The sequence below is a fragment of the Conger conger genome, chromosome 5 (assembly GCF_963514075.1).
Source record: "Conger conger chromosome 5, fConCon1.1, whole genome shotgun sequence".
Taxonomy (NCBI): Eukaryota; Metazoa; Chordata; class Actinopteri; order Anguilliformes; family Congridae; genus Conger; species Conger conger.
Window position 1 is genome coordinate 42,556,594 of NC_083764.1, and position 72,089 is coordinate 42,628,682.

At 41.6% G+C, this 72,089-nt stretch overlaps 3 protein-coding genes across 3 annotated transcripts in view; all 3 read left to right on the plus strand.

The window, feature by feature from the left end:
• Window positions 1–6,388: 6,388 nt before the first annotated feature.
• On the plus strand, window positions 6,389–36,582 carry LOC133128872 (unconventional myosin-VIIb-like). The gene is made up of 47 exons (XM_061242677.1): window positions 6,389–6,406; window positions 6,572–6,673; window positions 8,107–8,259; window positions 9,562–9,746; window positions 10,385–10,506; window positions 10,604–10,746; window positions 11,226–11,339; window positions 11,672–11,825; window positions 11,910–11,986; window positions 12,479–12,598; window positions 12,934–13,076; window positions 13,766–13,976; window positions 14,096–14,231; window positions 16,118–16,287; window positions 16,464–16,604; window positions 17,870–18,028; window positions 18,132–18,224; window positions 18,844–18,938; window positions 19,915–19,999; window positions 20,411–20,629; window positions 21,245–21,448; window positions 21,974–22,195; window positions 22,374–22,523; window positions 22,758–22,841; window positions 23,060–23,205; window positions 24,627–24,753; window positions 25,182–25,301; window positions 25,395–25,568; window positions 26,020–26,247; window positions 26,882–27,049; window positions 27,219–27,336; window positions 27,720–27,846; window positions 28,118–28,287; window positions 28,612–28,793; window positions 29,111–29,232; window positions 29,449–29,585; window positions 30,081–30,234; window positions 32,345–32,500; window positions 33,017–33,122; window positions 33,452–33,565; window positions 33,965–34,067; window positions 34,191–34,297; window positions 34,715–34,900; window positions 35,628–35,744; window positions 35,835–35,918; window positions 36,035–36,154; window positions 36,487–36,582. The coding sequence occupies exons 1-47, from the start codon at window positions 6,389–6,391 to the stop codon at window positions 36,580–36,582; spliced, it is 6,462 nt and encodes a 2,153-aa protein (XP_061098661.1).
• A 2,609-nt stretch (window positions 36,583–39,191) lies between these two features.
• LOC133127882 (uracil nucleotide/cysteinyl leukotriene receptor-like) lies at window positions 39,192–42,812 on the plus strand. The gene is made up of 2 exons (XM_061240984.1): window positions 39,192–39,244; window positions 41,787–42,812. Exon 2 carries the CDS (start codon window positions 41,796–41,798, stop codon window positions 42,810–42,812), a length of 1,017 nt encoding a protein of 338 aa, XP_061096968.1. The 5' UTR covers window positions 39,192–39,244; window positions 41,787–41,795.
• A 6,946-nt stretch (window positions 42,813–49,758) lies between these two features.
• LOC133128873 (F-BAR domain only protein 1-like) overlaps window positions 49,759–72,089 on the plus strand; it is a 53,981-nt gene continuing 31,650 nt past the window's right edge. Inside the window, exons 1-2 of the mRNA XM_061242678.1 lie at window positions 49,759–49,870; window positions 60,244–60,292. Coding sequence (XP_061098662.1) covers window positions 60,266–60,292 — 27 coding nt within the window. The 5' untranslated portion in view covers window positions 49,759–49,870; window positions 60,244–60,265. The remainder of the gene's footprint in view (window positions 49,871–60,243; window positions 60,293–72,089) is intronic.

Sequence of the window (72,089 nt, forward strand, 5' to 3'; positions counted from 1 at the left end):
CCTCGGTTTTACAATGTCTCAGCAGAAACGTTGCCTTTTCTGTAACACCGTAGTGACTCTTTTGGTTGCTAAGTTCTGTAAAAGCTCATAAATTCTTTTGTACTGTAAAGCTGTCATATTTCTTGACAGGAAAAATAATGTTCAGCTCCATGCTAAAGGTGGTCGCGAAAATGATTGGTTCTTTTCTGTTGGTTTATATGTTCTTGTGTATGTACGCTTTAAATAGGTAATTAGACTGTCACAAAAATCAATGCTTTACAAAACATCGATCTAAATTACAGAATGAATTGGTTGACTGATGAATGACTGAATGGGTTATAAGCCAAACTTGTAATTTTTATACCTGGTGCCTTGGAGGACCATTAAACCAAACTTGATTGGTGTGGTATTACACAGTATACTGTTACTGTGCATATGATACCAGTGTCCCATAACTGGAGGTCACTCTGGTGATAATCAGCTGTGTAAACAGAATAAGAACTGCATGCACTACCACTCCCTTTCTGAGAGATGGTTCACCTCCTGGGTCAGTTACATTACATCACCTCTCATCAATAGTTTTCATCCCGACACCCATATTCGAATTGGCTTCCAATATTCTCTTATGATTTCTGCCAAATTATGTGGCCAGTCGTCACTCACCGTACACCGTACAGGTTGAAGGTACGTGATCGTCCTTGGTCCTGCCTATTCTGTTCCTCTAACCAAGATTCCCAGAATCTGCCCTCTGTGCAGTAATGTGGAAAAGTGCACCTCATGATACATTAGCTTGTAGAACCCCCTTTAACAGCGTTTACTATAAATAATCATTTTCTGTATCAGTTCTCAGATCAAACTTTCAAATATGAATCAAGATTTAGCAACTGCATTGCTTTTTCTTGCCTCGAATGTTTTCAGAAATTTATTTTGGTGGACTGTTAAGAGGAATAAGAGAAAGTTTAGCAACAGTCTGCCATAATATGTTTTGCCAAAACCAATTAACAGCCCCATTGGATAATCCCACTGGCCAGCTATCCGATGGAACCCACCTACAGTACTGTATGTATTATAACGGATATCTTCATTTCAGACAGTTTTCTGAAGTCTGGCTCACTCGTGCAAGCCCTCCGTACAAAAAAAGTAAAAGAATACGAAAATATTCTTGAATAGGGCCCATTGTCCTGTTGTCCACTTTTGGCAAGGCTTTAGTTGTCACGCACGTGCTCTCAAATTCTTCTCTAGAATAGGATATCAAACTACAGTCCTGGATGGCCACAGTATCTGCAGGTATTTATGGTTTCCTTTCTGCAGCCAATGAATGCCTTGAGAACATGGTGTTTGACTCTTTAGCCAATAAATGACTTAATCACTGCTGTTGAAACATGATGCAGATGCTGCGGCCCTCCAGAACTGGAATATGCTGGTATAGAGAGGACTTGATTGTCAAAACAACCCCAAATTATCATCCCTCCGCCATCATCATTGCCAGTTGCAGTTCTTGTGGTGATATGTGTTGTTTTCACCAAACATGGCGTTGTGCTAAGCAACTTTTATCTTGTATGTCCAGAGGAGTGTTTTTTAGAAGTCAGAAGATTTTTTGCATTCATTCCTTTTTTCATGGTGCAATTTTCAATCAATATGGTCAGAGCATATACTGTTTAAAAATATAAAAAATCACGATTCTATCTGTATAGCTTTTTTACAATACCATTGCTTTAGAGACAACAGTTCCTTATTTTGTAATGTGAGGTAGAAAAACAAATGAGGGGGGCCTCACTTTCTCTGCATTTTGGGAATCCACAAGCTACTCAAATCAGGGTAATGTCGCTGTCATTTTCATGGTGAGGATTCAGTAAACCAAATCCATCATAGATTCTAATTTCAAAAATGTGCTAACTCGGAGTAACATTGATACAATGCCCAGTGTGAATTTCTCCGGAGGAATTATACTTTTTGTCCATTTCACCATTGCGTATGTATACAAAAGTACTTGTACATATGAATACTATTACCTACGTTTTGTATTGGCTCTCTGGATCATGATCAGTACAGCTACGAAGTTCTCTGACCAGTCCCAGTAATGCAGTGGCATAGAATATACATCACCCTTCTCCATGAGCAATCACCTACAGTAGACCTTCTGCTCATTGTACAGCGAGTTAGGAGTATGGTGTACGGTGAGTGACGACTGAGCAACATTTTAGCTAATGAAATTAAGTTTCATATTGAACTTGCATGAAATAACACAGATTCTTTCCTTTCATTTTTAGTATGCACACTAAGACACGCTGGAAAAAACAGCTCTTGAGACTTTGGGCCAGATTTACTAAGCCTTCTGCAATGATTTTGAGGCGCACATTAGTTGCATTCTGGCACACAGGGCTGGAACCGCAGTATGCGTGTAATCTAGGAAAGCCATCACAAGGTGCGCTTTTCTCCTTAAAGCATATGCATTTAAGGGTGGGTGGCGCAAATAAGGGGCTTAGATATTATGTGTGGCTGATTATATTTTCTGTTGAATTGGAAAAAGTTTGCACAATTATGGAGGGAATCAAATCAATTTTCAGTGAAATTTCTCTCCCTCTAAAGAGCAGGCGTAAAAGGTTTTCTATTGTAAAACATTCAATATTGGTGTTAAAATTCAATATTTCCCCAAAGATTCTGGACCAAAAAAAAAAATGTTTCACAACCTACGACACATACTGAAATGTATTGTTTAACAGAATAAACAGAGTAGCTTTTTCTTGGGATGTTAAATCATCTTGGGTTTTTACAGGCATTTTTTGCAGGCATACTTCGGGGTGCTTCACTCCCTGGACCACAGCACATGGCCCTCCCACTCCAGACTCCAGGTCTTATTGACGGTCTATGGGTGTGTGCAGTGATTGAACCTGAAAATGATAAGACTGTCATTTACCACTAAACCGAATTATCTTCCTGTCAACAAACATAACCACCTTTGATTAATCTTGCCCAACTTCCTCATTGTGCGTAAGCGAATATGTTTCTGTTTCAGGTGGCATTTTTAAGTGACTCACAGTAATGGTGGAAACTATTCATAATCACACGCATTTTACTGAAATACAACAACATTGTACAAGGAGTCAACTGTAATTGATATCAAATTGCAACATACAGTGAGCTCCACAATTTTTTGGACAAAGATGATCCGTTGGGCAGGTGTTTGGGTTATTATTTTTTTTCATTATGGTGAGAATTCATCTGTCATGAACTGTTGAGGTCTTCATTGGCCTGTCAGGCCCTTTGCAATCACTGAACACTTTCTTCATAATGATAATCGAAATTGTTGATCTTGGTAAGTCTAAGGCTTGATCTATGTCTCTGACTCTTTTTTCTTATTTCTCAGCCGCATAATGGCTTCCTTGATTTACATTATTACAACTCTGGTCCTCATGTTGAAGAAAAACCAATAACAGACTTGAAAGTCTAGAATCAAGACTAGATACTGAAAGCTCCATGAGGCCTTCTCTGTGGCATACTATGTATAGGCGGCACGGATGGTGCAGTGGGTCGCATTGCTGCCTCACAGCAAGGAGGTCCTGGGTTCGAATCCCCGTCGGACGGGGCCTCTCTGTGCGGAGTTTGCGTGGGTTTCCTCCGGGTACTCTGGTTTCCTCCCACAGTCCAAAGACATGCAGGTTAGGCTGATTGGAGAGTCTAAATTGCCCATAGCTATGAGTGTGTGAGTGAATGGTGTGTGTGCCCTGCAATGGACTGGCGACCTGTCCAGGGTGTATTCCTGCCTTTCGCCCAATGTATGCTGGGATAGGCTCCAGCCCCCCTGCGACCCTGTTCAGGATAAGCGGGTTAGGATAATGAATGAATTAATTAATTAATGAATGGGTGTGTCATTTCAACATGGTGAAGCCAAATTGTATTGAAATACACTTTAATAAATGTGGAGAATCTGAACTATAAGCATGCATGAATAAAATAGAAAAAAAATAAAAATAAAATGTTGGAGTACAGAGCCAAATCAACAAAATATGTCTCTGTCCCAAAGATTATGGAGCTCACAGTAGGCAGCGGAACCCCTTGCTTGCCTGAGTCTGGACCAGGCATGAGTAAAACACATTATATAATTCTATCGCCATCACCTGAATGTCCTGAACATCCTGAAATGGGTGTGAAAACATGGTCAGATTGGGAAACCATGAAATATTGGTGTCAATACTGGTAGACATTATGCACCTAAAATATTACTTTTTTTTGTGATATCTGGATTTCGTACTCTATGAAAAAGAACAAGGAAATTTAGATGTACAAAGTACTGCCTTCTTTTTTTTATTCCGCAGAGTAATGTTTGTTCAGAGGGATGTGTGATTCCCCTTGAGTGGAACCACTCCTTAACAGATATTAAACATGGCCTCTATTGCCGTCATTTACAGCCTAATTGCCTCTCTGTTTATTCAGAATGATTGTTCTCTGTATGCTCTGCGTGACACTGGGCTTAGGCTCCAAAGTTCAGGGGGGCATTGAACATTTCTGATTCCATAACCGGAAGACCGCAAACGAAATGTTTGTGGCCAGTTGTGACCACATCAAATGCAGTGGCTGTCATTTCTAAAAAGTGGTTGTGCGTGTTTACATATTTATTACCGGTATACAGATTTCACGGTAGGAATATCAAAGCTGAGCATTTGTGGTAAAGGAAAAAAAGCTTATAGAGTAAAGGTTAATGGGGATAGCAGTTTTGATCAAAGTTTAGATTGAGACGTCACGTTGGAGGTGGCGCCCAATTCCTGCTGCATGTGTCAGTAGGCTGAAGGCAGCGGCTTGGGCAAGTGGACTACCATTGAGGAGGCCAGAGAGGATTTTATAGGACAGGATTGGAGTGTTCTCCCTCAGGTAAGACTGGCTCAGGGTGCCAAGGCTAATTTTAAATGTTTAGTATTTTTCTGACATTGACCATCAACACAGGTCTAGTTTTAGAATACTATCCTTGCACTATGATTTGAATGGTATAGTCATGGGTACTGGGAAATCATAAGCCGAGGGTGAAACAGAGTTCACAGATTTATTTTAAGTAATATTTTGTAGCGAGGATTAATTATGTAATCCTCACAACATGTTGCTGTTGTATGCGCTGTGAAGCTTTTCTGATATTGTCTGTGGTCGTTTGGACATGTTCTTGAATTCTGGTATTCTTTAATTAAAATATTACACAACAAATAAACAAATGTAAACTTTATGTTTCTTGATTTTTCATACTTCTGTATTGCAAAACAGTGCTGTGCATATATGAGACAATCTTCACATTTCGAAAATCAAAATGTCAATTTTTCGTATTATTTCATATTATATTGAATGAACAATATCATATGTGCCTCCCTGGTGGTCAGGATATTGAGGAATATATACATTCATACAAATAGCTAAGTTTGTAACAAGTAATTTATTTAATAGATATATCATAAATAATAGATCATAGTTTACTGAGAAAGGATATTGCTTTGTATGTGGTTGATTTACATACCGAACATGCTCAGACAACTTGCTGATGGTAAGAATACCATTGTCCTCCCCAAAATTTGATGTGAACATATAACCCTCTGTGCATTGTTATGTAAGGGATAATGTACAGCGAGCTGGTCATTATTGTGAAATAAACCCCGACAGGTCCCTGACGCGACACGGCTACTTACTAAAGAAATCAATAATTTGACACAAAATATTGACTTAAAATGATTTTAGTGATTTAAAAATATTTTTATTGCTTCCACTAAAAAAAGTCTGATTCTGACGTAATTCAACGATCAGAATCGAGTATTCAAAAAAGCCATGTAATAAAGATTCTTAAAACAATTCCCAGTTTGTAAGTTCCCAAAACAGTATAGAATCTAATGAAATATAGACGAGATAGCAAAAGCATGAAATAAATAGCTAATCTCTGTGACATTAGATTGGCGAGACATCCATATTTATCCATCCTTATTCATCTTAAATCACACTTTAGTTAGACAGAATGTGGTAATGTTCTCATATAAAATAATGTCATGTGTATAGCTTGTCTGTTCATATTCATGTCAAAAGATACTTAGTCATTGTTTGACTGAAAAAAAAAGTTGACATGGTGGTGCTTCATATGTATTTATTTGCTTACATTTTTTAAAGTAAATTTTGAACATTTTAATTAATAAAAGACTAGGCTTGACATTTTTTCCAAGGTATCTTCAGCTTAATAATAGCACCTCATTGCCTCATGGAACAATAGCTCACATGGGGCAACCTTTAGTGCCAGCTGGCCTCCTACCTATATACTGCAGCAACATAAAAGGTGGGGAGTAACTCTGGTAGGGCAGCAGGTTTGTGACACTAGCAGATTCTCTTGTGATTTGCAGCGCTTTTTATTCTTTTGGTTTTCTTTCCAGGGAGGAGGGTATCAGACATGGTAGTGCTAAGAGAGGTAAGGCATCATATTTCATATATGGCATGCTGTGTGAAAATATCATGTATTCCTGAATAATTAATCCTTTAGTGAGATTTCTACCTTCTTTTTTGACAGCCATTTTGGTGAAAGCTGTAGACATCACATACTTAGTAATGTCTGACATTGGATGCTGGTTTTCAGGGGGATTACGTGTGGATCGATTCCAGTATTGGGGTGCCGATCGGCGCCAAGGTCAAAGTCACCAGTGCCGGACACCGGCTGCTCGTTGACGATGAAGGGAAGGTAAGGTGCAGGGCAGCCATCAGCATAGGTCTACAGAAGATGACTGTGGCCTGTATACTATCAGCATGTTTCCTTTATTAAATAAGCTTCAATATACACTCCCTGTATATTTCCAAGGTACACAGAAAAAGACAATACATGGGTAGCCTAATTGTGGACACCGCCTCGCCCATTAAATTGATTTAATGTACCTATAGTGATATACACTTACCACAGCTGTTATCGGTTTTACAGTGTCATTAATCCACCACTTGAACACTGCAATGAGACAAAATTGAAACTTTGGCCTAGCCTATACGTTCCATTTTAAGATGCGCAACCACTAAAATATTACCTTTGCATAGGAATACCAAGGGTGCCATCAGAAAGTTCTGAATAGGGTGGCCAAAGAGGGGTGAGGGATTTTTAGAGGGTAGCATGTAAGTTAGTATGTATACGTGCATCTAAAAATTAGGTTTCATTTCAAAATGCTAATGCAGCTTGCGTACAGATGGGCACGCCACTGCTCACTGAGCACTTTATTAGGTAGACCTGTACACCAACTTGTTAATGCCAATATTTAATCAGCCAATCATGTGGTATCAACTAAATGCATAAAATCAAGCAGACGTGGTCAAGAGGTTCAGCTGTTTTCCAGACCAAATATCAGAATTGGGACGAAATGCGATCTAAGTGACTTTGACCATGGAATGATTTTTGCTGCCAGACAGGGTAGTTTGAATATCTCAGAAACTGCTGATCTCCTGGGCTTTTCATGCATAACTGTCTCTAGAGCAGGGGTGTCCAATCTTATCCAGAAATGGCCTGTGTGTGTGCAGGTTGTTGTTTTAGCACAGGACTAAGACAGCTGATTCTACTCATCAAGATCTTGATTAAAGACCACGATTAGTTAATTAGTATAATCAGGTGTGTTACTGCTGGGTTAAAACAAAAACCTGCACCCACGCCGGCCCTTTCTAGATAAGATTGGACACCCCTGCTCTAGAGGTTGCAGAAGGTGCATCCAGTGAGCAACAGTTCTGCAGGCAAAAATGCCTTGTCAATGAGAGAGGTCAGTGGAGATGGGCCAGACTGGTCAAAGCTGACAGGAAGGTGACAGTAACACAAATAACCACACAGTGGTATACAGAAGAGCATCTCTGAATACTCAATTCATCAAACCTCTTAAGTGGATAGGCTACAGCAACTGAAGACCAATACGTATAAAAATAAGTAAAAAATACCTAATAAAGTGCTCACTGAGTGTATTTTTCTTCACAAGCCCAGCACATTAAGTATAGTAACTTCAGTGATCACCAAAGTTAACCTGTTAATGAAAGCAAATATGTAATACATCTATTTGTACGTTAAATGTAAGGACAAATGTTGATGAAATCCAGGTCCATGTCAGGTTCATTTCCATGACACGAGGCATCGTCTCTGTTATGTTCCAGGAGCACAAGATCACCAGGAGGAACGAGGCTTCGCTTCGGCCGATGAACCCCACGTCTGTCAGTGGGGTGGATGACATGATCAGACTGGGGGACCTCAACGAAGCAGGCCTTCTGCGCAACCTCATGATCCGGCACAGAGAAGGCCTCATATACGTGGGTTCCGGCAGACTGATCAAAGCTTTCTGTAGCAACAAATCTATGGATTAATTGATTGACTATTGAAAACATGAAATGACCTGAGAGTAGCATAATCTGCCATTTGTGACAAAAATCTAGTTATTGTGTTGTATAGACAATCCTCTTTTTTTGTATTTCAATTGTTGTTTTTGGAGACCAGTCAGAGTGCTGTCTTTTCATAGTTTATCTCGTCATGCAGACAGCAGGAATGCAGAATTGGTATCAGACAGAGAATGAATCACAGGTCAGAAAGAGCCATAGGCAGTGGATAAAACTTTCTACCCATAAAGGGAAATGAATGTATGGCTCAGAAGCTGGCTGAATTACATGGACTTGTATGGACCTGTATGGTTTTTATGAAAAGTTTGCAATTGTTTTTTCCTGGACATTAAATACAGGGGAAACATGACGCATGTCATATTTTAAAACTGATATGACAACTATGAGGAAATAACCAAGTTCTTATATAGGCTCTTAACTGGGCAATGGGCGGAGCTGCTATAACTGCCAATGAGCTGCAGCCTGAGGTGCCAGCCTGCCTGTGAATGGGGTTGAATCTGTCCATAGTCCTCCAGAGCTCAAAATGTGGAAAATTGCTCAAGAAAACCTTTCAGCGAGTAATAATTCTATTCAGGAAAAGTATAAGTGTCATAGCTATTTAGGTATCACACTACTGAGTGGGACTGACGACCTGTCCAGGGTGTATTCCTGCCTTTCGCTCAATGCTGGGATAGGCTCCAGCCCCCCTGTTCAGGATAAGCGGGTTAAGAAAATGGATGGATGGATGGATTACTGAGTGGTTGTCTATAGTGTTTTATAGTAAACGCATTCAATCTTTTACCTTTCCTCCCTTTAAAATTCCTCCACATCCTTCATGTGTCACTTATAGACAGCCCTCTTCGATTAAAACCATGTTTTTTTTTTGTGTTAAATTATGACCGTGTTGGAGCTTGAAAAACTGTGTTCAGTTAACTATTTCTTGGTAGAATTTGAAGTATGCTTGGGATCCCTGTGAAAATTATTTCTGTATTTCATGATTCATTTGATCTTTAAAACACATTTTGAGATGCAAAGCACCCTAGCACACGCTCTTGCTGACACATAAATACACCACTAGTTTGTGTGGTCAAAAAGCTACATTTTGGTGCTATCTGGACACCCGTTTTGAGTGCAACTTGCTCATCTTTATCAAGGGTGCCAAGTCATTGTGGAGGATACGGTATGTACTTACATACAGTTTGTGCAGTCATGTAACAGGCAATGCTCTTCCTCATTCAGACGTACACAGGCTCTATCCTGGTAGCAGTCAACCCCTACCAGCTACTGCCCATCTACACGGCCGAGCAGGTGCGCCTCTACCACAACCGGAGGCTGGGCGAACTGCCCCCTCACATCTTCGCCATCGCCGACAGCTGCTACTACAACATGCGCCGCAACCGGAAGGACCAGTGCTGCATCATCAGGTTAGCCCCACTCCCTCCCCGCGTAGCAGGGCCAACCCGATCCGTTTTCTCTCTTTCAGTCAGTCTGTCTGTGTCAGTGGGGTGCTCGTTTTATGTGGCTCTCTTCCAAAAGGTAGTGCGCGGTGATCAAAAATGGCTGATGGGGAAAATGCAAAGAGAACAAAAGTTTTTAAGTATTTGCCTATTATAATACACTTTAATCAATGTAATAGTTGTTCTTACCTTAAAAAAGAAATCACAGGTAACCAACAAATCAGCTAGCTGGCATTGTTAGATCTAAGTTGCATCCATTTGTATCCAAAAGCGTTGCTGCCGAACTAAATGGAATGTTCATTTAAAATCGTTCAACAGTAACTGTTAGCTGCAAACATAGTTTGTCGTGAACGTTCACTGTCTTGAACACACGTCAGGTATGTGGTCTGTAAGGTTCTGCTCGTTCAAAGTGAGCCTGTTCCCTGGTGAAGAATCCAGCTATGACCTGGTCAAACTATGTTGAGTATGGAGCTGGTCTAAATTGGTCAACCTGCAACCAGCCGTTTCAAAACTGGATTGAGGTGTTTTTTCTAGCAGGAGTTTATTAGGAGCAAGGTTTGCATGAGTGCCAGCTCAGTCTAAGTTTGCCTGTTTCTCTGTGCCAGCGGGGAGTCTGGTGCTGGCAAGACGGAGAACACCAAGCTGATGCTGCAGTTCCTGGCTGCCGTGAGCGGTCAGCACTCCTGGATCGAGCAGCAGATCCTGGAGGCCAATCCCATTCTTGAAGGTATGTTCTTTACATTGTTTTCTGGTCACGTTCTGCCTATGAACTCACTGCTCATTGAAATTGAGGCCAAACTCACCTGACCCTGCTGCTTCAACAGCCTTCGGCAATGCAAAGACAATCCGGAACGACAACTCCAGCCGCTTTGGGAAGTACACTGACATCTACTTTAACGAGAACTGGGTAATCGAGGGGGCGCGTGTGGAGCAGTACCTGCTGGAGAAGTCCCGCGTCTGTCGCCAGGTGCGCACACAATTTGTCCTTTTCCAGCTTCTGTGAGCGAGAGGTAGTTTAGATGCTACTCCCAACTGTGTGCTGTATATAAGTTATACGTTTCAAATTGTTTCACAAGCTTGCTGAAACCTGGCTATGTGTTTGAGTGTGGGTTAAGACATTGGACCCCTAAAACTTGATCACGCTTATGGGTGGCAGTGTGGTATAATAGTTAAGCAACTGGCATTATTACCAGAAACTAAGCTAATAACTATTTTGGGAAAGTCACACAAGGAAGTAATCTTGATTACTCCAATAAAGCCTACCCAGCTATAAAACGATGAAATGAATAATGCCAGATATTGTATTTAAGTTGTTCTCTGTAATCATATATCAAGTATGATGTCCTTTTTTGGTGAGAAAAACCCTTTCATCTACTTGTTGCCTAGTGCAATGAGAAAATGTTGGATGCTTTGTACAATACAGTGTTAGTCATTTATTCCTTGCAGACCGCGGAAGAACGAAACTACCACATCTTTTACTGCATGCTGTTGGGGCTGCCAGCTGAGAAGAAGAAGATGCTGTCTTTGGGAAACGCTGAAGAGTACACTTACTTGACTATGGTAATTGTTGACAAGGAATATTGTGTATTGCATTATATTGTACTTCTATTTCGACTCTTTTGGGAAATATCATGTTAAATATATTCATGAGCAATAGATTGGAACATTTATCTTTCAATATCTGAATAATTTGTATATTTGCTCATATTTATTTTCAATTTATGAAAGTATATTCTGGTGGTTTTCCTAGTCATATTGCATAGAAATGATAAAGATACATTTTTCACAATGATGCCCGAATGGCTTGAGGCCTTAATGCTTGTTTTGTGCGCTAGCTCTCATCAAATTACAGTGATTTGCCAAGAGACAGACAAAACACTCTGCCCCTACAGGGAAACTGTACTACCTGTGATGGAAGGGATGATGCCAAAGACTACGAGCGCATTCGCTCGGCCTTGAAGATCCTAACCTTCACAGAGAAAGAATCCTGGGAGATTATCAAGTTGCTGGCCGTGCTGCTCCACCTGGGCAATGTCAACTTTGAAGGTGAAGATGGTAGAGAAGAAATGGATTTTTAAAGATTTGTAGGCTAACGGAACTAGAATGAACATACTTTTTTATTTTTATCAGGCACTATCATGAACAACCTGGAGAGCTGTGACATCATGAACTCAGATCATTTCAAAATGGCCGCTAAGCTGCTGGAGGTATCTGTGGCTGATCGTCAGTGCTTTGTCATGTCATTGCTTTTTTAATAATTTGGTTGATGCTGGTTGAGTGACTTACAGAGCTGTTATGGAGTGTAGTACATAAATTGTGTATCGTAGGAGCTGCAAGAATGGACAAACTAAATTTATATGACATGAAGTAACACATTAAAAGGTAAAATATTGAGCTGTACTGTACTCAAGTACACACAGCCATAGTGTCACCTTGGGAGAGAAAACTTCATCCAGTAGGGTTTTGTCAGATTTATGTGTCACCAGGCATGAGGGGCTCCTCTGGTAGATTAGGCAACTACCATCTGCATTAGCTGCCAATGAACCCGGACTCTTAAGCTGTAGGAATGTTACTGATAGTCTGAGGTCCCCCTGGGCATGCTGTGATAGGAAGGGCCTAGGTGAGTAGGAAAGCAGTGAATAATAAGTCATTTGAGAAATCTATTTTATGTTTTGATGCAGTTATTCTCCCTTCCCCAGGTGGATACCAAGACATTGGAAACCAGTCTAACATACCGCTCCATCCTGACCAATAAGGAGACTGTGTCTAAGCCCCTCAGCTCTGAGCAGGCTATAGATGGCAGGGATGCCTTTGCCAAGGTATGAGAACTGCAAGACAGTTCATAGAGGAGCTGCTGATCGCCCTGCCCATTTTGAGCTTGGCTGTTTAAGGGAATACACCTTGGGAAATATACATTTTTTACTTAGAGGAGATTTTCGTTTTTGTGCATTCACTGGCTTGGTTTACACGTTAGCATAACATGTTAGCTTTGCATAAAGACTTGAAGCCTATAGGAGTCAGTTGCCTACCTCCTTCAAAGTGAAGAAATACACAAGATGTCATTGCTATTATCACTCGCCTCAGCTTTTTTGCTCACTGTGCTTATGCATGTGTGCATGCATGTGTGCGTGTGTGTGTGTGTGTCTTTCTTCAGGCCATTTATGGCAGGATTTTTGTATGGATAGTTGAGAAAATCAACACTGCCGTCAACAAATCTCCTGCTAATGGTCCTAAGTCTCTCCGTAAATCCATTGGGCTGCTGGACATCTTTGGCTTTGAGAACTTTAGCAAAAACAGGTGACTGCACAATTATGTTTTCTTTCTACATACAAACAAAACATGTTGCAATGCTTTGGAATCATGCAATATGAGTCTATGGTATATGCATGTATGATGGAGATTTGGTTTTGCAATTTTTTTATTAGAAGTGGTCTGAAAATGTGTCAAAATGGTTCTGTAAGGATGTTCATAATGATGAGCATATTCAGCAAAATAATTCCATAGTGTTTTATTTTATTATGCACACATGCTAGACAAGTACTTTTTGACCGTGGTGATAAAAGGACTGAGGCGGACATTTACAGTAGCTCATGTATCATATTGACGGTCCTGCTTTTTCAGCAGTCTGATTCTGTCATGTGCAATTCTGTTTGAATTCACCATGTATTGGTAGATTTATGACAAATTAATTGGCTATGATTAAACTGTGATTCACTAAATTGAGAGGCCAACAGGGCACACTGTAAAAGACAATTCTGTGGATAGCAACCTATCAGAGAACAAACTTGTATTCCAGGGCCCAGTTCTGCTCATTTCTTGTGAAAATGGAATATTAAAGATTTGACTTGAAATATGTTCTGCAATGATGGTCTTCCAGATACATTGATGAAGAGTCTGCCAGCACCCTGAACTACAAGATACAAAAAAATAGACTTTAGCAAATACATGGCCTTAGTTTGCTGTTGTCTTTTATTTATCCGCTGCAGCTTTGAACAGCTGTGCATCAACTTTGCGAATGAGCAGCTACAGCAGTTCTTCGTGCAGCACGTCTTCAAGCTGGAGCAGGATGAGTACAACCGCGAGGACATAGTCTGGAAGCACATTGTCTTTAATGACAACCAGCGCACCTTGGATTTGCTTGCAATCAAGCCCCTCAACATCCTGGCCCTCATCGACGAAGAGAGCACCTTTCCAAAGGTAACGCCCTTGCCCCCTTCTTTCTGAAGTGGCTTGGTACATCTCAAGGAGTTATAGTTCAGTGTTTCCTCTGAGTACATTCACAATCACTAACCGTAAAGAATCTGTAATACATTCAGGGTACGGACATTACCATGTTGAACAAGATTAACCAAATGCATGGGAAGAGCAAGACATACATTTCTCCAAAGAACAACCATGATGTCCAGTTTGGGATCCAGCACTTCGCTGGAGTGGTCTACTATGACTCTGAAGGTATCCAAGAGACTGCACATTGTCTGCCTTGAGCTGTCATACTAGTCCTTCTTTATAATGTGGCGATTCCTACAACCTAAGAGTTGATGCAGCTTTTATTGTCTTTAACCACTATGAGTGAATAATACAACATACAGTACTGTGCAAAAGTTTTGAAAAAATGAAAAAATGCTGTAAAATAAGAATGCTTTCAAAAATAGAAATGTTGATAGTTTATTTTTGTCAATTAACAAAATGCATCAACAGAAGAAGTGAATGAAAATCTAAAATCAATATTTGGTGTGACCACCCTTTGTCTTCAAAACAGCATCAATTCTTCTGGGTGTACTTGCCCACAGTTTAAGGAATTCGGCAGGTAGGTTATTCCAAACATCTTGGAGAACTAGCCACAGTTCTTCCGTGGATTTAGGCAGCCTCAAATGCTTCTGTCTCTTCATGTAATCCCAGACAGACTCGCTGATGTTGAGATCAGGACTCTGTGGGGGCCATACCATCACTTCCAGGACTCCTTGTTCTTCTTTACGCTGAAGATAGTTCTTAATGACATTGGCTGCATGGGCCGTTGTCCTGCTGCAGAATAAATTTGGGGCCAATCAGATGCCTCCCTGATGGTATTGCATGATGGATAATTATCTGCCTGTACTTCTCAGCATTGAGGAGACCATTAATTCTGACCAAATCCCCAACTCCATTTGCAGAAATGCAGCCCTAAACTTGCAAGGAACCTCCACCATCCTTCCCTGTTGCCTGCAGACACTCATTCTTGAACTGCTCTCCAGCCCTTCGGCGAACAAACTGCCTTCTGCTACAGCCAAATATTTACAATTTTGACTCATTAGTCCAGAGAACCTGCTGCCATTTTTCTGCACCCCAGTTCCTGTGTTTTCGTGCATAGTTGAGTCGCTTGGCCTTGTTTCCACGTCGGAGGTATGGCTTCATTTCCATCAAGACCACTTCTGACCAGACTTCTCCGCACAGTAGATGGGTGTACCTGGGTCCCACTGGTTTCTGCCAATTCTGAGCTGATGGCAATTCTTCTGATTGCAATGGGGAGTAAGCATGATGTGTCTTTCAGCTGCTGCAGTTTCCTTGGCTGGCCACTGCGTCTACAGTCCTCAACGTTGCCCATTTCTTTGTAGTTCTTCAACAGAGCTTGGACAGCACATCTGGAAACCCCTGTCTGCCTTGAAATTTCTGCCTGGGAGAGACCTTGCTGATGCAGTATAACTACCTTGTGTATTGTTGCTGTGCTCAGTCTTGCCATGGTGTATGACTTCTGACATTAAACTGTCTTCAGCAACCTCACCTTGGAAGCAGAGTTTGGCTGTTCCTCACCCAGTTTTAACCCTCCTACACAGCTGTTTTTGTTTCAGTTAATGATTGTGTTTCAACCTACATATTGAATTGATGATCATTAGCACCTGTTTGGTATAATTGGTTAATCACACACCTGACTATATGCCTACAAAATCCCTGACTTTGTGCAAGTGTACCTAGAAAAATTGATGCTGGTTTGAAGGCAAAGGGTGGTCACACCAAATATTGATTTGATTTAGATTTTTCTTCTGTTCACTCACTTTGCATTTTGTTAATTGATAAAAAAATAAACTATTAAAATTTCTATTTTTGAAAGCATTCTTACTTTACAGCATCTTTTCACTCCTAAAACTTTTGCACAGTACTGTACATTGGCAGCATTTCCACTCAACATAAAATAAGCACATTTCTTTAAAGACCTCAATGAAGGAACCATCATGACAAACCAGCTTATTTAGAGTGCTGGCAACTTGTTATTTGAACCAAATGCTTACAAGAGACAAGCAGTATAGAAGCCCAAATTTAGAAAACTATTTTTGCCTCCAATAAATTGTTTGGTCATTTTCCAGGTTTTCTGGAGAAAAATAGAGATTCTGTGAGCTCAGACATCCTGAAGCTGGTGGAATCATCAACCAGCAAGCTCCTCAAGCAGGTCTTCAGACCTGACATCACCTCAAATGCAGTGATGAGCTCTGCCCGCAACAGCCGGGTAATAATGACCCCTAAAAGTACCTTACGGGTGAGTAGAGCTACTAAAACTCATTAGTTATGTTTGGAAACACAGGACATTGTAATGAAAACCTGTGGTAATTCAGAGTTTAGGAAGTTATTACCAATCAGGTCCTGTAGGTTGCAATGAAAACCATCAAAAGACATCAATGCGGCAATTTTTGTCATCTATCCTTCTCTCCACAGCAAGTGGCAGAAACGAAGAAGCAGATGCCCACATTGAGTGGTCAGTTTCGCCAGTCATTGGATTCCCTGATGAAGGCTCTAGCTGTCTGCGAGCCCTACTTTGTACGGTGCTTTAAACCCAACGAGTACAAAAAGCCCTCGGTAATTATACAATTGTATCTCCACTGCATTCTGACTGACATTGCATTTGCAGTGACTTAATGTTATATATGCTATTTCATTGTCTTTTGTCTAAATTATTTGAAATTACCAAAGAAATCGTTTTGCACTGCTTTTCTTTGATCAAGCTTTTTATATTCTTCAAGGTCACATATATAAAAGCTAAAAATCCCTAAGACTGAAGCCATCCCTAAAACTCAGGTTCACACATTCACAACCTTTTGCTCTGTACCTTCAGTGGTACTTGCTCACCAACAAGGATTCAGTACTGGAGCCCCAATATGGAGTCCCTAACCTAACAGGCTGTCCAGATGACCACTACCACGCATAAAGTCCCTCTGCTCTTATACTCACTGCCAAACCTCAGAATCACAAGATCTGTTAGTCAGTGTTACCCTGTTCCAGGGTTTTTTATTTTTAATTTTTAACTTTTTTTGTTGTTTTAGTTCCGTACTCCAGTACATTGAATAAATATTAAGATATACTGTAGACTATCAGCTTTAATTTGAAGGTACATACATCCGTATTGGGTGATCTGGGTAGGGATTACAACCCTTTTTATATGTAGTCCCCCCATTTAGCATACCAAAAGTTGGTGGCTCATCTGTTTCTTGCCCAACTATGTGTTGTTGCATCATTAGTTTATACACAAGCATATTAACAACTGAGCCATAGGACTGCTGTGGGTTGATTTACACACCTGAGCACCGCCCCTGATGCACAAGACAAAATACTCTGATAATAAGTACAGCTAATATTCCTGGAGCAGTAAGCAAAACATTGCCTGGCAACCGCATTGATACATAAATTACAGTAAGAGGTGCAAATTCAAGGTACATATAGCTGTTAACACATATCTAAAATATGTAACATATCTATCAGTTATCCCTGTCACACTTTGTACAAGGCATTTCATATTTTAACTAAAATGGTCAGTTTCAATCATTCAGAATTATGTCTCCGGATATTTCAAGCGATCTTCACCTTACATAGACCATGGAAGATTCCATATCAATTATGAAACCTTTATTGGTATGGACTTTGCACTTAAACCATAAAACAATTGACTTTTACTCATTTAAAATAGCCTCACACTGTCAGTTAAACATTAGCCATAAAACCATTGAGATAGACAGTGAGTGGATTGTTGATCGTACATACTATGTTCTCCACTTTCAGGAATCAATGACTGTGATGTACAGTAACGGTCAGCACTACTTGATATTCTAGATCTTTCTTCTTCACAGCTGTTTGACAGGGAGCTGTGTATGAGACAGCTGCGTTACTCCGGGATGATGGAGACCATTCGAATTCGAAAATCGGGGTACCCCATCCGGCACACCTTCGCGCAGTTCTTGAATCGGTACCGGGTGTTGCTGAGGACCACAATTTGTGACCCCAATAAGGTGACAGACCCAGTTTGATCTCTCTTTCTCCATACTGTCTTTTGCTGTGCTAGTCACCAATGTGTCCATGCCTCTCTAATAACAACTGACTCCTCCCACACAGGAACCTGCTGACAAGTGCTGTGACTGCATCTGCAAGGCTGTCATTCAAGGACAGGGAGACTGGAAAATTGGAATGACAAAGATTTTTCTGAAGGTACCAAAGGCATAGATTATTGTCTAAAACCTATGCAATAGTATATCCTAATATGGGGGTAATTTAAGCATATTCAAAATGGAATGACAGCTGAGATTTGTAAGAGAGAATATGATCAAGGAATTTACTGTCTTGGATACTGGTGAATCAGGAAACTGATTCAATAATGAGGAGTCAGATGACTCCCGTTAAAGCACTGTTTTTCAGTGTAATGATGCACTCGTAGCTAAATGACTAGTAGGACCACATTGGGAGGCGGTCATTTGTGGTATCACCTATGCAGGATTTCAGTTGGGAGGGTTATCTCTCTCTCAGTACATGAGATCAACTCTTCTGGTTGATTGGCTACAGTCTGCTGCACATGAAGTACATATAAGACAATGACTGCGCAGCTGAGTCAGTGGGCTGTGCAGTAACAAATTGGCTGCACGCTCTTTGTTGGGGAGGACCCACACTTGTATACTTTTTTTCCAAAATAATCAAGGACATTCATTGCAGGTGAAGGGTCTGTGAATATGACTGGACATTCCTGAGTGGGTAGAAACAGATAAATCAGGGTTAAATGTTTTCTGAAAGAAATTGTGAGACGTAGAAACCACAATTGGTCCCGTGATCCTAGGATTTCCATGACTCCCTACTGGAGATGGAGAGAGACAGGGAGATGCACCGGAAAGCCGCCATCATCCAGAGAGCCATGCGAGGCTACAAGCACAGGTACAGACACCGATGAACCAGTCTCTTTAGTGTGTTCACAAAAAATGCCTTTCCTGAATTTCCTGAATGGCTTTACACTGTTCATGGTGTCCACTTGAGAACCATGACTTTCTGCTCTTCACTGTACACTCCACCTTGATTACTTTAAGGTACAATAGGTAAGATTTTTGTGTTAATCAAAATTACAAGACCATTGTAAATCCCTTCCTATCATTGAAAAAGGCTCACTGACTCTCTGCCTGTGTTTATAGTCCTTAAATTCGGGTTTCAAAATATACAGTTGACGGACTGACACTCTGTACAAAAATATTGTACAGCTGTGCAATAATTCAAGCTCATTGGTTGAAAATTGGTTTTAACTGCCACAGCCAATGGGATGGTGGGGAGGCGGTCAAAGTAAGCGTGTTCACAGAGAGGGGGAGGGATAATTTGTTGCTGCAATTTTTCTCTTGACCACTAGGAGTCCGAAATTACCTATTGTAACTTTAAAGGTACAATAGGTAATTTCGGACTTCTAACAGTCAAGAGAGGAATGGCAGCAACAAACACCTGCAAACCGCAACACTGTTTATCCCACGCCCTTCTCTGTTAACACCATTGGCTGTGACAATTATAACCAATTTTCAACCAATGAGCTTGAATTATTGTACAGTGGTAAAATGTTTTGGTACAGAGTGTCGGCCATCAACTGTATATTCTGAAACCCGAATTTTAGGACGATAAACACAGGCAGAAGGTGAGTCAACATGTCTGTGAGCCTTTTTCAATGATAGGAAGGGATTTACAATGGTCTTGTAACAATATTTTACCACAACCTATTCTACCTTTAACTGGAGATATTAATTAGATGGGATCACTCAGCACAGCGGATCACCTGGATTGGGAGCACATTCAACAGGTGTCCAGCTTTGATTCCCAGTAGTGGTCATCACAGAGCTATTCGTTGTCATCGTTTTTTTGTGTTTGTGTCCTGCAGGAGGAACTTTGTTTCAAAAAGGAAGGCAGCGTTACTCATACAGAAAACCTGGAGAGGCTACAAAGGCAGGCAACAGTACAGAAAGGTGAGCCAATGTTAAGCTCAGTAGAGGAAAGTCATAGGAGCAGAGACACAGAACCTTTGCTTGTGTAATACAATTCTATTTATTTTCATAGTTGACAGTATAGGTTTATTATATGGAAATTAAGAATGCAGTACCAAATTCAGTGCACACATTTAATGTATACTTTTTGGTCTTTGTTACCAGGCTTGAAACAAATCATTGTAATTTAAATTCATATGTTATTTTCTATCGGTGTTGGTTTGATGAAATAATAATAGATTTATTACTGTCATATTGGTAACTACACACGAATGGGGACCATATTTTCAAATCAGCCCTGTAGCCTACACTTGTATTGTTCCTAACAAGGTGTCAGATTAGCGTAGGATCCGAGCTGACAAAAAAGGTCCTGTGCCCCTACACCTTCCACAGGTCTACTTGGGTTACGCCCGGCTTCAGGCTAAAATCCGTAGTCGACAGGCGAACTACCGCTACATGCAGCAGCGGGAGGCAGCCGTGGTGTTGCAGGCCCAGGTCCGGGGATACCTGAAGAGGAAAGAGTGGGACAGCAAGAAGAAAGCCGTCAGGCTGCTGCAGGCCTACACCAGAGGAATGCTGGCCCGGAAGTCCGTGGAAAGTATCAGGAATGCTGTGAGTTAAATCTGTCTGGAGAAGCTGACTCAACCCTGACAGTGTATGTCCTTTGTATGTTCTGACTGTGAGCAACTAGACATATGAACCAAAAACTGTAATTTCTGCTTTAAAAATTTGATTTAATATGTATTGTTTATGTTTCATCATTATCAGTATCATTTAGAAATCTCTGATCACCTGTACATCTCGTCTCTTGTTTCCAGCATGTGTAGGTATTAATGTGTGAGACTGATCTATTTGTCTAAAATTAGATTTCTGTCTCACTTATTGTATATTGTTTTGATGGCTGACTGCACTCAGTACTATAATGCATCACCCCCTCACCTACTCTCCACACTGCTGTGTGGCATATCCTGTTAAGGCACAATTCAGGGCCTGTGCCCGGTTGCATAAAACACCATAAGGTTCCCCTTAAGTTTCCATTAAATTTAAGAATGTTGCAGAATGAACCATTCAGTGTCACTTTAGGCTTTCCTTAAGTGAAATGCCAGAAACCCTCAAAAGCTCCCTTAAGTACTGCATTTTTCGTGATAGGGAAAATCCTCTATAAAGACCTATTAGGTCAACTCGATCACCCAATGCTATCTGACCTTTCCCATGTGTCTCCGGCAGGCTTTTCTTTCTGCCCAGGAGCAGCGAGCCCAAGAGGAGCATGCTAAGGAGCTGCAGAAACGTCTGGAGTCGGTCCTCCAGAAGCAGGAGGCCAGCACAAAGCCCCAGGAGGAAATTAACGAACAAGAAATGGTGGAGAATATCTTTGGCTTCCTGCCTCCCACAGTCGGAGGGCAGGAGGGAGAAGCTCCGGTCGGATTTGAGGTTAGACTCCCAAAATACTTGCTGAGGCCTCTGCTTTTTGTATGGCTTAACAGCAAGTTGTGTCCAGGAATCAGTTTATTCAGGATATAAATGGTAAGGAGAAAAGCAAAACAACTATTATTCGCTTCAATACAAGTGTGATTTACCAGTCCATTGGTTTGGTTAATCCGTTACAAAAACAATATGCTGTAATATACTGTGAATATGTGGAATTAGGAAAGTATAATGATGAATATATCTCACACCAATGGAATATACTGTACATTGGAATGGCGATAATTTCTATATTTGGCAATACATGAAATAATGAAATACATGAAATGACACAGTATCTTGATAATTCACTTTCAATATCTCTTGTATATTACTTTTCCATAAAATATGTTCAGTCTCCTACGTTGTCATGGGAAAGATTAGCAGACCCAGGTTAGGTTGAAATCAGTTTTTGGTATTATAACTCAAAGTTCTCTTGGCACAAGCAGTAATAGTTAATTGAATTCTTCATCTGATCTGTCCTAAACTCAGGATCTGGAGGGGAAGAAGGTTGTGATGGAAGAAGTGGTAATAGAAAAAGAGGACTTGCCTTTTGTGGAGGAAGCTCCTGAGAAGGAAGAGGAGGAAATTGACGATGAGCACTCCTTCGCCAAATTCGCCTCCATGCACTTCCACGCTTCAGCTACGCACACACACATCTGTCAGAGGCTTCGCCACACCCTGCTGTTCCATGAAGATGAAGGCGATGCCCTGGTACCCCACTGATCTCTTTTTTTACTGTCTCCATGGTTAATCTAAGAGTAAAGCTGCTTAGATGTTTATGCTCCCTATTACTCAGGTGTATACTGGTAGAGCTGTTGTGCCTGATCTTTGCTCAAAGTTGCCATGATGCCAGTAGAGCCCATCTCAGATGCCTTACTGTCTTTCCCAGGCTTGTAAGACCGTGTGGTGGATGATCCTGAGGTTTATGGGGGACATTCCCGAGCCCAGACAGCAGGCTGAGGATGCGAACCAGTCCATCCGACAGAACCTGGGACAAAGGAAGGACCGTCGCCTTAGCAACCTGATTGGCCTTGAACAGGTACCCAGCCAGCAGCTTTCTGATTAATCTCTTCTTCAGTCTTAGCTGCTGTCCTGCTGAAACCTCTGCTAAATTTGGCATTTTGTCAGAATGGCAAGATGGTTTCTATGAGGATTAAAGAAATTGTAGAAGTCTGCTGGTTGAGAGGCTGGGTTAGAATCGATATGCTTGTACTTTGGATCCGAGACTTAACCTGAAGGAGTATTTTTTGATTCATTTTATTTTTTGTTCTAGAAATTGCTGAAAAGAAACAAAAAAGGGAGCAAAGAGCCTGGAACTGCCAGCAAGAAAAGGAAGCCCTCGATGATCCCAGAAGAGGTGAGAGATACAGAGAAGTAGTCGCATATTTTCTGGGATCAGACCCAAAGAAGATCTTCACAGCTTATAATTCACGTAATGTTGCTTTCACATAATGACCTTATCTGTGCATTACAGGACCACGGATTGTGATAATTCTTGTCCATAGATTAAATGTAATTGTTCTGTGCAGTAGGGCCTATTCAGTTGTGTTTATTACAGTTATTGTGTGATTTCAGCCTGTAGTAGAAGCCCCACAAGAGTCAACCCCAAAGGAGGAGGCTTATGTAATGGTCGGAGAAGGACCCACCCTGGATCGACCAATGACCTCTCTGGAAAAACTCCATGTGATTGTTGGATATGCCATTGTCAGACCAGGCATCAGGTAGGAAACTAAACAGCCTTAAGTAAGAGTTTGCACAAATATTGCCTATTTACCATTGTATGTGTGATTGCAAATTAACTATCTAATTCAGGGGCGACCTTGGCTATGCCAGAGATGATCCATCTAATCCAATAAGTACATGATTGTATTAATTATTAGCCTTAATGAATATACTGTAGGTGTCCATGTGTTGAAGGATTGTGGCCGACCCCTCTCACCCCGGACACAGACAAGCCCGGGACCCCCCCATTGTCACAGACTCTTATCCCGCCCCCATAGACTTTAGATTTTGCACTTTAATAATACTTCACATACTTCAGTATCATCTTGTATTGTAAATATTTATTTTATTTTTTTATTTATATTTACATTCCACTTTATTTTATATCTATGTTTCTATTTTAGTATTATTCTTTATGTTGTCTGCATGGACCCACTAACCACAGCAAATTCCTTGTATGTGAAAACTACTTGGTGAATAAAGTGATTCTGATTCTGATTCTGATTCTGGTTCAGCAGTTCACCATTAATTCCTTGAATATTCAGGCTCTGGCTCAGAATAATCCATGAAATTCTAAATCTAAAACATTACCGCACTAGGGTTGCCTACTCCTGTCTAAACTGCTTTTAATGTGAATGCTTAATAGATGTTTTCCTGCTTACTGTGTGTTATTGTGTCCATGTTTCTGGCCAGCATCCTTTAATTAAAAGCCCACTCAATGATATCCACAGAACGTTCGGTTGGTTTGGTTGCTTATTGACAAAAAGTATGTGGATGGCAACTACCTAAGTACCTTGGTGGATCATGTTAGTCGTAATATTTAACATCTTTCAATGGCGTCTTGGTGACCTGAGCAACAACTTTGGTTAGCCCACTGAACTCTATGATACTGAGTCTTTGTTACTGTCACAGTATGCATAAGGCTACTGGGGCAACAACAACTGCATGTGGTTTATTTGGGAAAACATTAGCAAACTATTCTTTATATATCTTGCCTGATGAGTGAGTGTTTCCAAAGGGATGAGCTGAGCGAGGACATCCGTCCAATAAAAAAATGAAGAATGAAATGCGGAAGAATATGAACAAGGAAGTAGTATCAGTCCGGCACTTAATTTAAATAGCTACTTATTTTTCCTTTTTAAGTGCTTATGAGGATATTTACCATTATTTGTTAAGGAGAATATTTCTATACAATTGTACCATATCTTTGTCTTTTTGCTTGTTGTAAGCCGTTAGCATTATACTTAGCAGCCAATATTACTGTGTGGGCCTTTAATAAAAAGATGAACTGTGGGGGAAAGGCCTGTAATTAATACAAATTAAGTTATAAAAATATATGATCTTTCTGTGATTCAATGGCCGTTTCTCTTGCCCTCCTGCCCTTCTCATTGTCCAATACTGTGTTCCTCCTCTGCTCCAGGGAAGAGATCTACTGTCAAATCTGCAAGCAGCTGAGCAAGAACACAAAGCGCACCAGCTGTGTCCTTGGCTGGACTCTACTGTCCATCTGCCTGGGCATCTTCCCTCCGACCGATCGCTTTATCAAGGTGCCGTCAAGAAGCCTCATTGCGCTCAGACATACATTTTTCGGGGTCAAAAAAACCTTTTAACATTTATTAATATTTGGTAATGCTTTATTTTACAGCTCATTAATCACCTAGTATTTACTGGGTAAATACACAGCTCTTAGGTACAGTAACTACTTTGATTTCAGTGGCAAGTACTATGAAACAAAGTCAGTATTGTATGTAAGTACTGTGTAAATACGTTTTAGAGCCCGTTTCATAGTACTTACCTCTGAAATCAGGGATTTCCCCTGGCGTAAAATCCAGCTGTGACCAGCTTGAAATACCAGCTACCAGCTGTTTCAAAACCTAGCTTAAGCTGTTTTTTTCAGCAGGGCTAATAAATACCTGGCACATACTATGTAATTAACTGGCTGTAAACTAAAGCGTTACCCAATATTTCCTTTCAGGTCCTCCAAAACTTCATCCAATCCGGTCCCGCTGAGCACTCAGCTCACTGTGCCGAGAGGTTACATCGCACCATTGCTAACGGGGTGCGCGGTGAACCCCCCTGCTGGATAGAGCTGCAGGTAAAATTTGGCCTCAAAGTGTGTCGGAGGCGCTTGTTGCTTTTATGACACAAATTGTTCTAACAAAGCCATATCCTGCCCTTCTATTTAAAGGCGACCAAGACAAAAAAGCCCATGATAGTGTCAGTGGCCCTGATTGATGGCAAGAACATCAGTGTGCCCGTAGACTCAGCCTCCACCTCAGGGGAAGTCTGCAACTTCATTGCCCGGAAAATCAAACTAAAGGACACCTTTGGCTTTTCTCTTTACATCGCCCTGTATGAAAAGGTTGGGCCTATTTCTGCTATGCTGTACCCTCATTCATTAGACAAAATGTTCAGAAACAGACTTGAAACAAAATGCAGATAAAAAGCAGTAATAAAACTGAAAAATTGAAGCTAACTGAAGATATAGTGGGTTTTACAATGGGCATGAAATCTCAGGCTTTAAAATTTTGAAGTCCCATATCATAGAATCCTTTTGTAATGCTTCCGTGTAAGTTTTGACATGTTTTATGAATAGATATTTAAATGATTGAATTTGGTCTATGGGAAAAACACTCAAAAAAGGATGATAGAATCTTGTAGTTGTTGAAAGTTGTTGATTTAATTTCGGAACTGGAAGTTGTTACCTTGAGCTTCATATCCATCTGTAATATTTGAAAACCTTGGTGGTTAGATCTCATGGCTACAACATTTGATCGTAAGTCCCTGCTCACTGTGCTACTGGGTACTTTCAGGCATGGTCCCTGGGCAGTGGTGGAGATCACGTTATGGACGGCATCTCACAGTGCGAGCAGGAAGTGAAGAGGAAGGGCGGGGAGGAGCAACATGCCCCCTGGCGCCTGTACTACCGTAAGGAGGTGTTTGTCCCCTGGCACGACTGCAGGCAGGACGCCGTCGGCACTGACCTCATCTACAGACAGATCATCCGAGGACTCAAGCGCGGGGAGTACCAGTCCGACAAGGTAACAGAGGTTTTCGTCCTGGAGTTTTCCCGCATGTAATTACTGAGTGGCATTCATTTTTTCCTGTTGAGAGCTACAGGCGTTTGCAAGTTTTGTTGTTTCCCAGCATTAATTCATAAATTAAAGCTCCAGATCGGACAGTTAACTCATCTCCCCTAGTTTCCAATGTGTGAAACATGCAAAACCACCCCTGTGGCTCTCCAAGAGTAAGAATGCGAACCGCTGGAAAAGGTCTACTCACAACAGTGGGTGACGGTCTCATGACCCCTGCTGAACCCTGACCCCTGTGGGTGTTCTAGTTGTAGAACTAAAGAACTAGGATTAGATCTAAAATGTATGTACACTCTAGGGCACAAAATGGAGTCATTGCTGCCACTCAGTCCCTTCTCTCTTGGATTGAGCTTGATGGGTACAGGCATTTTGCTGAATTCATTGTTACATTAAATTACATTCTGTGTACCAAGAATGCCAGTCCACTGTCCCAATTTTTTTCCAGTAATTACCTCCATGAGAAAATAGGTCCACCGAACCATTAGTAATGAGAAGAATGATTGATTATAGCTGTGAGATCTGTAATTACTTCTAATGGGTTGTGAACCATCCAAATTCATGTTGTGACTATTCTCTCATTCAGGAGGACGATTTTGTCCAGCTTGCAGCAAAGCACTTCTACGTACAGTTTGGGGCCGACAGCAGGGAAGAAAATGCTAAGAAAGTTGTGCAAGACTGCATTACCATCACTCTGATTGAAGCAAAGTCAGAAACCAAATGGGTGCAGCTGGTAAAAGCTGCACACATTCAGGTACAGTGACATGCTTTGTACAATGATGCCACATTCTGAGATGGAGATGGAACCTCGTAAAATTCTTAGAATACACGTTATCTTTTGATTCTTATTGTTTCTTCCAGATATTTTGAAGATGGCTGTGGCTTAATAAATCGCCCATCTTGTTTGTCTTTTCATCTTTTAGAATCCTGACATAAATTCCAAGAAGGATCCTGATCTTGTGAAAAAGGAAGTGGTTGATTACGCTCGGCATAGATGGCCGATGTTCTTCGCTAAGTCTTTTCAAGTTGTAAAGATATTGGGTAAAAACATTTATTTTTGCATTTGTGTTCATGCATTTGGCAGCTGCTGTATTCCAGAGGCTTTCAAGGTCATTATGTAAGCGTCAACAAAACAAGACTTCAGTTTTAAAGCATGGATAATGTTTGGCCTTACCAAAATACTATTTTATCATGTTACATTTAAAATAGAGAGAAGTCAGATCAGCAAAGCTTCAAGTGGGAGCCAAGACTTTTGATAATGGGTTATACATGCACAAAGTGACATTAGCATTGTGCCAGCCTTTGGTCCAACAATTTTGGGAACTGGGAAACACTGAAGAATCTGGGAATTGTGGTTTTTCAGTGTTTCCCAAGACTGATTGGTGTATCTGGTATTGAAACTTTCCACTGTGTTTCTTTCATAGGTCCCCCTTTACCCCAAAACAAGTTTGTTGTCACCATCAACTGGACTGGAATCTTTTTCCTGGATGAAAAGGAGAGGAACCTCCTGGAATTGTATTACCCAGAGGTGACCGGGGTCAGCCTTGTGAGGTACAAATGGTCATACTGGTCACACTGACAGAGGCTGCTGCCATAGTACAATCAGAGATTTTCAGTCCTCAGCGGTTTAGATTAATAACAAATGAAGGACAATTGCCATCAACATTTCTCAATGTTAACTTAAATGGAACTGAAATTACATGCACAGTTTAGAAATAGCAAACCTGTCAAAGAATTTGTGAAGATTAAAATGAACATATTTATTTTGAACTCAATGAGAAATATTGATTGAATCCATCCACTGTATCTCTCTTCTCCTTAGTGATACTACTATGTCTTCTGACCAGTCAGTTCTTCTGACCACGATGAAGGGGGACTTCACCCTCAGCACTGTCTCGGCTGGGGACATGGTAGAGCTAGTGCACATGTTTCTAGTGGGGCTGAAGGAGCGTTCCAACTATGCTATAGCTTTGCAGGATGCCAACAGGCAAGGTAAAAAGGAAATCAGTCCTTCGTCCATGTTTCTCATCCCCTCCAGCTTTAACTTCAAGGTAGTTCAGATGTAGTTGCCATCCCTGGCCCTGGAGAACCTCAGGTTTTCATTGTTGCTCAGCACTTAATTGATCAATTAAAGCAGTTGCTTACTGACCTCCAGAGGTTTCTTGGTAAACTGGTTGCAGATTTTAACATAGAAATCAAAGACTATTTGACCCTGAGACTCGCTAGCCTCAGGACAGGGACCTCTTTTGCTCGACTCTTGATTCATGTAGGTGCTGTATGGAGCAGTAAATATAGTTTGGCTTTTTGTCTCCATAGATGATCCCAATTTTCTCAGCTACAAGAAAGGAGACCTACTCCTCATTATCAAAGACAACGAGTTCTCACCTGACCAACGCTGGATGAAATGCCAAAATGAGCGAACTGGTCAGGTTGGGATGGTGTCTTCCGATGCTGTCCTGGTTCTGGCCACTCTTGAAAAGCCCAATAATGAAGTGTTGGTATGAGCCTCCTGGTGACACTATAGTTAAGATCAGATCTGAGTCAAAAAATATATTTTAAATACTTTAGACCTGTGGAAACCAGATTGTTTGGGCAGATTACTGATCTTTTGAAATTAAGTGTCCATATTCAGGAAGAAAGTGGGGTTAGTTTCATGTTTTGTTGTGACCACTCAGGAACATTTTCAAATGTTACCAGAATCTACATCTAAAGTTTCTCAAATATGTATTTGACCCAGGTCTGGTGTATTTCTGTCTTGCTGTGATGTGTGATGCTAATCATGCATTTATGCATCTTGGCTTGGTCACATATCCAGGGCCTCCTCAACCTGTCACCGGAGCAGAGGAAGAGTGCTGTACAGACTGCCATAAAAGAGGTAGGCACCACTGACAGAGTGGCGCCTATCTCACTGAAAGAATTCTCTTTTGAGTACTTCAGGTAAACAGCCTTGGAAAAACCATGAGACTCACCCACAGGAAAAATAATTACCTCAACATTATTTTACTATTTTTATTTCATACATATTATCCCTTACATATTCATAAAAAAATAAAAACATTTTTATTATAATTTATTTAAAGTAGCAAATAGTTCTTATGTATTTTATGTTATTATTGAGATAACAACCATTAGCGTTCTTTACGGTTCCTCCAGGCAGCCCAACAGGGACCGTCAGGCTGTCTCCAGGGAGAGGCTGTGGGCCTGCTCTCGGGAGCCCCTGAAGCAGCCACTGCTGAACAGCCTTGTGGGCAATGCTGAGCTCAGCCAACTGGCCTGCCTGTCCTTCACCGATATCCTTCCTGCATTGAGAGGCTGTGTTCAAACCGCATACTTAGCATACTACTCATACTATATGTCAATGAACATCAGCCTGAAACTTAGTATGAGTAGTATGGTAGTATGCATTGTCGAACACCGTATTAGACTAGGAGCTGCTTCAGAGAAGGCTTCACAGCTGGAAATGTAATTATTAAATGCAATATTTTGCAGAGGCCACAACTAAGTATGATGTTGCTTATTTCTTATACAGTTAAAATTATCCAGCTTAGATTGGCTTTCTTTCTTAGTTTTTTGGTAGTAAATTAAAATGTATGCTTTATGAAAAGCTTGGAAGCTTGGAAATCTAGGGGGATTTCAATACAAAGTGGCTTAAATGTGCTAAATGTGTTGAAAATAAATCTTGGACGAACACTACTTTGTGGGAGAAGGTCGTACCTCAGAATAAGAGGTTAGACCTATCTTGCTATAAATGGAAACATGTTTGTTATCCTTTACGTTACCTCTACCCATCTTGAAGTACATGGGAGATTACCCCATCAAGCACATACGCAGTGCCCTGGAGCTCACCGACCAGATATTTGGCCCGGCCACCGAGCATGAGGAACTGAGGGACGAGATCTACTGCCAGATCATGAGGCAGATGACTAGCAACAACAACAGGTCCGTACTGCATTGAACAAAATTACTTGGTCAAGACAATACAGAATATCCCTTTTTATTTAATTGGGGCAAACATCCATAAGTAAATGCATAGCTTGCAGTACACTTAATATGTCCATCCAAAACCCGGACATACTAAGTGTACTGCAACGCTTTCTTAGGTATTTTTATTCTTTTTATTATTTTTTAGACTTATTGATCATCTGCTGCTGTAGCCCATCCACTTCAAGGTTTGCCATGTTGTCTATTCAGAGATGTTCTTCTGCATGTTTGTAACGCATTGTTATTTGAGTTTCTATCACCTTTCTGTCAGCTTGAACTGTTAACTGTTCTGGTCATTTTCCTCTCTCATTAACAAGGTGTTTTCACCCACTGAACTGGCACTCACTGGATGTTTTAGTTTTTTGCACCATTCTCTGTAACCTCTACAGACTGTAGTGCTTGACAATCCCTGGAGATCAGCAGTTCCTGAGATACTCAACAATTATTCCAATATCAAATGTACACGTTTCTACCCCATTCTGATATTTGGTCTGAACAACATTTTTGCCATTTCTGTATGCTTTTACGCATTGAGCTGCTCTCACTTGATTAGATATTTGCATTAATGTGTTGGTGTACGGGTTACCTAATGAAGTGGCTGTCTGAGCTGTCTCTCATAAATAATAACCTAATTTGTCAGTAAAATATTAAGAGTAATGATTGCTTAAGGTAAGCATGAATGATGTGATAGGAATGTGTTAAATGTTCAGAGGGACTGTCCCTCTGTAGGACTTTGGACATAGATCTTGTTGTGTGAAATTAGTGAAAGAGCACTGATCATTTAGTTTCTGCCTTTCACCCTTATCTTCCAACTCTTTGAGTCTTACACTGGTTATGGTTTATCAGGTTATACCCTATATGGCTTTTTGCCAAACCCTTAGAGCTAGTGATGTGTGGGTCAGGGTTTTTTTATAACCACACCCGCCTGACCCATTTGGGGAGCCAATCTGCACCAACCCCACCCTTTTCCCTGTGCATAAATCAAGCATCCAAAATCTGATAAGAGCTTTGTAATTCTTTCACTTGGACTTCTTTCAACTCCTTAAGTATCTCCCCTTTTCTAAACACAAGCTTGAAAATGATATACCTAAAATAAAATGAATACTATTCTTGAACCATTTTAACTACAGGCATAATCCTGCTCTCTTCTGAAACCTTTGGACTTTGTTTTCCAAGAATCAGAATGATTTACTCAAACAAAGTTACAGAAGCTCAAATACACACAGTGGAAGTGGAACCTTTTTTTATTGAAAAGATTTTCTGTATTTGAGTGGATGGATATTATTCTGGCTGTGCCTGGTGTGCTTAGAAACACAACGGAGCCACTGCCACAACACTAAATGAATCCCCTTTTAAATTAGATTTTGAAGTCAAAACTGATAGGGGCGACTTTGGCTCAGGAGGTAAGACCAGTCATCTGGCTGTCGGAGAGTTGCAAATTCAATCCCGCCCTGGGTGTGTCAAAGTGTCCCTGAGCAAGACACCTATCCCCCAGTTGCTCCTGATGAGCTGGTTGGTGGCTTGCATGGAAGCCAATTGCTGTTGGTGTGTGAGTGTGTATGAATGGGTGAATGAGAAGCATCAATTGATGACATTATCACCAAAAACAAAACTAAATATGGAATTCATAAAATATTACCGTTGGTTTTACATGTAGAGCTGTCCCTTTTAAGACCCTTTCATAATTTTTTTGTCCTGAACAATCTGATTGAGAAATGAACATGCAAATCGGAAGCAGGCATTTACATTAGCCATGCATAATACCTCACAAGTTGTTTCAACTCCTTTAGGTTAATTCTGATTTGATTGAGTATAAGCTTTCCAACAGTGTATGGCATGCCTAATTAAAAATGTATAGCAATGACTGCAGGCCAGCATAACTTATTGCTTTATCGTAGCATTGCACAGTCAAGTATAGCATTAAGCCATCCCCTTTGTGTTTCGCCACTCAGATTTCTTAGTTTCTTTGAATGCACTTTTGAATAATGTGTAGGCCTGGATGACGATGATGATGATGATTATTATTATAAGTTAGTTTTTTGTCATTAATATAATCCCCTGTGCTCAGGCTCAGCTTGGAGAATGGCTGGCAGCTGATGTGGATGTGCTGCGGACTGTTCCGGCCCAGCTCGACCCTGCTGAGGCACACCCAGCGCTTCCTGGAGTCCCGGCCGAGGGAGCCCCTGGCCTCCGACTGCCTCCAGAGGCTGCAGGGCATGCTGCGGTAGGGCCCCTGAGTCTATTTATTCATTTACGTTTCAGGTTCACTGCCTTTCAAAGAGCTATGCCTCCAAAGCTCAACATAGACCATTTACAGACATGCAAAGCAAGCACAAGCACAGTGTGTTACAGTTAAAAAATAGACCTGTGCATGAGTACAAAATTAGGCGGCTTTGATAAAATGTTGGATAATTGTAGGAACTCAGTTTTTGATGATTATTATGAGGCTGGCAGTAATACTTCCTACTGGTGCAGTTGCCAGTGATTCACAGTGCTGGGATGCATTTGTACAGGGATCTGGCTGAACTACTGAGGTTAAACTGTCACCTTTCATTTGAGGGTATGCACATCCATATCACAAGACCAAAAGTAATTGGACAGTTGGATTTATAATTTATTTCGTCACCTTGTCTGTTATTGCCTTTTGTAAACATGAGGACATTTTTGCCGATCATGCCAAGGAAGCCATTATGAGGCTGGGAAATAAGAAAAACACGGGAATGTGGTTTTCCTCTTTCAGAATGGAACCGAGAAAGCGGCCTCCTCACCAGGTAGAGATTGACGCCATCCAGCAGAACAGCACACAGATCTTCCACAAAGTGCACTTTCCCAATGAGACAGAGGAGGTAGGAGTCCTACATTACATTACAGTTATTTTGCTGACGCTTTTATCAAAAGCGACTTTTGATTAAATAGTTGATTAGACTAAGCAGGGGACAAACCCCACTGGAGCAATGTGGGGTTAAGGGCCTTGCTCAAGGACCCAACAGCTGTGCAGATCTTATGGTGGCTATAACGGGGCTTTAACCACCGACATTCCAGGTCCTGAGTGTGAGCCATGTACCTTAGCCACAAAGCTACAGGCTGCCTGGTTTTCGTGGGTAACAACACAAGAGAATATGCCTGCTTTGTCTCAGTCCCATTGGCTCACACTCAGTCACCTCCTACCTGTTAGATCTTCGAGGTGATGACCAACACCAGGATCAGGGACCTCTGTCGCATCATTGCCGGAAGACTCATGCTGTCAACATCTGATGGCTTCAGTCTTTTCGTAAAAACTCCCGACAAGGTAAGTCAAAAACACAACCTGTTCCCCATGCTGTTTTTCCAATTATCATCAGATGCTTACTTCATCTAGTCTCTGTGATTGAGTTTCAGTTTGTATTCTGCTGTATCTCTGACTTGATCTGTTGGTTTCAAGAGTAAATATTTGAATTGGTAAAAGTGCTTAAAGGCAAATAACTAAACAAAAACGGATGGGAGCAAGCGTGGTGAATCAATTTTTGACTTCACAGATTTTTTGGAGGTGCAAAATCTAGTGTTCAAAAATCAATAACCATAGAACACTCAGGTTCAATCTTCATGCACCTTCATGACTTCCTGTTGAAGAGCAAGCAACTAACAAACAGATGAATGGTTTTCAATTTCATTTTTTTACAATGTGTTTTGTCACCTGTGCTCATTTTAGGTGGTGAGCATGATTGATTCAGACTACTTCTTTGACAGCCTGAGGCAGATCACCGATTTGTCAAAGAAAGGAAGAGTCAAAGAGTTAAAGAAAGGCAAAGAGGGTAAAGTTAAAGAAGGTAATGTATACAAACTAAGTCTATGTGAAAAATTGCATCTCTCCTTATCAACTTTTGCACCTGACATACAGTATGTGCACTCACAGAAGGGCCGTATGTGAATTGCAGGAACTCCAGCAAGTATGCCATGCCTTGTGTTCTTCATGAGGAAACTGTGGTTCAATGTGGCACCTGGGAGAGATTTGAGGGCTGACCTCATCTTCCACTTCCCCCAGGTAGTGTAACGTAAGATTACCTACGTATGTTATGGAAGCTCATCTTTAGGGTACTCGCATTATGAAGATCAATCTGGTGATGGCCAATTCAAACTGCTTAAATTAACTTTACTTTGTAGACCTTGAAAATTAATCACACAATCTTGTGAAAGGCACTGGCTAACTTTATTGAATACTTTGCAGTCATTTATTTTAAAAAACCTGTTTATATTGAAGAAATCAAATTACCGCTACGCTCTTGTAGTCCTCATTTGACTTTTCATCTGCATGGAAAAAATTAGCTTTCTTGTGAATTACCACTTAGGAACTCTGATGTGTGTGGGCCTTTCATAAATGTTGAAATGGTACTGGGTGACCACTACCCTTAATTGGATGGCTTTTCATTTTAGCTTGACCCACTGTGCTTTGGCCTTACAGGAGTTCCCCAAGTACCTGCGTGGATACCACAAGAGTACCAAGGAGGAGATGTACAACCTGGCCGGCCTTCTCTTCAGAGCAAAGGTTGACACTGACAGGTCCGAGTTCATCATGATTCCCAGGATGCTGAAGGAGTTGGTGCCCACTGACCAGCTGAATGTCTTGTCCCCTGAGGACTGGAAGAAAGTGAGGATGACGATGGTTCTGTGGGGGCCTCTCTAAATCCCAGAAGTCTAAAGTGGCGGGTTCCCACACTTTTGGAATTTATCCACTTGAGCAAATAGGTGTTCTGTCACCCAAACTTCAGTAAAAAATTACCTGACATATGCACATACCTTTTTTAACCCCTTAAGTCTCACAGGCTGGTGTGTTGGTTTTTTTTGCATTAATTTTACAAGTACGTTACAAGACTAATTCGGACTTGGATAACAAACCACAAATGGTTATCTTTCAGAAGACATCAGGATTATGCCAGTAGTCAAAAGGGTTCAAGAGTAGTAACCATTTTATTTTGGGGAAGTCATTTTCAAGCTTGTGTTAAAAAGGGGTGATACTTAAGGGGTTAACATCCAGTTCTCATTGTAAATATTTGGATAGCAAAGTCAAAATTCTCTATAGTTTAAAAGCCTGGATCTTTTTTATCTAGTGGAGAATATAGCGGACATGTCCAGAATGCGATGTGACTTTTCATAGGAAAGTGTATTACAGAACTGTATGTAAGAAGGTATTTGTATTCATGGGACATTCACGTAGAGTATCTCAGCCTCAAATACATAAATCCAGCCTGTGGGAACTGGCCTAGATTTTTTGAACAACATAAAGATCAAGGAAATTCACAGTCCACACAAACAATTAGAAGGAGAAGGGTGCATTCAGCAGAGAATCTAAACCGTCTTCTGTGCTTCATTTCCAGCACATAATCGCATCGTACAACAAGCAGGCTGGGATGACAGTGGATGAAGCAAAAGTGGCCTTCCTGAAGGTCATCGCCCGATGGCCTACGTTTGGCTGTACTTTCTTTGAAACAAGGGTAGGAGCTGTGTGTTTTAAGAGAGATTGAAAGACCTAAAAGTGTATTTGAAATATGGCTCATGGTATAACATATCGTCTTATGTTCCAGCAAACCTCCCAATCCAGTTTACCAAATGTTATAAGGTTGGCAATCAGCAAGCATGGAGTCGCCATCATTGATCCCAAAACTAAGGTAAAATTTTGAATTGCCTATTATTTCTTCTGTTTTTTGTAATACAAATAACAATCAGGCCATATTACAGTAACATATTAAAAATTATTTTTCTATTCCACTTTGCCAAACTTTAGGATGTGCTTGCAAAACACACATTCAACGACATAACAAACTGGTCCAGTGGAAGTACTTACTTTCACATGACCATTGGGAATATGGTCAAGGGAGGCGCGTTGCTCTGTGAGACCCCACTGGTAAGATTTAGTCAGATGTGGCCATAGCACCATAGCGGGAAACCCACATTTTAAATGTTGAACCTAAAAAACGTTTTATTTTTGTACTAAAATATGTATTTTTTCAATACTGTAGGATTCTCCTTTCATACAAATCCTGTATGCTTTACTTGTTGCTACGTATATTTTTAGTAATAGTAATAATAATATCTAGTATCTCATTTGTGGAGAAGGCATGTCATTTCCTGTCTCCTAGACCCATCTAGCATGTTGCTTTTTGCAATCTTAATGGGATGTTGTGTCAGCTGTGAGATGGCTTTAGCTCATGAACTTTTTTTGTCTTTGCTCAAAAGGGTCACAAAATAGAGGACCTTTTGACCTCCTACATCAACATGTATCTCAATGAGCGGAAAGCGGTGAGGCCCAAAAACCAATTCTTTCGAAGCTGAGGTGTGCTGCTGTAAGTCGGAAGTAGTCAATCGTTTATGACCACTTCACACTCAAAGTCCAAACCGCATCACCGTTTCCGGTATGGTCTGTCAAATATGAATGTGTTAAAATGCAAGTAGCTTTCTGTCACTCCTGTACAACTGTACAGTTACTTTGAGGCAAAGATGGAAAACGTTATAGTGTATGTCAAGATTGAAAATTAGAAATATTTAGACAGGATATATTAATATACATGTGAGGGTATTCAACATATTTAAACAATCATTTTATATTGCCAGTTTCATATACTTTTATCCACATGGAATATAGTGTCAAATTCCATACTGTATATGTACAATTTGCTCTACTATATGATAAATGAATGAATGCTGATTTCAGTTATCATTGTTGTACTGAACTGAACTGTATGATAAAATAAAAAAATAAATGATTACCAACCCATCTCGATTCATTCCTGTGAAATTTGACAGTAGGAATGACTAGGTAACATCCCTGTAAGATTCTCTGCTTTTTGCATGGCTGTGATGAAACAGCCCCAGTCTACTTATTAAAGGGTTGTTTCCATAAAACAGATAGAGTGCCATGAAAAAGTATTTGCCCTGATTCCCTCTATTATTAATTATTGTATATTTGTCATACTGAATGGTGTCAGATCTTTCGTCAAAATGTAATATTAGAAATTTCGTATAGGGAATCTGAGTACACTCAAAACACATTTTACTAAATCAAAATTTTTAATTATTTCATTAATTACATGAACCATATCACCCCTGTGGAGAAGTCATTGCCCCCTTAAACATGATCACTTTATGCACCACCTTTAGCAGAAATAATTGCAGTAGAATTTGATGTCATCTTTCACATCACTTTTAGCTCACTGTTCTTTGCAGAACTGCTTTAATGAATTCAGTCTATTTTTCTTCTAAGAAGGAACAACATTTACTCATGGTCCCGACCTGTCATACAAGTCACATAAACAAGAACCTTGCTTATGTGGCACACAGAACTCTGATCAAACTTTAAAACTATGCGTTGCTGATCAAATTTTATGTCTTGCCTCAAATGTTTATTAGTGGACACATTAGGAGAAAAAGTTTATCAATATGGGTCAGCTATATTATTATGTATGGCCAAAACTAATGAAATGCAGTCGACCCAATAAAAAGAAAACAGGTATCAGTTGTCCCGTGTTCTTGTTAATCCATTGGCCTTCTATCCAATGGAACCCACCTACAGTACCGTGTATACTGTACTACAATGGACATCTTAATTTAAGACAGTTTTCTGAAATTAGGTGCGCTTGTTGAATCCAACGTGGCACACTTGTATGAGCAAAAAGTAAGATAAATTTTACGAAATTGAATACGAAAATGCTCTTGCATGAGGCCCATTGTCTTGCTGCATAACCCAATTATGCTCCAGCTTCTGCTCACAGAGAGATGACCACATATTCTTCTTGAGAATTTTTTTGCACAGTTCAGAATTCATGGTTCCTCCAACATTAGCAACTTGCCCAGGTCCAGACTCCTGAGGACACATACTGTAAGCATTTTAAGCGGGCATTTTTCTATCACGTCTGGAATCTGTTACGAAAACGGAATCGCTCTCTTAATATACAATTTAGTGACCACAAAATGTTTTATGGAAGTAAAAACAAAAACTGAGCTGTGCAGAAAAGAGAGAGAGAGAGCCAAGGATTTTTTTTAACAGTTTTCCTTCAGCAACAAAAAGTCACAGTTTACTACAGTTTTCCACAAAACAGTGTCCTCATTCAGGTCACTGAGTCCTATTGAAATGTAGATGGGGCAGGAGGCAGAGGAGGCAATGTGTCGGATCTACAGCTGTGATGCATGAAAGAAATCTTATCTCTCAGGACCGGCATCTGTCTGTTCAGAACGTGACCAGTTATTTGGGCCTGCATCATGCATGCATGTCTGTCGATGGAACACAATGCCAAGAAAACTCTGCCTGTGTCTCACTCTCCCGTCCGTTGTTCTTCTCTCCCAGGAGCACAGGAGACTTTTTTAAAACTCAGACAGCCCATAAAAGAGTGTCTGTTCCTGCATCCATAAAGTGGCTGGTTAACAGCACAATCACCCTTCTATTTATTGATATGAGGGCGAGGGGTTTCTCTACGAGAGCCCTAACGAGCTTGTTTCCATGGCACCCAGGCTGGCGGCTCATCCTAATGGAGGATTTCTCACCCCCATCACCCCAGCCTTGACTTTAAATGTCCAGTTCACGAGAAGACCTGAGAGTAGATGGCTCGATGCAGAACAGGAGGGGTGGTGGGCAGGGTTCAAATGAAAGCACCCCCCCCCCCCCCCCCCCCCCATCAAAACTCTGCAATCAGGCATGTGTAGCACTCCTGGAGAATAACTTGCTGAGGGTGACTGAGATGAGGGTATGCCTCCTCCCCCTGCCTTAGCCTCCGCTATAATACACTCTCCAGTCCACTCACCCCTTTGCATACAGACTTGGAGACACGCACCAACCCTCTGCTCTGGGAACCAGCTGTCTTCAGAGCCACTCCTGGACCCCTCCCTCCTCTCCCCTCTCCCTGGATATTCCTCCTCTGCTACAGACAGACAGACAGGCAGACGGACAGACAGACAGCTGTTCCAGCACTCTGCACAGCGAAGGACTGGTGACTGGCAACTGGTGAGAATCTTTCTCTAATTAAAGTGTTGTTTTCTTTTATGAACCAGTGGCCGGTAAACATTTTTATTTACATTTGTATCGTATCTTATTTTCTTAATGCTTTACAGGACTGTTTAACTGAGCAGTTCTCAAGCAGTTTTGCTTATTTTCCTGGTGTCTATTAAAGGGTTAAGATAGTATTTTATTTAAATTTAAGGTGATTCTTTAGCGTCTATTCAAAGGTTTCAAGCTTAAAAGTAAATTTCCCTGCCAAATCTGTGTCATTTTTAGATAGACCTATCTATTTTGCTGACCTGACATTGATTTATTTTGCATGAAATAAATGGGACAGAATATTCTAGACTTTTCAAAAGCCCATCTGGTGATTGAGCAATCCGGCACCTTAGATTCACCCAACAGAAGAGAGTATTTCTGATCTGAACTTCTCTGAGCTGTTATAGTTGGGCAGGGGTTTTCTTAATGAAAAAACAACCAACCACATTTATTATTTCAAACAAACTGCAGCAGCTGAAGCCAGCTTTGCATAGCTGTGTCATGCAGTCACATTGATAGACTCAGATTAGATCTGTCTTTGAAGGGCTAAACTAAAGAATCCAATTCTCTTTCGTGTTTTCAGGAATTTTCTGTTAAGAGATTTGCTTACCATAATTGTGATTAAGGCATGACTTTGATCAACATCAAGACTACATTGTGGGTGCACATTTCAGAATGTTTCACAAGACTGCACAAGGCATTTGTTTTGAGAACATTCACATTCTATTTCACCCTGTTGACAAATGGAAAAGACAGATCAATAGTCGCGCTGACCAATGTGGAATGTTGCGTTTTTGGAACAGAGGATATTCAAAACTTTTACACTAATTCACTTGCGTTCTGATGAAAATAGGCGTACTATTTGTGCCATAATAAGCACACAATCATAAGAACATATCTTTAACAGCCCAACAATGACAAACATGAATAACCTGTTCTCGTGCAATACAGGACCTGATCACATTGTGATTATAGCAACATTGACACAGCGGGCATGAAAAATGTAGCTTTTTCATTCCAGCTTATCCTGCCATTGATAGCGTGTTGTGGAGGAGCGCATTTGAAATGTACATTTTAAGGAGGACAACCTTACTCTCTTTACCGCGCGCAGTAACTTTTTTGATGTTCCACGGTTTTAATTGGCTACAGTACAAAGATGACACGTACAGAAAACAATTAAAATGCATTGTCTGAAAAAAGAAACCTTCTCATAGAACTTTCACTTGAATCTCACAATGCCATGAATGTGATATTATAAATATTATTATCTATAAATTAATCAAATATGAGAACGTTTATATAACCCAGTAGAGGGTGAATTCAAGTAATTTGGAACACTTTTTTGTAAATTAACACAAACAATTGGTATTAAATTAATAATTATTTGAAAATCATTTGGGAATTATTTTAAACCTGAATTATATTTCATTGCCTAGGTTGAGTGAACTGAAAAGAAACTGAGCCCAGTCCTTATGCATCAGGCTGTAATAAGCACGAAAATGCAAGCAAGCAGGTTTGTGCGCACACACAAAAAAACTGCGATATACCCGTAAAAAGCACACCAAAGTGGAGGCAACGCAGCTACAGGTTTGTGGGTGAAGCGATACGAAAAGGATGGGGGGAGAAACAAAATGGACCTTGTGAAGATGCGTGGCTGCCGTTTGACCTGCATCTGCCCTGCGGAGACATCTGCGCATTCCCAAGGGACACTTGCGGCTTCTGTTTCCCAGCATCTCTGGCTCTGTGCCAGGTAAACGTCCCAAGACAAACATGGCGCTGTCATATTTTACCGCGGCACATGTTTGTCGCGAAGGCTGTGTGTCTCGCCATCAGTCATCTTGCTCTTCGCAGCGTGTGGAGCCCCAGATATAGCAGGCTGCGTACGGTCCCTGTGCTAACAGAGAGCGAGTTGTGCAGCGCATTCCTGAAGCTTGTCTGGTATCGGCGTAAACATCAGCTGCGGTGACAAGTGCTACCGTGATCTCTGCTGGTAGTCAATGTCTCTTTTTATGCAACACACAGACGATCACTGAATAGCAACAGGGCAGAACATAATTTCTGTGCATTGCGGAACCTTTTGTTGTTATTGTTGTTTGCATGGAGACTGACCACAACAGAGCTTGCTGTGCTGTGAGATAATGACACGATATTAGTAGCATTGAAGGTCTTGAATAGAAAGCAAGCCAAATAGATATGGCTACTGCAAAATTGTCATAAATCATTAACTGAGCTTCCCTTGAATTTGCAGTTGCCTTTTAAAAAACGAAAAATCTGGCTCCACCCCCATTCAATTTGCAGATGCCTGCCTAATCTTTAAAACTATGAGTAATCTGGCTCTACCTCCAGGTAAATTAATTCATTGATGATTTACTTGCCAAGATAGTAGCATGTAAAAAGTCCTCTCAATTTTCACAAATTTTAATAATCTATTTGTGAATAGCAATGGCATTTTATGGGAGTTAAATAAAGTTGATTTCCTTAACATATTTTATTTAATGTTTTGCCCTAGCTAGACAAAATGGCAACCCCTGAGACAGACGTCAGCACTGTTACATTCAACCAATCGACAGAGAGCTGCGGGAGGGAAACCGTGCTGGAGAGCTTGGTCTTTGGGGGCTACTACATCGTGGTTTTCCTCCTGGCCTTGACCGGGAACAGCCTGGCCCTCTGGATCTTCTCCCACCAGCGTGGAACACCAACTCCCACCAACGTCTTCCTCCTGCACCTGGCTCTAGCCGACCTCTCCTACGCCATCATCTTACCTCTGCGAGCCGCCTACCATCTGACAGGGGGCCACTGGCCGTTTGGGGAAGTGCCCTGCCGACTTGCCGGGTACCTTTTCTACGTCAACATGTACGCCAGCCTCTATTTCCTGGCCTGCATGGCGGTGGACCGATATCTGGCCGTGGTGCACGCCGTGAGGTCGCTGAGGTTCCGCCGAGCGCGTCACGCCCACGCGGTCAGCGTCGCCCTGTGGCTCCTGGTCCTGGTCTCCATGGCGCCGCTGCTGGTCAGCCGGCAGACGTGGAAGGAGGGCGGGGCCACGGCGTGCCAGCAGCTGTACCGCGAGAAGGCGTCGCGGCGGGCGCTAGCGTCGCTAGCGGTGGCCTTCACCCCTCCCTTCCTGGCGACGCTAACCTGCTACCTGCTCATCGTACGGAGCCTTCGACGCGGCTCGCGCCTGGAGCCGGCACTCAAGCTCAAGGCCCTGCGCACCGTTAGCTTGGTCCTGCTCATCTACGTGGTCTGCTTCCTGCCCTACCACGCCAGCCGCGCCCTCTTCATCCTGGGCTACGGCCGCCCGGGCATCTCCTGCCGGGCCAGGCGAGGCCTGGCTCTGGCCAACCGCCTGACCTCCTCCCTCACCTGCCTGAACGGGGCCCTCGACCCCCTGGTCTATTTGTTCGGGGCCGAGAAGTTCCGCGGGAGCTTACGCCGCCTCTTCTGCAGGGATAGGGGGCAGGGCTCCAGCGCCACCAGCGGGGAGCTGAAGGGAACACGCGAAAACTCGGCTAGCGTCAAGTCCGAGTTCTGAGGAGCGGGGAGACCCTGGATATATATATATATATACACTCACCGAGCACTTTATTAGGAGCATTTTTATTTTATTACACCAACTTATTCATGCAATTATCTAATCAGCCAATTGTGTGGCAGCACTGCAATGCATACGATCATGTAGATACAGGTCAGGAGCTTCAGTTAATGTTCACATCAACCATCAGAATGGGGGAAAAATATGATGTAAGTGACATTGACCGTGGAATGATTGTTGGTGGCAGACAGGGTGGTGTGAGTATCTCAGAAACTGCTGATCTCCTAGAAGTCTCTAGAGTTTGCAAAGAATGGTGCAAAAAACAAAAAAGATCCAGTGAGCAGAAGTTCTGCAGACAGAAACGTCTTGTTAATAAGAGACGTCAGAGGAGAATGGCCAGACTGGAAGAAAGGTGACAGTAACACAAATAACCACACATTACAACAGTGGTATGCAGAAGAGCATCTCTGAGCACACAACACATCATAACTTCAAGTGGATAGGCTACGGCAGTAGAAGTCTAAAAAATGTCTAATAAATACCTAAAAAGTGCTTGGTGAGTGTATATGAAGTATTACCCGCACACTGCTGTTAATGCCCCTTGGTAATGTATTTATTAAAGTGAGCAAGGCAATGTTTTGGCCAGTTTGTTCTTCATCAGGGGATGAAGGATGTCACCCATCGTTTCATTTGGACTTTGGGGGAGAAAGACTGCTGAACCACAAGCATACTAACTAGCCCAGGGGCCAATTCATTTGAAAATATCGGTGGTCTCACTGCTCCCTCCAAATCTATGCATATAATGTCTCCAGCGCCTTTGGCAAACTTTGGCTGTTGTTTTTACATAGCAAGGGTCCAAGAGTCCTATGTTCAACATATGGAGATTGGAGATTGGAAAGTAGGTAGCATTTACAAAACAAAATCTGACCTATACTATGCTGTACATTATGGCAGGGTTTGTGTTTTTAAGCATACTTTTTTTAAAGCATGAAAGGTTGACAATAGTTGCTGTATTGGTAAAATTTGGTAAAATTTAGACAAAAGTAATTATCACCATTTCTCAGTAGACCACAGATGTTAAACCCATTGCAAGATTGCTATCTGCTTTGGCTTAATGTCATTTGTTTATGTTTTTGCTTCTTGAGTACTGCCAAATGATGATAAACACAGTGGGCTCCAGAATTATTGGCCCCTTTAATAAAAAGTTTGAAAAAAGGCTGCATATAATAAACAACATGGATAATGATCTATATCTTGTGTTAAAACATACAGGAAAACTATATATTTTTATTTCAATACATGTATTCTCATGTTTCAATGTTTTTTATTTCGTAATCAATTTACTACTATTTATATGCCAAAATTATTGGCACCCTGAACTATATTGTGTCATTCCATCACTTCCTGTTTCACTCGAGTAAAAAGCCAAAGAACTGTCAATTCAAGAAGCATAGATAAGGTAATTGACTATCACAAGTTGGGTAATGGGCAAAGACATACATAAACGGTTAAACATACCGCTTAGCAAGATAAGTACAATAATAAAAATGTGTAAAACATACAGAATGGTTGCAAACTGACCAGGAAGTGCATGTTATCCACATGGACAGTAAGGAAGATAGCGAGGGAGGCCATAAGTGAACACAATAAGCAAAAGTATTAAACTGGGGATGCCAATAATTTTGGAACCTGTTTTTGGGAAACATATTTTTTAGTCAAAAAGGTTAATTCCATTGAATCAATAATAAAGTTCACTACTTCAGGCTTATGTAAATAACTGTATTACTCTTTGGTTTACAGCACTTTTTGTGAAGATTTATCAATAATTCTGGAGCCCACTGTATCTGTATTAATCGGGAGCCTTATAATATTTTAGTTTCGGTTCTGATTTTTATATATCATAGACATCATTTTTTCCACTTCCATGTTTTTATATTGCACTTATGAGAATGGTTATGCTTCAGGCTTGTTATATTGCAGACAATGGGGCTTGGCTTTCAACAATTTAAAACTAATGTGCAACTGTGTGTCATGTACATATCTCAGTTTACTTATTGTAAGCCTAACTGTCCGGGTACTATAACAGTACAATACGAATACCGGTATGAACTGTTATAAAACAAAGATTTGTGACTGTGACTCTGTTGTTGAAAGTAAGTAATCATCTTAGTAGATTGATAATTGTGAACTGTTAAAGTGTATTATTGAGAAGGGGTGCGTGGGGGTTGGACCCAAAATGCACGACTCAGAAACAATAGTTAAATAAAGTACCGTTAGGGCTTTATTCGGGACGAGTCCCAGGAGCGTAGTCAACACAAGCAAAGTCCATACACGAAGATCCAGCCAAAGAAATATAAAACAAACAAAAAGCACGGTGCCGAGGGAAGAGGCAATCTCGTAGTCGGTAGACGTGCAGGGAGGTCCGGTAGCAGGAGAGCAGTCAGCGGGGCAGATGAACAGGCGGACGGCAGGCAGAGGCGTAGTCGTGGGCGAAGCGGGAGTCGAAACCATGAAACAATCAGCGGGGCAAAAGTACAAAAACGGTAGGCGAGGACGTAGTCAAAAAAACAAACAGTGGTCAACAAAACAGAACTCAATGGACGATGGTCGATAACAGGCTTGGATCGTAACGTGTAAACAAACAGTAGTAATGCTCAAGCGTTGCGTAGTTAGACTAGAGGCAGACAATTTCGCAGTGAACAGTAGCGCTGGGCTATAAATGCGGGTGTAGACAGGTGCAGACAATTAGTTAGAGCGTAGCAAGGAAATGGAAAACAGGTGCGATGGATGACAAGTTTAACAAGGAGATTAGTAATCGTTAGTAATAAACCTATCCTGCCCTAGCATTAGTAAATTAGTAAATGACATGCACGAGAAACGTAAGGTAACATGAACACATGATTAGTTTGTTAGTCTCTACCCAATCCTGATCTAGCGTTAGTAGTTTTAGTAAATAGACAAATGGAAACACTTAGGGAGTGAATGACAGAAAGAGAGAGAGAGAGAGAGAGAGAGAGAGAGAGAGAGAGAGAGAGAGAGAGAGAGAGAGAGAGAGAGAGAGAGAGAAAAGGCGGAACGCAAGGTTTGCGGAAAAACATGTAAAAGTGTATGCATAACAACGACCAGTTAACGTAACAATAAACATGCATCAAAACATAACACAAAGCGAAACTAAGACGATAATCACTCAACATAACCAGGTAATATAATCGTACGAAAACATAACTAAACATGACAAGAAAATAATTCGTAACGAAACATAACTAAACAACATGACGAACCTAGACAACATAATACATGATAAGACACTACGTGACTAAGACAACATAAATAAACATAAATAAACATAAAACATGGCGAGACAGACCTGAAACGTGACAATTATATTGTGATTGACAGTGTGTAATGTAAATGTAGGGGGGGAAGCTGGTCTCAGCTTTTGGAAGGGTGCAAGTTAATTGGTTCAAAAGAAGGGCAGTATCCTGGAGGATGATTGAGCACCTATCAAGCTAAATAAATGGAAACCAATAGCTACCAGGAAAGGAGGGAAAAACGAAATTACCAATGTAAAACTCTGTTTGCCGCAATGTAACGGCTACACAAAAATGGGCTTGCCTATTTAAACTTCCCTCTCTTCCCTCTCTAATTAGCAATGTATATGCCTATAGCCAAGTTATTAGCCAAATGCGACTATTCGCGTATCATTGCGCACCGTGTAAAGAGTGGCCAGCGAGTGATAAGTCTACAGTAACTCAAAAATTCAGCACAAATAAAAAACGCCCATCCCGTCTAAGGTCAGTGAAAAAAGCTGATGTGGACCTATTTAGACCCTGTCACCACTAAGTAATGTCAGCCGACTACAGGTATTTTCCCCTCATGGTCGCAGCTGTATGAATAAGGCTATGAATACAAAGAATATTGAAGAAATTAATAAGGAATCAATATTCGTTTAAACGCATTATTTGTGCTTTGCCGAACATCATTCACAGTCTTCCTATTACAAAACATTAATTACATCCCCTTTTTTAATATGAGATGCCTATAACTAGAGATAATTACACTACTTACATTTTACATATAGACCGTTAACATATGGTACCACATTAGTACTCCAGTGACCTCATGTGCCCAGCTCCTTAACCAATAGGGGAAAGTGGGGTAAGTTGACACGTAGTTTTGCTGTCACACTGTTAATTTCTCCAAAAAAAGACGCACTTGCTGAAAAGTTCACACTAATCTGAAGTGAGGACAGTTTTCTTATTTTTCAAATAAAAAAAAAGAAACATCAAGTTTTATGCAATAAAACTTATTTTTGGTATGAATTTTCAAAATGATATTTTTATACTGAGTAGAGGAGAGAGTAAAGTGTCTTTTGATGCCATAGCTGCAGTGCTATGTTAAGCTGACCTTGAGGTATAGCCCCAAATTAGCACACGTCAGTTTAGGGGGAGCTTCAATGACTGAAAACAAAATACGTGCCTGAACTTCATTCTTTAATTTGGTATGATAATTATTCCATTGTGATATATTGCCCCCAAGAAATGTAAGAAAGTGTGGAAAGTGTGACAATATGCCCCGCTCTCCTCTATGCTAGAATGCCACCCATATGTTTGTTGATGGCATCCCACTCTCAAAGTCACACTATAGCCTGACCATTATCTCTTTCATTTGGACTTTTTAATCCAATCAGGCTACTTCTTAATCTGTGTGATCTTTGATTTTATGTCCTGTGAACCCACCAAGAGATAATAACTTGGCCATGGGAAATTTAGGGTAGATTCAAATGTAATTTCCACCCAGTGGCATACACTTCCTTCACTCATAGTCAGTGTTTCTGTGCTCCCTGTTACCTCTTGCACTGAAATGAAAATGTTTTTGATTTATAATCTTTCTTTATTTTTTATTTTATTGTTCACTTTGTGCAAAAATACATTAGTAAAGTGCTCCATTGTGTTGTAAAGTTGAGTTGAAGACTGGGAGAAATATTAAAGCAGCATATTTGAGAGTATAAGCTTTCTCTCGCTCCTCCTTCATCCTTTTAGATCTCTCTTCCTCTCATTCTCACATCCCTTCTTCTTAGTTGCCTTTGTATGGATTCTATTGACAAAAACATATTGTTTTTCTCTATTTTTTTAACAGAAGCACTATCTGTAAAACAACAGCATAATTTATCAAGAATTCTTTCACAATTGCCCATGTCAAAGGTTGAAAGACCTATTTTCAGTATATTCACTGTTATCCAGCCCAGTAGTGATCTTTTCACAGAGAGTACATTGAAAGCAAGCTCTTTCATTTTTCTTAGCTATGAGGAATGAGGGTACTATTGGTCAAAGCATCCGGAAAGACTTGAAACTGTCACTTGCTACATTATGTTGTAGCCTGTTCATTATTACTCAATGCTTAGAAAGCAAACCTCCAAGGAAAGCCAAGTTGCTACCTGCATTGGGCTCTCTTCCTAATGGTTGTTGTGATAACCAGCACCAGAGCAGTAGGCATTGCAGTGTGCATTGGGCATTGTATTGTGCAGTAGGCATTGCAGTGTGCTGTGGGCATTGTGCTACTGGCAATGTCACACCTGGAATATGGCATTAAGCCAAGCCAAGGTGTTAGTTCAAGTCCCCTCAGCCCCCATCAACTGGCTACCTTCCTGCACCCACTGCATTCTGAAATACACATCTTTTAATATCCAGTGACCAGGACCAACTCATGTAACTGTCACCTTGGACCAAAGTTTGCTCCATTCAGTCAGATGGAAGCTGTTTAGCAAAAGAGACAGACATTTGCTAGGAGGGAAGGATTTAAGAAGACAAATGAGTTAGCAGGATAAAAGGGAAAGAAGAGACATATGGTATACATGTACAGTAATAATAACAATCATAATATTGTAGAGGTGGCTTCTTGTTAGCCGGCCACCGCCAGCTATGTGTGGGTGCTAGCATTGTTGTTTCCCGTCATGATTTGTGTTTTAGCCATGGATAAGATGTGTTCTGATGGTGGCTTTTGGCTGTTCTGGCCAATGTGAGTAGCTCCAGTGGTCAATACTTGCTTGCTATGTCAAATAGAAGGTAAGAGAGCCAGAAAGCTGTGTTCAGTCATCTGTATGGGCTTATACTGCCCTCTACTGACTCATTCTAGTATGTGCTATAATTAATAAAAAATCACCTCCCATTTTTAAACTTTCAAACTGCTATGTATTTTCTGAGAAAAGACAACAAACCTATGTTGAAATTATATAATTTATATAAGATATTGGCAAAGACAGGGATGCAGATACATATTTAGAGATTGAGTTTGGCAGAAGAAGAGTTCACAGAAGAGTCTAACTCTATTCCACAGAATAGAGCTAAGTAGAAAATAACCAATGAAAAAAACAATAGTTCAAGATAATTACAAAATGCAGTGGTTGGATCAAATAAAAGTTATTATTTTTAACCCCATTCTCTGACTCAAGCACAGTACTACGTAAAGGCACAAGGGGGAGACAATGGAAAGTTTTAGCCTGGAGATGACCAAGTCTGAGAATTTTTGTTTGTTTTATATTTTAACGTATGTCATTGTAATGTCTTTTTCTGCTTATATTATATTGTATTCAGTAGAAACGTGAAGAGATTTGCATATAACTGCATATAACTATCCGAGATTACTTCACAGATCTACACTTCTGCTAGAAGAATCTTGCAACCTGAAAAATTAGGCTCCTAATGTTTTTTCATGGACACAATGTACTGAAAAACAAAATGATGCATCCATTTGTATAGACTACCTCGTTTCTCGTTTGTATGAGTAATCAAGGCCAACACTGAATTGTGTTGGAGACTGTTCGCCCGCGCGCACTGTATGTAGGTCTACCTTGCCTACACAACCACGCTCCCCGAGGCTTGACTGACAAGATACCTGACCAATCGCGGTTGTACAGGGCGGAGATACGCGGGCGACGAGAGAACGGCTTGTTAAAATTGTACCAAGATACACTTTGCAATTACACATTTGTTCGGACGTGTGGACGGATCAATCAGATGAAAAATGTACTGCGCTGCTTTATTTAAACATATGATCAGGTAAGTCTTGAAACCGATTTTATGTTGTTTTAATTAAGATGATTTGTTCTTGAGTTAGCTGGGATAAGAATTGGCTGATTCTAGGTTATTGAGCATGACTGACATCTTTAGCTAACATTCGAATGGTAATTGGAAAGCGGAATGGAGAATCGAATAGGTTATGGCTTTTCGGAATAAGAAGAATAGGTATGTATGAATGTATGAAATGTATGAAACAAAACTGTAGCTTAACTGAATTTGAATAATTTGATTGCTTTGGTAATGATCTTGAGCGGGACGATTGATATGTTTAGTAATTGCACATTTAGTTAAGAACAGCGTACTTATTTTGGAATGTGTTAGTAGAATAAATAGCAACTGACAAGTAGTTACATTGTTGCGAGCTAGATACCTATTCTTAGTGATGCTACACCATGGTTATAGCTTGCATAAACTTCTGTCATATCAGCAGTAAGATTTCTGGTCGATTTGACTGCTTGCCGTAAATGCTTGAACGGGACCATTAGCTTATTAGTTTTATTGACTAGCCTACTGTAATTTTTCATTTGCTTAAACGAAAAAAGTTAGACTGCTTGCCAGCTTCAAGAATTCTCAGTGTAAAATGTTGAATTAATGCGATCAGACTTGTAGGCAGTTATCCATAGAGAGAGAAAGGAAGCAATGATAAACTTGTGGTCCCTCGCAAGTCTTGCTTTAGCGGTCTGTATAAAACCGCCAGTATTCATTAAGACCGTCTTGCTATTCATTGGTAAGGCCTGCAATCGCATGTTATTATTATTATTATTATTATTATTATTATTATTATTATTATTATTATTATTATTATTATTGTGGCAGCTAATGTAATCAGCGCAAGCCACACAGTCTTTAGCCTACTAGGTTTGTCAAAGAATTAACCTTAAAGAAACGAATTAATATCATTTATTGATTCACTGTTGCTCTTGTGCAATGCTTCAGTGCAATGCCCCTGGGTGGGTCGAGACAGAATTGTTTATAATATTGAACAGAGGAGTCTTTGACACCTGCTTTAACTGCCAAGCTCAGGTAGCAAGTAATTCCCAAAACAAACTGAAGCTTCACAGTTAGCCTACATCACTGAAAATTGGGTAGAGAGGAAGGATGTCACCATGCGTAATTCCTCCCATATCTGAAGAGACTGCACGGCGAAGGGCAAATCAAAGTAATAATTTTGAACTTTCTGTTTCTGTTTTTCGTTTGAAATGAAGTCGGTCTTTTCAGCTGTTGTATACTGCTAGCGCTCCCTGCCATTTTCACTTGAGCGTGTGTACCGTGAATGTGAAAAGGACCTTCGCAATAAAATACGGTTAAACCAACAGAATGTTTCAAGAATCCGTCCTTTTCTCCTCCTCGCCGTGCCGTTTTTAGTTATCAGTGTGAAACTTCTCCCGCTGTTTCCTAGCCGCGTATAGGAAATGAATTAATAAAGACCCATCGCTCTGAAGCACACTGCCGGTGGCAGCTGCGCCACAGTGCCAAAGAGGACATGGCAATGCCTGGGGCATAACTGGCCCAGCCTGAGGCCACCCTGGTCCAGCACCCTGGCAGATGGGACCTTCTGGTCGCTGATGCCTGTGTGGGACCTGGAGGGGTGTTGAGCCTTTAAATAACATTAATTAGTGGTGACAGGGTCTAAATAGGTCCACATTTGTATATACAACCTATGTGTTCCCATGAGTGAATACAGTGGCATTTTGTGGTGAGGGGAATAATACACTTTCAGGTTTTCAGTTAACAGATTCCAGGTGGCCACTTTTGTTATTGCCCTGAGCAATGGTGCCTATCACCAGAATGGCTTTGGTAAATATCATCTTGAAAGAATCTAATTGAAAATTCAGCGATCACTGTAAAGAAGGTACTTTTTCATGCGGATAAAAATGAAACATTTTATTATCAAAGACCGTTTTGAGCATCGCTGCGTATTTCCTTTGATGTTAGATCCCCACTCAGATGCAAGCAAACCTGCACTGACAGGCAAAGAAGCAGGTGGTGGTTCCACTGCTAGCCGAATATTGAGTCAATATAATATCAAGTTATATCACTTATTTCACAAGTGTCAACATTGCCATAGCATGGTCACGCCATCAGTTTTGTCTGTTGTGCATGGATTCTGTGGCAGTGGGCTCAGTATTGTTCTATGGTCAGAAATGTATTTGTTAAAGTGACTTAAATAGGCAAACTAGTCTGTGTGAATAATATCAGCTGTTGCTGTATTCCGGTGCAGTATGCACTACAGACAGACCTAAAGAAGATCCCAATTTGCTCAACTGGAAACTGCAAGGGTTTATGATTCATACTCATATTAGCATCTAAATCAAAGGTGTCGTTTTTGGTGGAAAAATTAAACCATCTATCATTTTGGTGTTTTTAGCAGCGGCCTTATTACAACACTCTGCAGATTAGTTTTGGGAAGTGAGCTGCCCAAACACTGCCCTGATTGCTTACAGAGTAATTGGTGTACTATTTAGGACCTTCCAGTAGCTTTTTACTACAAAGGGGAGATTTATTGTTGTGTTTTCTATAAGGATCTTAGCATTTGCGATGCGGTGTAAGTGACTCAGGCTTGGTGGGGGGGGGGGTAGAGGGAGAGGGAGGATCAGGACAAACACAGGCTCATGTCATGTATTACTGTACCGGTCTATACAGGCTCCGTAAAAAAAGACCTCACTGTGCTCTGTGACTCTAGTGAGCCAGAACTGAAGGCATCAGGTTATCTGGACACTGTCAGTCACCTGGAATAGATATTATGTTGGAGAAGAACATCTTTTAGAAGACTTAAAATTAACCAAGATTGTAAGCTACTGGGTTTTCCATTTTCTTGTCCATATCTCTGTTTAAGCCCATCTGTGTTGTTCTTGCTGGTGCCATTCTCACCTATTTTCATGGTCCCATTTCTCTCTCTCTCTCTCACTGTCTCACTCTCTCTCTCTCACTGTCTCACCCGCTCTCTCTCTCTCACCGTCTCACTCGCTCTCTCTCCCTGCTATGTCCACCTCTCCTCTCTTCTGCAGTGTCAGTGCCAATGACAGATGGGACAGTGAAGAATTGAGCAGGCTGTTAATAATCGATGGTTGGCTGTGTTGTTATTTTCCCCATTTGGCCCATATTTCTCCTGCAGGAGGCTGAACTGATTCTAATTTTGTTCTGTGTGTGTGTGTGTGTATGTGTACAGTATGCAAGTGAGTGCATGGGGGGGGGGGGGGGGGTGTGCATTTCCTTGTGTGAACCTATATAGCCTTGTGAATGTGGCTATATATTCTTCTCTGTATGTGAGTGCTGGTGTAAACGTGTGTTTTGTGAGTGTACACCGTGTGTGGCTGTCTGTATACTTGCCATTGCAGACGTGTGTGTGCATATTTTTTGTGTGCTTACCGTATGTGTGCATACAGTATGTGCTAGCTTGCATATACAGTGGCCCTTGAAAATATGCTCAAAAAATGCTGTAAACTAAAAAATAATACAGTTACTGACATTAGCTTTTTTCCCCCAACATGTGTAAAGCAGTTATTAATTAATAATAATTACTTAATTATTAAATGGAATTTTAAAAAAGTGAAAACAAATATTCCACAAATATTGGCACCCCTGGTTTAATACTTGGAATACCACTGAAAAAGATGACAGTCTTTTCCTATAATGTAAGGTAAGAGAACACATTTGGAGGGATCTTTGACCATTTGTCCATGCAGAATTTTTCAGAATTATTGGGATACCCCCCTCTTCAGTTGAGACCACAGGTTTTTCATGGGATTTAAGTCTCGAGACTGGGATGACCATTGCAGAACATGGTTGTTGTTTTTACTTAAGCATTTCTGTGTGGATTTGATTATATATTATTGGCGTCAATTACCAACTGTCTACTGATTTGCCTTTTCCCATGCTGATGGTTGACAAAGAGATTTCTCTGTTACCTCATTTTTATACTGAAACAGGAAGTGATGGAATGATACAATATAGAGATTAACTAAATTAACCCTTGTGTAGTCCTAACATTCTGTCTACTCCCCTTGTCTTAAGGGTCAAAAATGACCTGCCTTCACTAAACCCCTAAAATAAAGCAGCTTAATTCAATTTTAAACCCCAAATCTATTTTGCATGAAGAAACAACCTGTCACTTATCACAAACTTTGTCATCAAATTTCAAGTTGAAAAAAGATAGGAGGTTTAGGAGGTTTTCTCTGCTGTTAAACATAGTGGCGGGTCATTTTTGACCCTTAAGACAACACAAGGGTTAAGTAAAGTTGTATTGCCAGTTTCACTTTATTTTACTTTATTTATAATAATTGTTTGGGGTGCCAAGCATTTTCTACTAAATAAAGCACATTGAAACATGAGAGTAAATGTATTGAAATAAAGGTAAATAGCCTTCCCATTTGTTTGAACATGAAATATAGATGACTTCATTTTTATTAAGGGTGCCAATAATTGTGGAGCCCACTGTATGTGATACACATGCAGTATGTGTGTGTTATGTACATATGTGTTTGCATATACAGGTTCATGTGCATGTGTGTGTCCGTGTGCGACTGAGTGGATGAAAGGGGGTGCCCAAAGAAAAACGTCTGTTAGGGGACCAGTTCCAATCCGGCCGCCCAACAGGGAGAGCCGCCTGCCAGGCAAGGGGTGAGGGGCGGCCCTGAGGGCTGCGGCAGGGCTCTCCGAGGGCTGTTTTTCCACAGCGGCCATCTGCTTAACTGCTGGAAGCTGTTTGTTTCCGCAGCCAATATGGCTTTGAGACCCCACTGCAATCGCCCATGGCCTGTGGCCTGTGTCCAACCGTCGATGTTCCTCACCTCTGTCTGCAACACCTGATGGGACTCTACACTGTGAGAGAAAATGGCTCCAAAAGGAAACCTGTGATTCCATGCAGAGGGATCATAAAATCACGGTCCTTGAGGTCCAACAAATGCTGGTTTTCCACCCTCCCTTTCTCTGGGAGTCAGGTTTAAAGACGGCCTGGCCAATCAGTAGCGCTCATTGTTCAGCTAGTTACCTGGGAGAAAAGAAAACCAGGACTAGATTTGCATTCGAGGTCCAGAGAGATCCTTTTTTTCTGAAAGTATAGATGTGACAATGTATTCAGAATTGTCTGTAACTGATAGGGTGGCTGGACAGGTAGATAGACCCATACTCTCATCGATCAGATAGGCTCTTAAGTGCAAGGGCTGGGGCATAAAACACACAAACACACACACACAACGTAACATCATACATAATGAAAAACAGTGAACAAGAGATAGGCAGCAAGCAGCAGGCTACAAACACAAATAGCACAAAACACAGGTCATAATAATAGGAGTAATAATAATAATAATAATAATAATTATTATTATTATTATTATTATAATAATTACTTTATTTCATAGAAAACATGCAGCCCAAAGTGCTTTATATTAAATGCTTTTCAAGAAAGAAATCAAAATGAAAAGAAAACAAATAAAAACAAAGTGCCTTGCATTCATGTTCATTGAAGCAATATCTAACAATAAAACACAAAACCACATTGGAAAGGCCCACAAGCATTCTTTTTTGGGGGGAGAGGGATGGACAAAGCATTATAACATGGCAGCAAAACTGACAGAAAAACACAAATAATGTTGGTTTAGGAGAAGCTGTTAACTAGCATTTCATGGTGCTCTAATGTATTTGTTTATGTGTATTTTATATAAATGTGTGTGTATGTATACGTATGTATGACTGATGTGTTGTCAGTGGTGAATGAACTGGAAGTGCTGAACTGGAGGCAGAATTGAATTGGAATAGCAGTGATGCACCATTTTGTGATGTAGTCTATCTTTGGGGAGTGCAGTATTAAAGGCCTGTGCCGATGGAAGCTCTGAGCTTCTCTTTGTGTTTTTGCTCTATTCTACGCCCACCTACAGGTAGGTCATCCTGTCTGGGCTGCCTACAGACTTTCAACATTAAGAGCACTGCACAGTGTGCTTTAAACAAGGACTGATTAATGCTATTGAGCTCTGGGGTATAGAAAGTAATTTACTTGCTAGTTAACTTGTGACAATTGCAATTTTAGCGTTACATTCTAGACTAATGATGTGTAAGACTCCCGGGAAAATGGGCTATATGACAAACGCGTCGAACGTATGAGAAACGCATCGGTAAAGATTTCCGTGGTAAAATAACAATGGCATATTGTCTCAGCGAGTCTTTCTCCTCCTTCTGTACAGCTTTGTACGTTTCACTGGCTTACTGCTGACCTGTTTATAGTGGTACGGTACAGTACAGCAGCATTGCAGTAGTTCAGGTGGCAATCTTCAGGGGATTCTTACAGTAGCCGTGTGTATCTGTCATATACGTTGCAACCGAGAGTCAGTATCTCACGTGCGCAACCTCTGGGTATTGCTTCCTCAAAATTAGGTTTTAATGTGTTACCACGAATCCCAAGGCTATTTACAACGGCTGGTTTCGCTATCGCTGCTAGACAAATGTTTTACATTCATTTCCTCCCGGCGAGGGTCGCAGTTTGTGGCATTGTGAATGTTTTTTGTGACTAGAAACTACTGTGCTCAACTTCTAGCCTTGACAGGCCAAAGGGACTCTGCTTCTTATTATGCCCACATCCGTAAACAGTCCTTTAACTAACAAAGGTCTTGAAGTGTTTGGAGACTATAGAACACACATGAGTGCAGACTAAATGCAAATTGTAAAATAAATTTAATAGGCGATTGCGCTTAATCAATTCAGTCATGATGGAAGACCATGCTTTTTTTTGCCTTTAACAGAACGTTGTTAGAAATCCTCAAATTGCTTTACTGAAATAATAGGGGTACAGTGTACAGTTTGTCTGTTTTTATTATTTTGTTTTGGCACAACATGTTGTAGCCTACATTGTGAGGTTGAGCCTTTGACGGAGCGCCTGTGCATACCAGGGATTAATCTGTTACAGGATTTCGTGCCAACGTCTGCTCTTAACAATTTAAGTAGCCCAATCATATCTTGATCTGACATCTGTAGATGCGCCAACTACAGCCGCAAGTGTATCGTAAAGATTTTACTGTCCTCAAGTATAGGAATTAACCAGCGTAGTTTATAGAGCTGTCGGAAAACTATAAATAAAGTAATTGGTTGGAACGAATACCAGCATACAAACCGGCCCTCCAGGACTAGAGTGCACCCTTACCGTAACGGAAGACGGGGCACTCCACATCAGTGTTGACAGAAGCAGTCAAATGTCTGTAGGCTATGTTAAAATTAACTACAGTATGTTAAATAAGCACGTGAAACACTAAAAAAGGGGCAGAATCTGTGATACCCACGACTTCTGTGATAAACGGCCAGCTGTAGTGATTATAGTTGATGAATGTTGATTATAGTTGATAGAGTGATTAGTAATTGGTCTAGTCTGATTGGTGATTGGTCTGTAAGGGTTAGGCTAGTGATCAGAGCTGTTTCTAGTTGCCTGTGTTGATATTAAGATATTATCGGCCCCATATTGTACGCCTGTTTAATTACGAATACAATCTCTATCCAGTTTTACATGTCCATTCTCCAGCTGTGCCAAGCGCTTGGATTTGTTCTGACTACAAATGGTAAATGGCCTTTATCCAACGCGCTGTACAATTGTTGCTTCTCATTCACCCATTCACATACACTCTCACACACCAACGGTGATTGGCTGCCATGCAAGGCACCAACCAGCTCGTCAGGAGCAATTTGGGGGGACACTTCGACGCACCCACGGTGGGATCAAACCAGCAACCCTCCAACTGCCAGGCGACTGCTCTTACCTCCTGAGCCAATGTCGCCCCGTGGTGGGTTGTGCTAAAGCAAATGAGAGTATCTTTATGATGCCATACTGTCACAGTGTTTTTAATAACACCCTCAAATCCTTCATAATCCAAATAGCAAGGGAAATGTCATTTTCCACAATATGGGACCTGTGTTTGTGCATAGTGTTGCCACTTGCAATGAAGGAGCTGTCTGGTTATTAGCGCTTAGGTGTGTCTGTAGGTGCTTTCTCTGGTGATTACAGCAGTCTGTGGAGATCAGCTGTCTTTCAGCGTCTGGATGATGGATGGATGCATCTCCACACAGAGCAGGCAACCTGTCAATCTCTGCTGACCATTCTCCTCCTTGCACTTACAAACAGGTATTACTCCTGCCATGGGGTGATGGAGATCATGTCCCTGCTGCACAAGGAAAAATCGCAGCACCGTTTTATAGCTGTAGCGTGAAGGAGTGGGTGGAGAGAATCGATTCAGCCAGCGGGGCATCAGGCTGTTGTCGGGTGTGTGCCTTGGGTCTAGAAAACCTGACGATGTGACTCACTGTGAAGACATGGGAATTAATCAGATTCTATCACTGTATGCGCACGACTGTGTGTATGTGTCTGTGTGTGTGTAAAGTGTGACTTTGTATGTGTCTGTGTGTTCGTAGGGTGTCATGGTGTGTACGAGATGGGCATCTTTTTCCAACACTTGGGTAACTCATGATGAGTGAGACGACTGTGGTCTTTGCTGTAGTTTCCCATCAATAATTTATTTTTCCCTTTCTCACCTCTTGTCTGTTGCATATTCTCTATTGCTAAATATCTTCACCTGTATATTTTTCTTTCAGCTCTGTACCCTGCTGTAAAATCTGGAAAATTGAGCTGGTCAAGCAGGTTATAAGCTGGTATAGCTGGGTATGAGCTGGTCAACCAGCATGGCCAAGCTAGTCATAAAGCTGGTCTAGCTGGTCAACCAGCTAGTGCTGGTAGCTTGTCTGAGCTGGTATCTGGCCAGCAGTTTCAAAACATAGCTTGAGCTGGTCAAACCATGTTGAACTGAGAGCTGCTCTCAACTGGTCAACCAGCTAAACCACGTAGAGCTGGGAGCTGGTCTGGTTTCAAAACCTGGCCTGAGCTGTTTTTTTCCGCAGGGTAACTTTGTTTCTGTGGTGACATAAATAAGGAGCGTAGCTGGCAGTGTTACTATAGCCATTGCCCAGTTGTAAAAATGTGTCCTTCCAAACATATTATGCATGACTAATGGGATGAAGTGACCCACTTAACTTCACCACCTCTTTTCTCCTCTTCTCCATGTCCTCGTCCTCCTCCTCCTCCTCTCCTCCACCCTTGCTCGGGCCTTTCTATTATTCATTCAGATGGTCTTTTGACCCAGGGCGACGGGCTTTACGCATTTAATATTTATTGCATCGCACCCAGGTGAATTTGCAGCGTAATGTGCTTGGTCTGGAGTTTTTGCGGCTTCAGTCCCAGAAGCTCAGGAGGTTGCGGTTGTGTGTGTGGAAAGGTAAACATGCAGAGCGGTGAAAACTGGTGCTGTGTCTTGCTGAAGCAGTAGCCCAGAAGGTTTTGGCATCGAAACAGAGATGCATAAAAGGCTTGGCACCTCATAGCCACGATGAAATATGGTGGTGGGTCATTGATGTTTTGGTGCTGTTTTGATTCCAGAGGTCCAGTCCAGGGGCACTGGTTAAGATCAATGGTTTAATGGATTCCATAAATTTTGGCTGACAATCTGGTTGCCTCTACTACAAGGCAGAGAATTAGCTGTTGTTGGACTTTACAGCAAAACAATGACCAAAAGCTTACCTCAAAATCCTCAAAATAATAGTTTCTGCATCTTTCATGATCTGGGGAAGGGCAAAAAAAGAAGTATCTTAACAAGCAATTTAGTCTTTTTTTGTCCAATTTTGCTAAATAAGACAAAAAGGCCAATATTTCTATTTACTCATTTCAAGATTTGACAATTTCACTATGACATTTTCATAAAAAGTAACTCATGCTACTGTAGTATTTCAGCTTCGGAATTTGAATTTCAAGATTATACACAATAGACATTTTTCCAGTGTAAAGTTTTGGAGCCCTGAAGCAGGAAGCTCTGCCACATACTTTAAAAGTTTGGACCGAGTGAGGCTGCCACTTTGGATCAGAGGGTTCTACTTAATGCAATCAAATATGGTTTCATACAACTACAACTAAGTTTTGTACTACTAAAACTGAATTTCAACTACTCAAGAAAGTAGGTCAGAGACTTGATATCAGCTTTAGGATTTTCTGGTACTGCCATCCAACCTTAGAAAAAACATTCTAGCATTAATGACTCTGCTACATGGTATGGAGTTAGCATTGAAAATAATGGCTTGCTGCTCATCCAATTGATCTGCTTCTGTGTCTTGTTGGGGCGTAGTCCGACCCACTTTTGTACTTGGGGTCAGCCACTGGTAACCTGGGCCATTGTTCTGTAGAGACTTCTTTGGTTTGCCACAGTAGTGGGTATGGAGGATAAGTGTGTGGGAGTAGAAACGGACTCATGGGAACTTTAACTTCATGTACAAGGCTGGGCGAAATGTTCAGTCAGATCTCTAATGCCGGTTTTCTTTTCCTCTTTCAGATCTCAGTAAGCTCTGAACAAGATGGCGTTCTTCAAAAACAACTTCTGGGTAAGTGTGTCGGTCGGTCGGCTCCTCTGTTGTCTGGGTTTCCTATTTTTGACTGGATAGCAGTTGGCACCGTTGCTTCCTGGCGATGCAGACGAACGGATCCCGTGTCCAAGCGAAGATTAGTTTGAACGGATTGCAGAATTGGTGTGAGGCAGTACTGTGAGCTGTGTGAAATTTCTTCAGGCCTTCCAGTGGTGTTTGTCACTTCTCCTTAGTGCTCTGAGACCTCCAATTCCCATCTCGTTGTGCTTATAGAGTTGTCTCAGCACCACAAGTGATGAATGAAGTGTCAATGAGAGAGGGAACTTGGGTATTGCAAAGTCCCTGTCGTGGTTGTTTGGGAATACGAACCGTTTGGAAAGCATTTAGTTGGTTGCGTCTGTCATTTCTAAAGTGCTTTTGTAGGGCCCTTACTGCATGATTGGTGCGTTCAAGCATCTCGGGGTTTAATTATAAAAATATGCACACACACATGCCGACACAGGCACGCACGCTTACACACACACACACACACACACACACACATAATCTTTCATAGCACAACCCGAGCAGCATTTAAAAGATGGTGGATGACACCAGAGTTGAAAATCAACCATAAACCTTTTATTTGAACAGTCAGTCTGAGGTAGAGAGGGGAAAGGTGTTGACCCCTAGAGTTGCCCCAGATATGCATGTGGCTTGTTTTGTTCTCAGCCAATGTTCTGAGTGAGAAGCGGACGGTTCCCCTGCGGATGCCGAACCCCGGTCGCAGAGAGGCGGGAAACGGGCCAGGCCTCTGTAGTCCTCTTCCAGCGGCCTGATGTGCATTCTGGACTCTCAGTGCACCTGGCCAGGCTAATTTTGGTACTCCTCCAGTATTACTTGGCCAGCTGGCAACAGCAGGTCTGCTGGATTCTTCCAGAATAGCGGGGGTGATGGACAGGAAGCTTGCACCAATGCTAAGAGGCTGTGACGCACCCTAGGTCTGTACATTAAGACCCATTTGCGCGAATTACAATGTAACTACATTGTTCACTATTGTCCACATGCACAACATTGTTGTGACACGTTTTTATCTTTCAGGGTGGGTTCTAAAAAATCACTTAGCACTTTGAACAAAGTCTACATTATTGCTTTCACTCATTTGAACCCGAACTATGATCGTAATATTATAGTTCTTAGTTATAGTCATCCTTCCAAGTGGAAATGGGTCCTTTAGGTGCCATTTTACGCAGAGCGCAATGTTCTGGTGTTATAGTGTTTCTGGTGTTTTCCCAGTGCTCCAGTTGCCTGGCAATGTGACACACTGACCATAAGCACAAGCTCATGATGCAGCAGATTCTCACAGCCCCAGTGAGCTGATTCAGCCAGGCTTGTAGTCCTGACTGGCAGCCACACACACATACTCACACACGCTTGAACGCACGTACAACGCACGCGCACACATTCACGCATATTTGCAAACAAAACTCGCATTTTGTCTACGCACAAACAGAACCGGGTTACTATGTGATCATTTACTGAAATAGAAAGGCAAACCGTGAAAAAATGCTAAATCTTTTCAATATAGCAGCAGCTGCAAGTGTTCCATCTGTGATCCAAGCAAGCACAAATGTAAATTAGCAAAAGGTCCATTTTGCAGAGACATTAGCAAGTATTTGTTCACACAGAGCTGTGTGGAATAGCTTGCCAGTTCATGTAGTAGAGACAGAAACTCTGTCGGTCTTCAAGACCAGGATTGATTCAGTACAGTGCAAAATACTAGTGTGTAGGCAAACAGTGAGTCCTAGCTACCCTTTAGTGGTATAAAAAGGGTAAGCATTGGGCTGAATGGCCTGTTCCATCAGTATGTTATGTTATGATGTTGTGTTGCGTTGTATACAAGCTCACTAATACGGGCACACGCAAATGGAAATGGGCAAAAGGTAATTCTTCTGAAAATGGTGAGCATTTGGCTGTAGGGCCTGTTGTTGTCATTATGTTATGTACCCTCACATAAACTTGCATGCACATGCATACACTTGCACGCACATGCTTAATCAAACACACACACAGTCGCATACACACACACATATACCAAGATCTCCCATTTGCAAATATGCCTTGTTGATGCACACTCTACACACAAGCCCAAGTTAGGAACCCGCTTCCTACGTGTCATAATTTACTGAGATAGAAAAGCAAACCGCCATGCTCTCAAATTTTGCAATACAGCAGCAGCTGCAAGTGTTACATCTGTGAAACAGCATGGGTCAGGTCCGCACGAATTCAAACGCACGACCCAATTTCAGCTCAACAGCTGACGGCTGGGGAGCAGTCAATAACAGAGCGACAGAAGCTAAGGCTACTGCTGGGTAATCTGCTAATGGAGACGTAGCTCCAGAGAAAGCCAGCCAGGACATTCTCCATTATTCTCTGTAGTGCAGCAGCCTCGAGAGCATTGCGATAAGCTGGCTGCATTCAGATTTGGAAGCTTCGCCGGATGAATGGGGATTGGGCTATGAGACATCCATGCTGTAAAATCCAGCTATGCCAGCTTGACCAGCTTGGAAATTGAGCTGGTCAAGCTAGTCATAAGCTGCTCCAGCTATGAGCTGCTCTATGAGTTGGTCAGCTACCAGCTGTTTCAAAACATACCTTGAGTTGGTAAAACCATGACAAGATGGGAGCTGGTCTAAACCGGTCAATCAGCTAAACCATCCAGCTGAGAACTGGTCTGAACTGGTCTACCAGCTACCAGTTATTTCAAAACCTAGCTTGAGCTGTTTTTTTCCAGGGATTGGATATCATTAGTCACAGAGACAGTCGCACCTCTCTCTCTTCGGTTGGTGGTAAGTGGGGGTGTGTGAAGGAGGTGGAGGGTTGTAACCGATGCCTCTGCATGGGTATCTGACCACCCCCACCTCCTCCACACACACACACACACACCACCCTATTGTGAAAACTTTGGCTCGCCGTCAAAGCTGACTGTGTCAATTGAGCGACCGGGCCCCACTGTCTGTGTGCTGACCGAGGGCCTGGTCACGTGACCCCCCCCCCCCCCCCCCCGCCTTTGTGATGCGGGCCTCCGATTGTGCGGGGCTGGGGCGGAGGGGGAGGGCAGGCGGACCGCTCGGCTGAAATGTAAGATTCCTCCATTGTGTGGGACAAAGCCGGCCAAAGCCCCTTCTCGCCCGTTAAAGCGTCGGTGAGCTGCTGTATGGGGGTGGGGGGGTTGCAGGTTCATATCCTCGACATTGGGCCCCACTTCTCACATTAAGCTTCGGTTACAAAGCGGTCGCGGTACTTACATCGGCTTGCTTCAGTCCACCCTCACAAGGGTTATCGATTTCCTGAAATGCTGTAACCTCAGGGCGTTCCTGGGAATACTTTGCCTAATTGTGGTACATTACTTACCGCATTATAATTGCTACTTTCATTACATACTGGATAGTTTTATAATTACTCTTACGCCAGTGCTTAAGTGTGTCATTTCTCCACAAGATACCTAGCATGATCAAAACCCTTTACTTGTGATTTATGTGTAAATGGTAAATGGTTGGCTTTTATATAGCACCTTTATCCAAAGCGCTGTACAATTGACACACACCAACAGCGATTGGCTGCCATGCAAGGCACCAAACAGCTCATCAGGAGCATTTGGGGGTTAGGTGTCTTGCTCAGAGACACTTCGACACATCCGGGGCGGGATTGAACCATTAACCCCCCGACTGCCAGACGACTACTCTTACCGCCTGAGCGAATGTATGGAGACTTTTGAATATATTGGCTATATGGGGTATTTTGTAAAGCGTAATCTGCAATTGAGCCTAGGTGTGGATAGCAATACATAATAACGATAAAGGATTCAGATGAGTCAAGCAGCCAGTGCTGTCATAGGAAAACCCGTCGCGCTCAACCGGGCAGCCTGTGGATCTCCATACTTCTAACTCAATTTAAAAAACGAAATTCAATAGCCGTTTTTGCTTTCTAAGCCCATCAAACAACGTTAGAAACATTGCAAAGATATTGCGTCAGCCTTTTGCTTCGCGCTCCCGTTCTTCAGACTTAATAACTGGAAACGAGACGGGCGTCTTCGCCACAGACCGTCTGGCAGTCGTGGCTGAGAAAGAGAGGCTGGCACGTGCGAGACCGTTTGCGGGAATTATTGAGGAGTGGCAATTAATTTCGGCTCAGAGAGCAGAGCGCCAACTGCCACGACCAACTGCCAGGCACGGCGAAGGGTGCGGCGGTGGGCTGGGGCGGGGGGCCTAATCCTCCCTCCTCGCTCAGCCCCGTCTCAAACGCGATTTTGGATGGGGTGGAGTGTTACCTGCTGGATCTGCTGCAACCCAAATGCTTCTTGTTCTTCTTCGAAGCCTCGCCCCCCCCCCCCCTGGAGGTTTGGAGAAGGGGCAGTGTGTTTACGTCAAAGTTAACCTTACTCAAAGAAAGTCTGTCTGAAGTGTTTTAGTCTTGTATTGGGACTTGTCCTCGACTAAATTCAATTCTGAATGGAGATTCTACATACAAAATGCATCTTCGTCTCGGGCTACCCGGCTGTAAAATCGAGGTATGCCATCTTGACCAGCTGGAACATTGAGCTGGTCATAAGCTGGTCTAGCTGGGTATGAGCTGGTATGATGTCTCAGCTGGTAGCTGGTCACTTGTTACCTCATTTTCATACTGTGATTTTCAGAAAAAAATGAGATGACTAAATAAACATTGAGAGCAAATGTATTGAATTAAAAGCAGATCGTTTTCCTGTATGTTTGAACATAAAATATAGATCGCTATCGTTGTTATTTATTATATGCAGCCTTTTCCCCTCATGTTTATTAAGGGTACCGATACTGTATAAGGGCTTATTACTGAACCCACCGTACACAGCACTGCCTGTCTGCCAGCCCCATTCCGCAGGTGCAGCCGCCCCAGCAGGGGAAATGAAAATCTTTTTCTTTTGAAATGGCACTAGCATCCTGTAATTGTACTTATGTAAATGCGTCCCTGGGATTCAAGAAGAAGAAAAAAAACGTCTGGTTCTGGTGCCTGCCTCTCGCCTCCCTGTCTGGAATAACAGGGCGGCGGGAACCCGGGGGCACCCCGCTTAATTTAGACGAGGGAGCTTGGTGTCGCCGCGGATCGCCATCTCCGAATTAGATTAATGAAAAAACAGCGTAATGGTTCGCTGTTCTACTAGATAAAGGCACCGACTCGCCGCGCAAGGGATCCGGGGCGGTGATGTAAGGACGGGGGAAAGGTAATTCGAAAGGAGAGGTCCGTGCCGGGCCCTCTGGCTGGGGCGCGTCGCCCCGCCTGCCCGCTACTGCTGACTGCGGCTTTCTCCGGAGCCATTAATCACCGCGGTAACGGCGACTTGAGTGCAGCCGGCCCCCGCACGACGCTGTCTTACGCGGGCGGATTTTAATTAGCCTAGCGCTAAAGCCCAGGGAAATTGATCACTGTGATCGTCTGCATTGATTTTTATGGCCCCCGGTTGTGATATAGGATGTTTCGCTCAGGTGACCGTTAAGCACTGTCTTGGAGTAAACTGGCCCGATGCCCAAGCCCTAATCCAACTGCCCGGATGAAATTCTAAACTGATCTGGGGTCAGTGCTTGGGGCGGCGGTGGGGGCAGAGAGTGTGTGCATGAGCCTGATCCTGGGTCAGTAGGCCTACATGGGGCAACACAGGCAGTATGTTAAGTGACCTATTCACCCTGACTGCCTTTTTATGGTGGAGGCTTTAGAGAATTTGGGTCTAGACCGGTTGCAGACAGAGATGGGACACAACCCCAAAACGTGATATTGATAATCGGATGCCGTAACGCGATTCGAACGGCCTCTTAATCCTGAAGCTTTTTTCTTTTGCCGTATGTCTCACCTCATCATGTTACTGCGATCAAAGACCTTGGGTTTTATATGACTTCTGTTTCAACTTCACATTCCTCTGTAACTTAATATATGCCATCCCATTTACCAGTCCCAGAGAGGCCACAGTAGGGGGGGAGGGCCCTGTTTTTGGAGAAAGTGCTCCAGGTGTTGCCAGCGCCTGGCTACTGGCCAGTGCTTTTCAAGGGGACGGTCGTCATAACTGTGGGTCTCACTTTATAGTGCCTTTCATCTCATGATCTCAAAGCACTTCACAGTGAAGTGGGGGAAACTTCACACTCATCACAGCCATCAGCAATGTTTCTGAATGTAGTGAATGATTGAATTAACGAATGAACTGTCTATTCAAGTCCCGCTCACCTATAGTCCACGTACAATACAGCGGAGAGCTTCAAAGAACGCACATGAGAAGAGCACCTGGATAACGCGTTGGCAGAGCTTCAGTGCTCAGCATACATCAGCTGAGGTGAAGTAGAACTGGCAGTCGTTTCTGCAGTTAAACGCAGGGATTATTTTGGCTCTGCCAATTTCTTGTCTCCTTGGCTGAAATGGCGAGACTCGTTTGTGTTTCGAGGCTATTCATTTATGTTTCACCTCCTTATTCCTTTCCTCGCTCCTAGCTCCACCAATCGGGGGAGTTATGAAAAGGAAGTGAGAAAAGGAGGTGAAGGTGGTGGGGAATCGAGAAAACCTGAATTAACGTGAACGTCCTCGCTCCTTCATACGTTGGTTTGAAGCAGCGTCAGTTACAGACGTGGCAGATGCATTGCTAACGGGGAATCCACAGGTTGATCATTTACACGCTGCATTTGTGAAAAATACTTCCGCATGTTTACTGTCCGTGGTGTTTGCTTGCTCAAGAAATCGTGAAGAGCCTCATAGCTGCTCCTGGCCTCTAGCTCCTTGAAGCACATTCAACATTGATCCCCGGTGTAGCCACAATAATATCCACACAGCCGTTGGGCCTTTGAGCAAGGCCATTAACCCTGCATTGCTCCAGGGGAGGATCGTCTCCTGCTTAGTCTAATCAACTGTATGTTGTTCTGGATAAGAGCATCTGCCAAAATTCCATTAATGTAATGGACTTCGAGCAATTTCGGGGTCAGGCGAGGAACAAGAAATGAAGTGAAAATAAGCGATTGGAATGAGCCCTCTGGTCCGCCCACACTAATAAGAGACAGCTTTGAGGCTTAGAAACACTGTTCAGACTGACAGCACATCATCATCAGTTCATTCAATTCATCCGGACAGGCCCAACACTGACCTTCAGTCACACCACATTTATCTTGTAACACACGCTCACAATTAGTTCTCCCTGATTAAAGTCTTCCATGCAGGGTAGGCAGGCCTGCTAGCATTTCAGTTCTCACATTACTGCTTGAGCAGTAAAGTCATCGCTTGGTTATTTGAAATGTGCCACTTAAATAGATCGGCAATTAATCCACCCCCCACCCATCTGTCCATATCAGTATTCACAGATTTAATACAAGGATAGGAAGCACTATACAATGATTTACAGGTTTTCAGTTATTGACCTTGTAGGCTGCATTTAAAAGAACCGCTTTCTACGGTGATTGAAAGTGGGCAGATTTTATTAAGTTTAGAAAAGTCTGGGGCGTGAAACCATAGCAACACAGTTATCACTGTTTAATCAGAGCAGTCTCCTGTGTCATAATAAGCAGAGAAATACCAGGAAACGGCTGAATTGGTATCATGGAGCAGTTCAGCAGAAAATTGGTATGAGATTTTAACTTCCAAACGGGCTAAACAAGAAACCGGCCTAATACATCACCAGTGCGCATCCATACAGTTGCATTGTGGGGACTAACTATTTGAGCCAACAACCAAAAAGGGGAAAACAAAGGTCTGTGCATATGGGTATAGCAACTCCCTCACCTGTTCTTTCAGAGAAGACCCCTGCGATTACGTCCACTAATCTAGGGTATTTCAACCTCAGGGCCCCCACCCAGGCTCAAAGTGATAGGGTCCGCCATCGAGTTAAAAGGGTTACATTTAAAAAACCCTTTTTTTATATTTTTATTATATTGTGAAATATTTTCCCAAATCCAGTCATAACATACGAAATCTGGCCAGGCAACCTACAGTACCTTCAAGGACCTCCAGGGGTCCGCAGACCCCCTGCTAAGAAGCAATTTCAAATTCAATTCAAATTCAATTTCAATTTCACCGTGTTTGGCTGAAAGTCAATGCTAACACAAATCAGCACAATTTGTTCATCTTTTCCTGGTTGGTTCTAATGTTTAGGCTATAACATGAATATCTCTGTAGAGAAAGCGGCTTGATCAGAATAGCTTTTGTGATCATATCAATCTTACAATTATGCACTTGGGCTGGGGAGGCTGAAGTTGGCCCTTGGGTCTTGCTGCTATCCATGTGCCAGGGTTTTCAGGTTCATGTCAGTTAGATATACGCCTCCCCTCCACTCCTCTTTTAACTGTGTGTGCCTGTTGTGTGTGTCTGTTGTGTGTGTCAGTTGTGTGTGTCTGTTGTGTGTGCCTGTTGTGTGTGTCTGTTGTGTGCCTGTTGTGTGTGTCTGTTGTGTGTGCCTGTTGTGTGTGTGTCTATGCCGGTTACTCAGTGAAGATCTATGAAAAGAAAAGAAAAAAATCTTCAAAGAAATAAAACATCCTGTATAGTTCATACTACTCAATTGGAGTGAATGAGCTGACATATCATATTCACCCTTCTTTGGTTTCACTATAGTAAGTAGATTTTCACTGCATTGTGATTTAATTCACATTCACACTTGGTCTGACCCTTTGAAAGTAACTGCCTAGACAAAGTAAACATATCATACAGTGTAATATCATATGTAATTACAGTAGCCTTCACTTTGAAAGGTGCCAAAAGTATTTCATTATTTTAGCTTTGTTTCCTAGCTAAGCTACTTCGAGGCATAATTATATTTGAGTTAATCCATTTTATTTTTCATTATGTGAACCGACGTGACAAGATTTGATAAATTGTTGCCTTGAACTTGTGAGTTTGTGGATATTTTACATTTGAAAAAAAACTGCCATACACTGCAAATTTCTCTCAGCAAATGATCTCAGTACTTCCAATGAAAAATGGAAGTGTTTTATATTTGTATTGCTGTTTGGTTTGTTCAGTTGTATTTGAATAGACTTTTACATCAGATGTGTTCCATATTTGTTTGCGATAACTGTAATTGGAACTGTAGAACATTCAGACAAATCTAAAGCTCAAAATTCCCTACTGTATAGCTAGACCTTGCTAAAGTAATTAGCCTCATTTATGCCTGTGTGTATGGTGTCGGGGTGTTGTAATTAAAAGCAGATGATTAGATGAACACACAGCCTGTTGAAATGGGAGAGTAATTTGCAGATGCTCTCTTGGGTAGAGAGAGAGGTCGGCTGGCTGGGGAAAACCTGTGACAGATGAGAACGGTACTGGCCGTGTCTGATTCTCTGTAGATCTGGAGCATGGGTGGTTCATTTGGTCGGCTGGCTGGGGAAAACCTGTGACAGATGAGAACGGTACTGGCCGTGTCTGATTCTCTGTAGATCTGGAGCATGGGTGGTTCATTTGTTCAGGATATTGGTGGCTATTATTCTTTCTTTTTCAAAAAATTTCAATTTGTAATAATCTATTATTATTCTGAGGACCAGTTTTACAGACACTAAATTAAGTTTTGTATGACGAATCTCCATTCAAAATGTAATTTATTCTTAGTCCGCGTCTGTGAAACTGGCCCTTAACCATGTTCCTTTAGAACAGAATGAAGACTCCTCTGCCAATTCCCTGCCCCACAACATATCTGGTTCCTTCATCAGTGATGGCCATTTTTGATTCATTAGTTAGTGATGATCCGCAAAGCTATCAACAATATTTAGCTGATACATTTACTTGTTTTTTTGAGCTAGGGTTAGCATAATTCTCCATGATTGACACTTAAAAAATTTACCGAAGTCTTTTTTTAATGTTTTGGATAAATAACCACAGGCACAAGTTTTACCTTGGATGCGGGTATCATGTTTTGGAGACCAGGCTATGGACTCAACAGTATGATTGATTCCCTTAACTAGGGAGCCCTGACCTGCGTTCAATGGCAAACGTTAGCTAACAGTTTGAAAAGGTAGTGTGTGGGAAACAAAAATGGCTGCTGATGGGGAAAATACAGAGAGAACAAAAGTTGACTATTATTTGACTGTTGTATTACACTTTACACTATACACTTTAATCAGTGCAATATTTGGTGTTACCTTTAAAAATAAATAACAGGTAAGCAACAAATCAGCTAGCTGGCATTGTTAGATGCATCCGTTTGTAATGAATATGCGTTGGCGGAGAACTAAATGGAATGTTCATTTACAATCGTTAAACAGTATCTGTTTGTTGCAAACATAGTTTGCTGTGAACATTTGCTGTCTTGAACGCACATTAGCTTAGCAAGTCGTATCTCTTATAATGTGGAGCATCTACAAAATGCAGCTTGAACCTCACAGCAGGCTTACCCTTGCCTGTTACACTTCTTCCATGAACTATAGCTGTCAGTTATGCTTTGTGTGTGTTTACATATAGACACTGACACACAGACACACAGTTCTTTATGGCTAACAGTTCTCTTACAGGGACTGTATGGGTTGTTTGGTGAACTGGGCAGTAATAATAATAACTTTATTTATGTAGCATTTTTCGAGCAGACAGCACAAAGTACTTTACAGCAGTAAAAAGAAAAACCATAAAAATACACACAATGCCACAAAGGATAAAACAATACTACACATAGACCGGAATACACAATAAATAGGAATACACAATAGATCAAATAAAAGTATAACACTGCTTTCTTGGGGCCATGGATTTTCAGCTGGGAGTCCCGGGCTGGAGGCCAGTGGAGAAGCAAACAGTGTTACAGTCGATGAGGGAGCTGAAGAGGCATAACATGCAATACAAATTAATTGCTCGCATCCTCTATTCCACGCCATATCTGCACATTACATAAGCACAACATTATACATCATCTGGCCTTTTATTTTAAGTATCATTATGAATATTTTTGTGCTAAGATGCTGAAGGAGAGCCGACCTTTAGTTAAACAATGGCCAGCAAGCCGCCCACTAACTTCGTCGTATTTAAATAGAAACGAGTGCTTCTTCAGGCTGATCTAAATTCAGGATATTAAGTAGGTGCATAATTAACTATTTTGGTGTGTGTGTGTGGGGGGGGTGTCTGTACTGTATGTGTGTGTGTCTGTGTGTGTGTGTGTGTTTATGAGTGCTTGTATCTCTGAGTGGGCTTGCTCATCTCTGTCCCTGGAAAAATCATGCTCGTAGCATTTCACTGCAAAATGTGGGCTGTCTGACCTGCTGTATAAGGACAGAGAACACACTCCTCCACAGTGATTCAGAAGAGTATTCATTTTTCATTCATGTATATTGCGTAGATAATGCGGTATTTCCAGATCTGAACTTCAGGGATATGCATTGGAAAGCTGAACTCCATTCGGTACTAATGCTGAACTGAAGCCAGGTGCTATGGTCAGACAAGAACCAAATTGAGCTTGGCTAAGGCACACCATTGGTGGGTTTGGCATTAGAATAAAAACACTTACAGTCCGCTCCAGAATTATTGGCACCCTTAATAAAAATGGAGAAAAAGACTGCATATAATAAACAACATGGATAACGATTTATATTTTATATTCAAACATACAGGAAACCATACTTAAACCACCCTGTCTGCCACCAACAATCATTCCAAGGTCAAAGTCCCTTAGATCAATTTTTTTCCCCATTCTGATGGTTGATGTGAACATTAACTGAAGCTCCTGACCCCCCTATCTACATGATTGTGTGCATTGCACTGCTGCCACACAATTGGCTGATTAGATAATAGCATAAATAAGTAGGTGTAATAAAGTAGAAATGTTCCTAATAAAGTGCTCAGTGAGTGTATATGAGTT

Excerpts from the sequence above, each read along its gene's own strand:
- LOC133128872 (XM_061242677.1), top strand. Across the intron at positions 21,449-21,973 it reads AAGCTCCGGTCGGATTTGAG|GATCTGGAGGGGAAGAAGGT; the intron begins GTTAGACTCCCA and ends TCCTAAACTCAG. Across the intron at positions 27,050-27,218 it reads TAAAAGCTGCACACATTCAG|AATCCTGACATAAATTCCAA; the intron begins GTACAGTGACAT and ends TTCATCTTTTAG.
- LOC133127882 (XM_061240984.1), top strand. The coding sequence starts at position 41,796 with ATGGCAACCCCTGAGACAGACGTCAGCACTGTTACATTCAACCAATCG.